The following is a 60,948-nucleotide window of genomic DNA, read 5'->3' as shown; positions in this document are numbered from 1 at the left end:
TATAATTTACAGCTTTTCATTGTGTATTCTCAACAACTTATTGTAGCTTTAGTTGTTTTTGAGTGTTTTGACTTTTAACTTTCACACTAAAGATATAAATGATTTATACACCACTATTTCATTATTGGAGTATTCTGAATTTGATTATAAATTTACCTCTACCAGTGGGTGTTATATTTTTGTATGTTTTCATGATACCAGTTGTCATTTTTCCATTTCTGCTTGAAGAACTCTCTTAAGCATTACCTATTTTGCAGGTCTAGTTGTAATAATTTCCTTCAGCTTTTGCTTGTCTGGGAAAGACTTTATTTCTTCTTTATTTTTGAAGGACAACTTTGTTGGTTATAATATTTTTATTCAGCAGCATTTTTCTTTTTTAAAGGACTTTATGTATTCTTTCATGGCCTACAAGGTTTCTGCTGATAAGTCTGATAACAGTCTAAAAGAGACTACTTTATATGTAAACTATCCATTTTCTCTTGCTGCTTTTAAAATTCTTTTTATGTCTCTGAGTTTTTACAATTTGAGTATATGTTTTGGAGAGAACCTCTTTGGTTTGAATCTATTTGGGGACTTTGAGTTTCATGAATTTAGATGTCTATATTTCTACAAATACTTGGGAAGTTTTCAACAATTATTTCATAAATAATCTTCTGTCGCTTTCTCTTCCTTTTCTCCTTCTGTAACTCCCATAATGTAAACATGTATTTACTTAATGATGTTCCATAAGTCCTATAGACTTTCTTTACACTATTTCTTTTTAAAAAATTTCTTTTCATTTTTTCCTCTTAATGGGTAATTTCAAAAGACCTGTCTTTACATTCATAGACATTTTTTCTTCTGCTTGATCTAGTCTGCTGTTGAAACTCCTTTTGCATTTTTGTTTTAATTCATTGAATTTTTTAACTTCAAGTTTTCCGTTTGGGTCTTTTTTGTATTTACAAGTTTGTCGAATTTCTAATTTAGATTATGAATTGTTTTACCAATGTCATTGAATTGTATATCTGTATTCTCTTGTATCTCACTGATTCTTTTTCTTTGAGTCCATTACTGGAGAAATAGATTGTTCCCTTGGTGGTGTCATGTTCTTTTGCTTTTTTGTTTGTTTGTTTCTGTGTTTCTGCAGTATTGTCTGCAAGGCTTATGGAGCAGTCACATCTTCCAAACCTCACAGAGTGGCTTTCTAAAGAAATGCTTTCACTTGCATATAGGCCTGAGAGTACCAGCAACGCAGGATGTGGTGGCTCTGGTTCTGGGTGGGCACAATGATGTAGGCTCCATGCAGCTTCTTCAGTGGTGATCTATCAGTGAAGACTGCAGGTGCTTCGGTGGTCTTGGTTCCAAGAGTTTGTGGCAATAGTTGTGGCAACATAAGTTATAAAGGTCCTCAGTGGCAAGAAGTTTAGGGGTCTTTCTGTTCTTCTCTCTCTCACAGTTTACAACACATAACATGATTGGACCTACTGAGGAGAGAAAGAGGCATAATATAATAATAATATATTTGTGCACAGTGTCTAAAAAAATAATTTTATGTATCCTTACTTTGCATTGGCAAGTAAGGATTTAAAAAGCATTGTGATAGGACAAAAGATTTAAATTTGTGATGTCAAGTGGGTAACTCAGAGCCATAAGTTTTATTTCCAAATTTCAGAGTTCATAGGAACAAATAAAAGATTGCATAAATTACACTCAATAAAGATGAACCTGGAGGAGGTTTCTAGCTCTGAGAATATAACTGTGCACTGATTAGAAAAGAGTGACTATATAATATTAAACAATCATTTGGAAGGCAGTTGATTTTTTTTAGTTTATTACTATTATAAAAGTGACCCTTCAATAGGAAATTGGCTATAATCAGTGTTATAGGCAGAAATCAGGATAGTGATAAAATTTGAACAGACTTTGGACTGAAATTTTAAGCTTCTGGACAGCAAAGGAAACCATTAACAGATTGAAACAACAATTTCTACAGAGAGAGAGAAAATTTTTGCTAATTATGCATCCAACAAGGGATTAATATCGATAATATACAAGGAACTCAAGCAATTACACAGTAAAAAAACAAATAACCCAATTAAAAAATTGGCAAAGGAACTCAATAGACATTTTTCAAAGGAAGACATACGAGTGGCCAACAGGTACATAAAAAAATGCTCAACATCGCTAGTCATCAGGGAAATGCAAATTAAAACAACATTGAGATACCATCTCACCCCAGTTAGACTGGCTATAATGGAAAAGACGTTGAATAACAAATGCTGGTGAGGGTGTGGAGAGAAGGGAATACCCCTGCACTGTTGGTGGGACTGTAAATTAGTACAACCACTATGGAAAACAGTGTGGAGGTTTCTCAAACAACTACAGATAGATCTTCCATATGATCAAGCAATCCCACTTCTGGGTATATACTCAGAGGAATGGAAATCATCATGTCAAAGGGATACCTGCACTCGCATGTTCATTGCAGCTCTGTTTACAATAACCAAGATATGGAACCAATATAAATGTCTATCAATGGATGATTAGACAAGAAAACTGTGGTATATATACACCATGGAATACTACTCTGCCATAAAAAAGAATGAAATTCTGCCATTCACAACAACATGGATGAGCTTGGAGAAACTTATGTTGAGTGAAATAAGCAAAGCACAGAGAGAAAAATACCTCATGTATTCACTCATAAGTGGGAGCTAAGAGAGAAAGTAGAAAGGAAAGAAAGACCAAGTGGTGTGTTGGACTTGCATAGGGAGAGCATGCCTAGGGTTGCAAAGTGGGTTGGGAGAAAGTGGGAGGGGGAGGGAGGTTGAGGATAATTGGGTGGGGGACACGGGGTACAATTGCAATTAGTGGTAATGGGCATGCTGCCGATATGGATCTGGCCTTCACATCTTGGGCACGAGGGGTGACAATCAGCTTTGTATCTCATGAATATTCATAACCAATTTAAATAAATGAATAAATGAAAATAAAAATTTCATAATTTGATGAGTCCAGCATATTTACCTCAATTCTGTCAACACTTCCTTTTCATAAATACCTCCTAACATTTTAACATCACATGACATTTAGTCCCTGTCATGTCTCTTTATCTGTCTCTGTCTCTCTCCTTACGTATTATTTCTTCCACTTCTATGGCTCTAACAGCTATTATAACACAGAAAGAGAATGGAGAAAAGAGTTTGTACTTCAGGAGAAAACTGCTTCAAAGTGCCATGTCCATGTCGTGCTATTTTCTCATCCTAAACTGCATTTTTTTATTGTAGTGCCATTTCTGCTGCCAAGCCTGCCATGCAAGAAATGGAACAGAGCACATCAGAGGCTGGTCCTGGTGTGCCCCAGCTGGGGAAGCCTGCTGCTGTACACTCATATCTGTGGAAAGGGATGCCTGAGAAGTTCTTGAAGGGAGAACCCAAAGTCCTTGGGGTAAGTCAGATGCAAATCTGGGAGAAGATCAATGTTGTTGTCGAATCATAACTGATCAGAACTAATGCCAAATACTCAGTCCCATTAGTCTTGCAAATTATCAGACAGCCCTAGGGGCATCAATATTCTATCACATTGTGCTTCTAATTTAATTGTGTTTAAGATATAATGACTTCATATCTGTTTTAGGGTAGTAGTCACCCATGATAATTGTATATAATTTCATCATGGAAGATCAGGAAAAGAACAGCCATTTGTGCACTCGCTGGCGTCCTCTCCACAGACCTTCCTGGTAACTGATGGACCCATATTGTTACTCTCTCTTTTTCTGGTACCTTTTCCTAGCCTTCTCCTCAGTGGATAAAAAATCTTCTAGCCTCTCAAGTGGTGTGCCTAAAAGAAATGGAGGTTTTAAAGAACCACAGGTTATGGCAGGTGACAGGACTTGAACATAGAAGTCGATCTCTAGTCCAAGTTTCAAACCACTGGGCAAAAGTCATAGTGGACAGTTTGCATCCCTTTTTTCCCACTATTCTTTCTTTTAATTTTGGAAAATAAAATACAGGTATTTCTCATGAAGTATATTACTTATGTTGACATACATTAAGTTTATTTTAACATATTAATTAATATTTTAAAATGCACTATATGTTTTAAAGCAGTCTTAGGTTCACAGAAAGATTGAGAGGAAAGAGTAAATATATCCCATATGTTCCCCTGTCCCCACACCTGTGAAGCTTCCCTATTATCTACTTCCCCCACCAGAGTGGCACATTTGTTACAAGTGATGAACTGGCATTGACACATAATTATTGTTGAGAGTCCATAATTTACATTAGGGTTCACTCTTTGTGTGGTACTTTCCATGAGTTTGGACAGACGTAGAATAATGTGTATCCACCATTATAGTATCATAAAAAGTAGTTTCAGTGCCCTAAAAATCATCTGTGTTCTGTCTATTCATCTTTTCCTACTCCTTAATCGCTGGCAACCACTGATCTTTTTCCTGTATCCATAGTTTTCATTTTCCAGAAAGTGATATGGTTGGAATTATACAACAAGCAGCCTTTTAAGATTGACTTCTTTCACTTAATAACATTCATTCAAGTTTCCTCCATGTTTTTTCATGGCTTGATATTTCATTTATTTTTAGCACTGAATAATATTTTATTGTCTGGACAGTTTACTTATGCATTCACCTATTGAAAGACATCATGTTTGTTTGCATATTTGAAAGTTATGAATAAAACTTCTATAAACGTCTCTGTGCAGGTTTTGTGTGGACATGTTTTCTACTACTATGGGTAGCGTACGGTAAGAGCACATTTAGTTTTGAAAGTAAGAGCACATTTAGTTTTGCAAGAAGCTGCCAAACTGTCCTCCCAGTGACTGTGTCATTTCAGACATTTGGAACCAGCAGTGAATGGAACTTCCTGCTCTCCACATCCTCGTCAACACTTGCTATTGTCAGTGTTGTGGATTTAGCCATTCTAATAGCTGCGTAGTGGAATCTCATTGTTATAATTTGTATTTCTCTGATGATATATGATGTGGAGCATCTTTTCATATGCTTCTTTGCCATCTTTATGTCTTTTTAGGTGAGGGATCTGTTAAGATCTTTGGTCTATTTTTCAATCAGATTTTGTGTTCTTATGTTGAATTTTAAGAGTTTGCTGTACATTTTGTCTAACAGACATTTGCCAGATACATCTTTTGCAGACAACTTCTCCCAGTCTATGGCTTGTTTTTTCATCTCTTGACATAAATTTTTTATTTTTGGTAAAATTCAGCTTATCAGTTCTCTCTTTCATGGATTGCAGTTATGGTGTTACATCAAAAAAGTCATCATCAAACCAAAGTCATCTAGGTTTTGGCTATGTTGTCTTTTAGGAATTTTATAGTTTTGAGTTTTACATTTAGTTTGTGATTCACTTTGAGTTAATTTTTGTGAGCAGTATAAGACCTGTGTCTAGATTCAATTTTTGCTTGAGGGCGTCCAGGGTTTTCAGCACCATTTGTTGAAAAGAGTATCTTATTTCTACTATATATGTTGACTATATTTATGTGTTTCTATTTCTGGGCAATTCGTTCTGTTCCACTGGTCTGTTTGTTTATTCTTTTGCCAATATTACACCATCTTGATACTGTAGATTATGGTATGTCCTGAAGTCTGGCAGTGTTAGTATTCCAACTTTGTTCTTCTTCAATATTGTGTTTGCTGTTCTAGGTACTTGATTTCTCCCTATAAACTTTAGAATCAGTGTGTTTATATCCATAAAAATAACTTGCTGGGGTTTTTTACTGAGATTTCACTGAATCTATAGATGAAGTTGGGAAGAACCAAAATCCTATCTGTATGCCTTTCGTTTCCTTTTGTTTTCTTATTGCTTTAGCTATGGCTTTGAGTACAATGTTGAAAAGCAGTGGTGAGAGGGTGCATCCTGGTCTTCTTCCTGATCCTAGGGGTTAGCTTTGAGGTTCTTACTAAGCATGAAGTTAGCTGTTAGTTTATTTCAGATATTCTTTATCAAGTTGAGGAAGTTCATCTTTATTCTTAGCCAATTGAGAAATTTTATAATAAATGAGTGTTGGATTTTGTGTAGTTTTAAAAATTTTATTGTTACCCAATGTAAACATTTTTTGTGGCCCTTTATCAGTTTCTCCCTAATCCCACTTTACTCTCCCACTTTTCCCAACTCTGGTGGCCGCAGTTGCAATATTCATGCAATTTTTCTTCTTCAGCCTTTTGATGTAATGGATTACACTAATTAATTTTTGAATGTTGAAGCAGCCTTGAATACATGGGATAAATCCCACTTGGTCATAGTATATAATTTGTTTTAAACATCATGGAATTCAGTTTGCTAATATTTTAATGAGGATTACTGCATCTATGTTCATAGACTGTAGTTTTCTTTTCTACAAAGTCTTTTTCAGGTTTTACTATTGGTCACTGCTAGCCTCATAGAATGTGTTAGGAAATTCCCTTTGTTTTTATCTTCTGAAAGAGACTGTAGAGAATTGATATACTTTCTTCTTTAAACATTTTATAGAATTTACCACTGAACCCTTCTGGTCCTGGTGTTTTATATTTTGGAAAGTTATTAATTATTGGTTCAATTTATTTAGTGATATAGTTCTATTGAGATTGTCTATTACTTTTTGTGTGAGTTTTGGCAGAGTATGCTTTTCAAAGAGTGATCCACTTTATCTATGTTATCAAAATATGGGGCATAGAGTTGTTCCCATTAGTCCTTTATTATCTTTTTAAACTGTATAGTATCTGTAGTGAATCTCTTTCATATCTGATATTAGTAATTTGTGTCCTCTCAATTTTATTCTTAGCCTGGTTACAAGATTATTGATGTTATCCTCTCAAAAAATCAGCTTTGGATTTTTTTTTCCCCTAATGATTTAGTGTTTTCAATTTCATCGATTTCTGTTCTAATTATTACTATTTTCTGCTTATTTTGGATTTAATTTGCTCTTCTATTTCTGTTTTCCTAAAGTAGAAGCCTAAGTGATTGATTTTAGTTCTTTCTTTTTTATTATAAATGTATTCAATGCTATAAACTTCTCTCTAAGCACTGCAGTTGCTGCATATCAAAAATTTTGATAAGTTGTTTTTCTTTTCATTGCTTCCTTTTTAATTCTATGGAGTAATTGTACAGTAGCTCCTTTATTTTTAGACTCTTGTACTTACATTCATGTTCTCAGTCCAGCCCTCATAAGAATGTTATATTTTCTCTCTTTTTTTCCTTCTCCTGTATCTACTGTCCTTACTTTATATATGTATAATCTCCTTGCCAGAATGATTTCTTCTTAATTCTTGGGTTACTCCTGTTTGAACATGTTACAAAGGATAGCAACAGTTGTGGTAAAAGTAGCATCATAGGTATCAGAAAAACACCTCTGAGCAGGTTCTGGCATACTTTTTTTTAACACTGAAATCACTGAGGCAATGACAGATATCCTGAGCTATAATTTTAATAATTTAGTACTGTTGTCCCTCAGTGTCCATGGGGGATTAATTACAGGACCTTCTGTGGATATCAAAATTTGGATGCTCAAGTTTCTAATATAAAATTGCATAGTTTTTACATATACCCTACATACATCCTCCCTTATGCTTTAAATCTTCTCTAGATTAGTTGTAATACCTAATAGAATGTAAATGATGTGCAAATAGTTGATTATATTGTATTGTTTGGGAATGATGACACACAAAAAAGTCTGTACATGTTCAGTACTGATGCAATTTTTTAGGGGGGAATATTTTCTATGTTCAATTGGTTGAATCCACAAATAAGGAACCCACAGAAATGGAAGGTGGACTGTATATCCATGGCTCTTCATATGAAAACAAAGTGACAAGAGATTATCAAGAAGGTCACTTGACTATATTAAATGGAGATTGAGGGTAACGTACTGTTTGGAAGGGGGGTGGCATGGATACCATTTTAAGGTGATAAATGGTTTTTCTTTTCTTCATCATTTCTAGGTTGTGCAGATTCTGAGTGCCCTGATGAACCTCAGCTTTGGAATAATAATGACGAATGTCATGTTGCCATTTTACGATCCACATCCATTTATATTGAACATGGGTTACCCAGTTGGGGGTCGGTGATGGTGAGTAGAACACCTTCTGATATAATTGTAAATAACATGACATAGTTGTTAATATTCTGACATTTGGAATCCTGGCCTAACTCTATCTTGTAGTTCTATAAATTTGAGAAAGGTTCCAACCTTTATTCAGGTTTCTCATATTTAAAGAGGAAATAATAATATAAATCTTGTGGAAATCTAGGCAGATTACATATTTAATATGCATCAGTTAGGATATATTACATCAGTATGTTGTCAAAGACCCAAATCAGAATGACATACATATTGAAAACGCCGAATATTTCACAGGAGGCTCAGTGACTAGTCATTTCCAAAGTTGATTAATTCAGTCATATAAGGACCTAATTGAGGACTGCTGGTAGACCATATCAGACTTGTTTTATATGCATATTCCCAAACCAACTATGGGTAAAGGCAATGGACTTGCCGTTAGTGGATTGGACCGATAAAGATTCATCTCTGTGGCTGGAAAGAGTTCAGCTTACCCTGAAGTTCATGGGAGACTGAACAAAATGAGGGTTTTATTAGCAAGAAAGGAGAGAAGGTGTAGCTGGTATGCAGGCAATTGTAGTGTCTAGTCCATCAACTATCATATCTCAGCAAATCGCTAACTTAGTAAATGGAATTGCTATTAGATAAATTTTATTTCATAAGTTTTAATATAATTAAAATTAAAATTAGAACGAAAATTAAAGAAAGTTTGAAAATCTCCCAAGTCAAAACGCAAAGATTTTTGCATCTGCAAATTGAGAGTGTAAACTGAATATAAAATGCCAAGTTTTGTCTACTGGGAAGAAAAAAACAAAACTTATAAACTGAGTTTGTGATCTAATCAAACCTATTCAAGTGTTGTGGAGTTTTCATTTATTTATAAAGTTAAGAATGAGATAGTTTAGAGTTTTACTATACAGCTGGGGTTTTGCTTCCCTTCCTCTGTTTACAGCAGAAGTGCAAGATTCGAAGAACAGCAAATGCTGATCTACTTCTGGGAAGTTGCACAACAGTTTATATATCTAATAATACTAATGCCAGTGATAGCTTTTATTAAACTCTTCCTATGATCTGGGAATTGTACTAAGTGCCTTATATCTGCAATTGCATTTCAAACAATCACCACAAACTTCTGAATAAACATTTATCATTGTCTTCATTTTATGGATGAAGAAATTGGAACTTAGGTTGAGTAACGTCCAAGATCATACAACCATTTGATACAGGAATCAAGGGTCACATAGGATCACTCTAATTTGAGAATTACATACATCTAACGATTCTACTTTTCTGATTTTCTTTTCATTTCCTTTTTAAACCCAAAAAACTAGCTATGTAGTTTATGCCTTCTACACATGCTCAGTAGACTACCAGGAATTGCAGAAACTGGGTTGGTTCATTGATGTATCACTTAGACTATTGTAGGTATCCCACTAAATGAGCCTTTGTTTAATTGGTAGAACATTTTTTGCTGCTACCTTCAATTATTCTTTCAATCTTACATCCAAACCTCATCTGTAAAGTATCTATTTTCTCTCCCTTATACGGTATAAGTACCAATACCAGAACCAATCATAAATTTATATTATATTGGCCACCTTAGTTTCCAGTACAGCTATGTCCTCCACTAGAATCCCATAAAATGATTTCTATATGCCTATTTGTTCAATTTTTTATTTGTGTGCTTAGAGAACATTGTAAAGTTTTATTTATGTATAAATATAATATATATATATTTAACATTTCTTGTTAACTTTTTATGAGACAGTTTATGTGTATTTCTTACTATGGTAAATGAAGTACTCTTCTTCAATATGTCTTTTTGTGAAGTAATAATGCATATATTTTTAATTTTTTTCTTTTTTTATTGTGATAAGATATATATAACACAAGGATTGCCATTTTTAAACATACAATGGTGTGATACACCATATTAATAAACTCAAACACAAGGACCATATGATCATCTCTATAGATGCTGAAAAAGCATTTGATAAAGTTCAGCACTCATTCATGACAGAGACCTTCTATAAGTTAGGTATAGAGGGAAAGTATCTCAACATAATTAAAGCCATATATGCCAAACGCACTGCCAGTATCATCCTGAATGGGCAAAAGCAGAAAGCTTTTCTTTTAAGAACAGGAACTAGACAAGGATGCCCACTCTCACCACTCCTATTCAACATAGTGTTGGAAGTACTAGCCAGAGCAATCAGAGAAGAGAAGGAAATAAAGGGCATCCAGATTACAAAAGATGAAGTCAAACTGTCCCTGTTTGCAGATGACATGATCCTATATATCGAACAGCCTAAAACCTCTACAAAAAAACTCTTGGAATTGATAAATGATTTCAGCACAGTAGCAGGATACAAAATCAACACACAAAAATCAGTAGCATTTCTTTTCTCCAATAGTGAACATGCAGAACGAGGAATCAAGAAAGCCTGCCCGTTTACAATAGCCACCAAAAAAATAAAATACTTAGGAATTGAGTTAACCAAGGATGTGAAAAATCTCTATCATGAGAACTACAAACCACTGCTGAGAGAAATTAGAGAGGATACAAGAAGATGGAAAGATATCCCATGCTCTTGGATTGGAAGAATCAACATAGAGAAAATGTCCATACTACCCAAAGTGATATACAAATTCAATGCAATCCCCATCAAAATTCCAAAGACATTTTTCTCAGAAATGGAAAAAACTATTCAGACATTTATATGGAACAATAAAAGACCACGCATAGCCAAAGCAATGCTGAGCAAAAAAAATAAAGCTGGAGGCATAACACTACCCGACTTTAAGCTATACTACAAAGCTATAATAACCAAAACAGTATGGTACTGGCATAAAAACAGACACACTGACCAATGGAATAGAATAGAGAATCCAGAAATCAACCCACACACTTACTTCCATCTGATCTTTGACAAAGGCACCAAGCCTATTCAGTGGTGAAGGGACTGCCTCTTCAGCAAATGGTGCTGGGATAACTGGATATCCATATGCAGGAGAATGAAACTAGATCCATACCTCTCACCGTATACTAAAATCAACTCAAAATGGATTAAGGATTTAAATATACACCCTGAAACAAGAAAACTTCTTAAAGAAAACATAGGAGAAACACTTCAGGAAATAGGACTGGGCACAGACTTCATGAATATGACCCCAAAAGCACGGGCAACCAAAGGAAAAATAAACAAATGGGATTATATCAAACTAAAAAGCTTCTGCACAGCAAAAGAAACAATTAACAGAGTTAAAAGACAACCAACAGAGTGGGAGAAAATATTTGCAAAATATACATCTGACAAAGGATTAATATCCAGAATATATAAGGAACTCAAACAACTTTACAAGAAGAAAACAAGCAACCCAATTAAAAAATGGGCAAAAGAGCTAAGTAGGCATTTCTCTAAGGAAGATATACAAATGGCCAACAGACATATGAAAAAATGCTCAACATCACTCAGCATCTGGGAAATGCAAATCAAAACCACACTGAGATACCATCTCACCCCAGTTAGGATGGCTAAAATCCAAAAGAACCTGAACGATAAATGCTGGCAAGGTTGCGGAGAAAAAGGAACTCTCATACATTGTTGGTGGGACTGCAAAATGGTGCAGCCTCTATGGAAAATGGTATGGAGGTTCCTCAAACAATTGCAGGTAGATCTACCATACGACCCAGCTATCCCACTGCTGGGAATATACCCAGAGGAATGGAAATCATCAAGTCGAAGGTATACCTGTTCCCCAATGTTTATCGCAGCACTCTTTACAATAGCCAAGAGTTGGAACCAGCCCAAATGCCCATCATCAGATGAGTGGATACGGAAAATGTGGTACATCTACACAATGGAATACTACTCAGCTATAAAAACGAATGAAATACTGCCATTTGCAACAACATGGATGGACCTTGAGAGAATTATATTAAGTGAAACAAGTCAGGCACAGAAAGAGAAATACCACATGTTCTCACTTATTGGTAGGAGCTAAAAATTAATATATAAATTCAGGGCCGAGCCCGTGGCGCACTTGGTAGAGTGCTGCGCTGGGAGCGCGGCGACGCTCCCGCTGTGGGTTCGGATCCTACATAGGACTGAGCGGTGCACTCACTGGCTGAGTGCCGGTCACGAAAAAAACGACAAAAAATAAATAAATAAATATAAATTCACACACACACACACACACACACACACACACAAACCGGGGGGGGGGGGGAAGAAGATATAACAACCACAATTATTTGAAGTTGATACGACAAGCAAACAGAAAGGACATTGTTGGGGGGGAGGGGGGAGGGAGGAGGGAGGGAGGTCTTGGTGATGGGGAGCAATAATCAGCCACAATGTATATCGACAAAATAAAATTAAAAAACAAAACAAAACAAAAAAAAAATGCACTTGGGTCTTCCTTGCTAGATTTAAAACTCAGTATGAATTGGCCTGCAAGGAAATCTAAGCACCATCTTTTGGTACATTTGGATTTTTAACTGTATCAATTGCTCAGGAAAATTATTTTCTAATTGCTTGCTATTGAAGGGTTTTTAAAAATCCTAGAATAAAAAAATTTTGTACAGGAAAAAAAAAAAAAAGAAAATTTTGATAAATTTCCCTATGAATTCATCTCATAGAATTTCTCTGTTTTTTCTGGGTAAGGGAGAGTTATTTGCAAACTTTTGCATTTTTCCTTAAAAAATTGGCCTGTTTAAATACCTATCTAATTTGGAGATAAGTGGTAGTAAGTTATGACTTCATAGGTTTGTTTAAAGTTTTTAATCTGCACTTTTGCTTTTATTCCTAGTTTATTATCACAGGATCCTTGTCAATTGCAGCAAGGACTAGAACTACAAAAGGTCTGGTGAGTAACATTTTCTCTCTCTCTTTTTTTTTTTCTGATGCAAGAAGAGGAAGAATTAATGAAATTTTTTTAGTGTAACTTTATTTTATTTTAGATTTTCCAAAAATTTTAATTAGGAATATAGGAGTATTTTAGGTGTACATGTTTTGATATACATGTACTTAGTGAAGTGATTAGCACGATCAAGCTTGTTAGCATATCATTCTCTTCACATAGTTACCTTTATTTTATTGTGGTGAGAGCACTTAAAATCTACTCTCTTAGCAAATTTCAAGCATGCAGCAATTATTATTGACTATATTCAGCATGCTGTATATGATATCTCTAGAACTTAATCATTCCACATAACTGAAATGGTGCCTCCTTTGACCATCTCTCATGCCCCCTTCCCTGCCCCATTGACCATCATTCTACTATCTGCTTCTACAAACTCACCTCTGTAGCTGCTACCTATAAGTAAGATCATGCAATATTTTTCGTTCTGTTCTGGCTTATTTCACTTAGATAATGGACTCCGGGTTCTTTTATGTTGTCACAAATGGCAGGGTATTCTTCTTTTAAGCCTGAATAATATTTCATTATTATGAACATACATATATATATATGAATGTACTAATACTTATGTATTATTACTATATTACATACTAATATATATATATATTAGTGTGCATATACACAACATATATACATATATGCATATATTAAACATCACAATTCTTTATCCATTCATCCATTGATGGGTATTTCGGTTGTTTCTGTATCTTGACTATTATGAATAATGCTGCAATGAACATGCGTGCACAGACATCTCTATAAGGTGCTGATTTTATTTCCTTTGGGTATATACCCATAATAAAGATTGTTGGGTCATATAACAGTTCTATTTTTAATTTTTTGAGGAACTTGTACTATTTTCCATAATGGCTATACCATTACATTTTCATCAGCACTGCACAAGGATGTATTTTCTCCACATCCTCACCAATACCTGCTGTCTTCTATCTCTTTGATAATAGTTGTCTCAAAATGTGGGAGGTGATAACAAATTGTGGTTTTGACTTGGATTTCACTGATGATTAGTGATGTTGAGCACCTTTTTATAAACCTGCTGGCAACTTATATGTCTTCTTCGGAATAAAGTCTATTCAGGTCTTTTGTCCATTTTTACATGATGTCTTATATGACTTCCTTACATATTTTGCATACTAACTCCTTATCAGATATATGGTTTGAGGATACCATTTATATTGATAATGTGCTAGGGATCGAAATAAGGCAAACAGATAAGAAATAGAAAAAAAGAGAAGAGGAATAGAAAACATTATGAAACTGTTTATTTATAGATGACTCAATTGTGTTCATAGATCATCTGAAAGAATCTACAGAAAAACAGTGAGAATTTAAAATTGACTATAGCTATTTCCTAGATATAAGGTCAATTTGCAAAAATCAATTGTATTTATATTTATCATCTATAAGCAACTAGAATTTTTGATGATATAATTTATAATAACAGCAACTGGTATTAAAGCAATTAGTATTAAACACATGTAATAAAAAATGTTCAAAATGTCTATGCAGAAACTTTGCAAAATAAACGGAGGAATAAACTATGTAAATGGAAAGGAAAACTCAATATTAAAAAGATGTCTTTCTCTTCAAATTAATTTATATATTCAAAGCAACTGCAATTAATCTTAGGTAATATTTTTGGCAACTAATTATTTGATAATGTTTTATATGAAAATTCAAAGTTCACTTACAGTCAAGATAGTCTTAAAGAACAAAATTGCAGAAATTACTCTAATTCTTATATAGAATTATTAAAACCAGAAACCATAAAACTCCTTGAAGAAAACATAGGAAAATGATCCTAGACATTGATTTTGGCAATGATTTATTGGTTATAACGTCAAAAGCACAGGCATCAAAAGCAAAAATAAGCAAGTGGGACTATGTCAAACTCAAAAATTTCTGCAGAGTAAAGAAAAAAATCAACAGAATGGAAAGGCAACCTCAGCATTTCAAGGTAATATTAGCAAACCAGATTTTGTTTGTTTTTAAAAATTCAGGAGAGATTGAAAATTTTACCTAGTTGGACCTGTCTTCCAAAGACTGTAATCAGGCAATTGGCTGATGATAAAATTACTGACATGGGACTGATATTTTGGCAAGGTAGTTGCTGAGAGAAAGACACAGAGAATTATGATGACACAGAGAATTCCTGAGAAGAAATGTCAAATTGGACCAGTCAAACAAACCCCGCAGCTTGAGATCCAGTTCATAAGAATGATACCACATATTGGTCAGCATAATATTTATTGACTGATTGATTAAAATGTGTATTTCAGCTGTGTCCAAAAAGGGTTTTGAGTTTGCAGTAAAAGAAATTCACAATAAGGCTATTAAACAAGAAGCAGGAAATTTAAAAGATAACTTTTACACCAACTTGTCTTTTACAAAGCCCATAAAAAGCAGAAGTCCAGTTCTCAACAAATGTTTTTCTTGTCTAAAGACTGGATTTGAGTTTTCTTTGCTCAAAAGATGAGTACCAAACTCTGGAGCACAATCAATATAGCCTTTCCAAATCTGTCCTCAACCTGCCTCCCTGACATCTCCAGCTACAACCATTAAAATGTACCTTGTACTATAGCCACACTAAACCTCTCACACTTTCCTGAGTAATTTTAGTTCTTATAAAAAATCTTTATAACTTCACCATGAGAAATGCACGTGCAGAATGGAATACTCAGCAGAGATAGAAAATATGCAAAAGGCACAGAGACATTAGAGACAAGCAACATTTAAAAAATGATGGGAGACCAGGCACTTGAAGCAGGGCATGGTAGGAAATGGACACAGATGGGGCTGTCCAGGTAATGTGTATGGACACTGAAAGCTCTGTTTAGGAGATTTGGAGTTTGTCTCCACCCACAAAATTCACATGAAGACTTAAGCCTTGAAATAACAGGTTCATATTTGTGTTTTGGAAAGAGAATAGAGTTGAAACTACTATTTTTAAAAAAAAGACAAGTTAGGAGAATATTGAAATAATCAACATAGAGAAGATGGAACATGCTGGGAAAGAAGTGGAGGGCTTAAGGTGATTGATAGAGACATATGTGAGGATGTTGTTGGATTGAAAATTGGATTTCATTCCTGTCCAGGTCCAAGGTAGCCTAGGACTGAACATCGTCAGCTCTGTGATGGCTGCATCAGGGATTTTATTCAGTGCAATAAGCTTGAGTATTATTTCATCTGGAATCCCTGACTGTCTCTCTCATGAGGCAGTGGATGATTGTTCCATGATTATGTCAATTTTAATGGTGAGTGCTGCTTCTTTTTATGGGCTACTGTGGTGGAAGCAAGACGAGGAGCATTGGCTCTGGCGAAAGCAACAAGCAACATTCTCTAACTGCTGCATTACTTTGGGAGGTTGGAATTGATTGAGAAATAGAACAGTGGGGTTTTTTTAGGAGTTGTGTCCACATCTCATCTTTCTCTTTTTTCATCCTCTATGTGTGATGAGACAAAATGAGAAGAAAGCTTGTAGTTACAGAACACCTCCTCCCTAGTACTGTGCTGGGCATTTTGCATAATTTTTTCCTGTTTAATTTCAAAGCACTGATCAGTATGCAATGTTATTCCCTCTAAAAATGGAGCCCAGATGTCAGTCCCTATAGGTCTCCAGGGCTTCCTATGGAGCCTGATGGAGTTACGCAGTTCTATAATCAGAAATTAAAATTTTATTGAACAATATACGAGTGGTGAATAATCCAGTATTCTACCCAACGTCTCTGATGTCCTTGCAAAGCTAACCACTTTTAGCCTCAACATCTAGCTCCGGGCAAATTCTCAATCTTCATTTGATATTTTACAACTTTTTTGTACCTCTTCTGTCTCCTGCTTTCACTTATGAGAATACTGCAATTACTTTCAGCCCACCAGAATAAGCCAGGATAATTCTCCCCATTTCAGCTAATAAGCAACCTCAATTTTGTCTGTAAGCTTAATTCTCCTTTGCCATATATCCTGACATATTCACAGGTTCTGGGGATTATGATGTGGACTTTGAGGAATGGTTATCCTGCTTGCAAACATTAAGATATGAGATCACATTATTGTGTCAACTGTAAAGAATTTCCAGTGTTAGAAAGATCTAAGATGACAATTATCTTTACGATCACTTCCTCTTTTTAAAATCACTTTCACTTTCTTTTCCCACAATAGTACAGGCACAAAGCAGGTAAAGGAAAAAAAAAAAAGACAGTGGTTATTCACTGAAAAAATAAGAGGAAAAGTGACATCTAGCAGCATTCAGCAGGCCAAGAATTGCCTAATTAGCACCCAGTTTTGTCTGACTCCTGGTCAATGCTTTATTTCGTTTGGCATGGTAATCAGTTGGGAAATGTCAGGAACCTGTCATCTCTATTCCTCACGTCATTTTGTTACGAATTTTTTTCTAGGGTCTGGATGGTATGGTGCTCATTTTAAGTGTGCTGGAGTTCTGCATTGCTGTGTCTCTCTCTGCCTTTGGTTGCAAAGCAACCTGTTGTAACCCTGGTGGGGTGAGTATTGGGCTTTCCTTTAAGATGTCTGTGTTAGGTTTATATTGCTGAGTAATCAACTCCACATAGGGGCTTAAAAAATATATGTTTATTATCTCTCAGTTTCCATGGACTGAGAGTCTGAGCACATCATAACTGCGTCTTCTGTTCAGGGTCTTACAAGGCTGTAATCAGGGCATTGGCTGGGAATGTGTTCTCATCTGAAGCTTCTGGTCCCTTTACATGACCATTTGGCAGAATTCAGTTCTAGTGATCATGACAATGTACTTCTTTGAGGACAGCAGGACAGTGAAAGTCTGTGGTACTTTCAAGCTCTTCTAAAGGGTTCACATGAACAGGTAAGGCCCATCCAGATTAATAACCTTTTTGTTAAACTCAAAGACAACTGGTCAGTACTTATTCACAAGAGTGATATCCCACCATACATACAGGTCCCACCTACACTAAAGGGGAAGGATCACAAAAGCATGGATCACTGAGTGTCCTCTTAGAGTCCTGCCTACCACAAAGGCCAAAGATAAGCTGTTTTCCCCACCTTTACTTCCAGCAAGGGTGTCTCCTCCAAGTCCAGATCAGAGAAACTTTACAATGGAGAGGTCCCCAAACATGCCAAATTTTATGCATTATCCTGTCATAGAAACTTTTTCTGGTCTAATGAAAACATTTTCAAAGTTTGAAACTTCTCTATCATTTTGTGCACACCTGCCTGTCCTCTCACTCTGAGGCCTGCAGCAGGTCCTCCTGGCTGCTAAGCAGAAAGGATGGCAGTGGGGAGAGGGAAGTAGAAATAGGAGAGAAGGGACCAAGAAGGAGGCTCTAGAAAGAACAGGGCAGAGGTGTCCTCCGAGGATTGAGGGTTCCAGAGGAAAGGGATAGTAGAACCCCGATAGCCTCTCATTAGCTTCATCATCCAAAGGCCCAGGCACAGACAAAACCCACAACCCAAACATAAAATAATAGTTTCTTGAGATTGAGTTTTTGGTGCTCTTGGTTTTGTTGTTGTTTTTTTTTTGTACCTCTGTGTCTTCTTTTAGGGATCTCAGGCTACATCATTACCCACAGACCCAAGCTCTTCCCCACAGAAGAGAAACTAACTCAAGTTAAGTCTAGTAGTGAATTTTTGCATTACAAGGTGCCAGCAGTGAGAGTTTCTCAGAAATTACCAATAATTTTGTAATTTCCTTGTGCGAAGTATTTTATTTTCATTGAGTGAAGCATGTGGGCATGGGGGCAAACTCCTTAATAACTTTCAAATGACAATTTGCGGTAATGGGCATGCTGACAGTATGGATCTGGCCTTCATGTCTTTGGCACGAGGGGTGACAATCAGCTTTGTATCTCATGAATATTTATAACCCTGAGAAACCCCAAAACAAATGGTAATATTTAGGCCTGTGTTCTCTTCTGCTCCTAGAGTCGTGTAGAGCTGGGAAATGTTGCTCCCACTAATTTCCTGGTGTGAATCCAGAAGAGCAGTGGCTTTGGGGTATATATTGTCTAAGTCTCTGTCTCTTCCTGGTTTCCCCATTCCCTCCTGCTCCCTCAACTTCATGTCATACTGAGTTTGTGGAAGAACCACCACAATTTTCTTAGTTTCGTGATGATTCCTGCCATTATTGGCCAGTGTGGCTTTTGCAATGCTTTATTCATGGCCTGCAAATCATGTATGCTGTTGTCATTAGGAGGAGCAGCCTAGTTTGGAAGAAGAGCTCTGTGTTTTCCATGACACCTGGGTTTACCCAACTTGGTGAGCATCGTCATCCACACATAAGTTTGATCCAGTTGTAAGACCTAGTCACAGCCATCAGCATCTCAGGCCAGGAGCTATCACTGAATGCGTGTCCCAGATCTAGTTTGATCTAAAGAAAACCTGAGAAGTCTCACCAGACTGATCTTGAGATTGAATTCACAGAAGGAAGAATAAACCCTAATAATGATGACATCATGTGGGCAGGAAAAGGAAACCCTGAGGTTATTTGGGTGACTCATGTATGGCATTCTGATTGATTTCACAGGTTGTGTTAGTTCTCCCATGTTATCCTCACATGGCAGAAACAGCATCTCCTGCACTGTTTAAAGGCGGTCTGATGCCATCATCAGATCAACATGAAAATGTTCCAGAAAATCTCTGCTAACCTTAATGCAAGCACCCCACATGGGAAAAATTGCCAAAACCCAACTCTGTTTTATATATACATAGAAAGGAACTATCATTTTTCCTTGCTCCAATTTTGTACAAAGGTAGATTTGTTTCTACCCCTGGCTTCAGCAGTTGACCTCTGTCCTAGATCTGAGCAATGGCCAGGATTATATTAACCCACCTAGAGTGACCCTTGTTAACTAAGAAAAAGCAATTATATAAATGACACATTTCCAATCCAAGTTAATCCTGCCATTTTTTTTTTTTTTTTTTTTTTTTTGCTTCACCGACGAGTAAAGAGTGTCTCCCTCTTTCCTCTTTCCTGTTGGACTTGGAGCTGTGATCATATAAATCTGCTGCTATGATTGGCCATCTTGCTACTATATGAATCCCGTGACAGACTAATGCTTACAAAGGAAAGTAGAACTGAGAGGTGCCAAGTGAAAGATCAGACCCTAATGATATCCTTTGAGTCACTGAGTCAAGGTATACCTGGAGTTGGGCCAAATCCTGGGGTTTCAAATATATGAATAAATGAAAACAGGGAATAGATTCAGATAGTAAAGTAACTGCAAAATCCTCCAATGGCTTCCTCTATAAATTTGATATAAAAGCTAAAGCTCCCATTAAATCCTATAGGTTTCTCCATCACCTGATTCTTTTCTCCCACTTGGTTTTTTTAAACCACCCTGCACCCATATATTCTGATTTGTTGCTTTGAATTTATTTATTTATTTATTTATTTTTTGTGTGACCGGTAAGGGGATCGCAACCCTTGGCTTGGTGTCGTCTGCACCGCGCTCAGCCAGTGAGCGCACCAGCCATCCCCATATAGGATCCGAACCTGCGGCCTCAGCGCTCCCAGCGCCACACTCTTCCTAGTGAGCCACGGGGTCAGCCCCCTTCAAATTTATTTTGTATGGCCAGAGAATGCCTTTCTTTGGGGAAAATTATTACATACATAAAACTTTCAATGTTAATATTTATAGAAGCAACCTAAGGGTAGTGTATTTTTAGTTGTAAAAAGTTTATGCAAATAGTCTGTGTTAGTAGAACAAGACATAATTCAGATTTTTAGAGAAGACTGCCTGCATGCATTTCACATCATGTCATTTAAAACTCACTCTTCACCTGGTTTTTCTAGGTCCTGTCTGTATGTGATTAGAATGTAAATGGTAGGAAAATGTCCATGAGACTTTGCCTCCTATTTCTACATTTACAATAAAAATAATTATTCTTTAGACAAATTCAACTCAGATGCCCCACATCTTACTAGCTATGTGAATACGGTCAACTTAACATTGTGGTGCCTCAGTTTCTTCATCTATGAAAATTACAACAGTACCTACCTTTTAGGTTTTTATGAAGATTAAAGGTGTTAATATTTGTAAACCACTTAGAATAATGTGCACCTCTGGTAGGTGATATACAAAGATTAAACAATTAAAAGTAAAACAAAAAAAAAGTAAAAATAAATTAGTAAGAGAAGCTACCTTAATTAGGGTAAGTCTTAATTTGAGCTTATTAACAGTTACTTTTAAATGTTTGGAAAGAGAAACACAATGGTTTTCATAGGTTCTGACTTTTAAACCAGTGTAACTCTGTGTAAGGAAAGTAGAAAACATTTAGTCAGGATCACTTGCCTCACATCTGTTACAAATGGGCAAAATTCAGCACATTCACTAGAAACAAGTTATAATAGGAGTAGTGTAATTGCACACGTGTGCCCATTTACCGATTCAGCATGATTGTTCTAATTATGCAATGCTTGGCTTGTGGCTACTGTTGTGTACTAAAAATATAGAGGTAACTGCTCTGAACTGCTGGTCAGCAGAGCACGGAGGAACGGCAGAGCATGGAAGATCCAGTGGAGTAGAGCTTGAGCTTGTGTCTGATAGTAAAGCATGTCTGTGAGTCTCACATCTGAAGAATAAAGTATGTCTACCTTGCATAAAGCTGCCAGATATCTTCTTTCAATTACCTGACTCACAGCCTGCACAGGAAGGGGCAGAAGGATCTGAGAATCCAGCATCCCACTCTGCTAAACATAAGAGTAATAGCTACATGGGAGACAAGGGTGAAGAAGCGGTGCTACCCAGAAAACTGGTAACTCATAAATTCAAGATTTAGGAGATGGAATATGTAATATCACGGTATCCAACTTGATACCAGAATAATCTAAGATTCTATGAAAGTGGGGGTTATCTTCCCACAAACTGTCGGTTTGCTCTGTTGAATGATTTTCTCACTCTTTCTGTGACCAGTCTGACAATTCTTCAATTTTTTGCTCTCTGCTTTCTTTTGACTTGAAAATCCTGACTTTATATCATGCTATTTCTGCCATAACTCAGCATAGGGTGTTGCAAGTAGCCATACAGCTTCCTGAATGCTTTGCTGCTTAGAAACTTCTTCTGCCAAATACCCTGGTTCAGCACCTTTAAGTTTCACATTCCATAAAACTTTTGGGTATGAACTCATAGCAAGAGTGATCTTTGTCCCAGTTGCCAATAAATTCCTTCATATTTCTATCTGAGACCTCCTTTGAATGGTCTTTACAGTCCATATTTCTATCAACATTCTGGTCACTGCCATTTAAACAGTCTCCAAGATGTTTCAAACCTTCCCTGGCTTTCTTGTCTTCTAAACTCCCACCAGAAGCTAGGCTTTTCGTAGCCAGCTCTTCCGAATTCCTCCAGCCTCTCCTTAACATCCAGTTCCAAAGCTGCTTCCACATTTTCAAGTATTTGTTATAAGCAATACCCCACTTCTCTGGTATCAATTTACTGTATCAGTCCATTTCTGTTGCTTATAACAAAATACCTTAAACTGGATAATTTATAAAGAAATGAAATTCATTTCTTACAGTTTCAGAAGACTGGGAAGCACAAAGTCCAGGGAACTCTTACAATGAGGACCTTCTTTGGTGTTGACTTCAGCAACACAGGGTATCACACTGACTGGGAGAAAAGCAGAAGCAAGAGAGAGACTAACCTCCTCACTATCTCTCCTTTAAAAGCCCTCAGAACCACACCCATGGCTACCACTAAACCTGATCTTCACAATCTAATCACCTCTTCAAGGCCCCATCTTTCAGTTACTATAATAGGATTTCCCACCTCAACAGTTACAATGGGGATTATACTTCAATGAGTTTGGGGGGACATTCAATCCAAAGTAAAACTTGAATGTCTTTCAGCCCTGTGTGAGTCCTGGTGAGTATTCAGTTTACAACCTCCTGGTCATGTTTTTTACTGTAGTGTTTTTAAATTTTAGCCCATGAAGATGCAGCTTAGTATTTAACAACAAATTTAAAGGGAGTCCCTTGCAGATTTCTATAAATCTGTCTCCACAAAGCTACCTTCTTTATAGTTTTCTATCCACTAATTCTAGCTGCTGAAGCTCCCTGGAACTATGATCTGTCTTCTGAATTCAGCAAGATCAGCAGAGACCCCATCCCTGATCATGGTCTTGAAAGTTTCTTCATGTAGAAAACCAGAGCTATTATTATATTCACATTTGTCTCCATTTTCTCAATGTTGAAAGCTGTGCAGTGATTGTTGTCCAATATCTGAGAGCACTTGTTTAATATTATTTCCAGTTTTCTAATTGTACAAATTGTGTTTTTTAAATTTCATTTTTCTAATATTTAAAATTTAAGGATGTCAACATATGCAATTTAATTAAATCAATGCTTACCTGATAATTAAAAATCAACTATAAATTTGAAATGTAATGATTTTCAAATATTGATTTATTTACACCACATAAGAATCAATGCATTAAAAATACAGCACAGTTTAATTGTTATTTTATATTTTAATTAAGTTGTGACATTTTCCAATACCTTTACATAGTAATATTCAGACAGTTTTAATCTATGCTCAATGGTTTTTGATTTTACACAACATAATACATAAAACACAATGAGACAAAGCTATACAAATTTCAAGACAAACATTTAAATTTTGAATTAATTAAAATATGTTCCTTGGTTTGAATTTTGAGTTTACTGTATGATAAACACAGAGAAGATGTATAAAAACATTTTTCTGATTGCCTGGTAGACAGGAAAAATAAACACAGCAGCAACAACAACTAAATTTGAGATGTGGTTTGAACAAAGCTGAAAACTCATTTGCTTATTTATTTGAACCTTTTAAAGGTCAGTAGTTTGCATTGTACTGACTGAAGTTTGTTGGGGTTGCCACTGCTCATGAGAGTCCCATGAATTTTACTTTTGATTATCAGTTGAGGCTGGTAATACTAGATTGCTGTGTGTGTGTGTGTGTGGCTGTGTATGTGTCCAATAAGTAAATACATCCAAGCAAAGGAAGCAGTTCTCAAAATTCCTTGTGGTTTCCCCTCTAGATTTTTTTATTGTCAAATTCAGCAAAGATGGTTATTTTTTCCCCAGTAAAAATGTCAGGATAGCTTGTTCTAATCCTTCTCAGACTCCAAGTACATGGGTTTTTAAAAGTTCATAGAAAATGTGTATTGTTAAAGAAAAAACAAACTATGCATGGATTGCAAAATTTTTTCGCACCAAAATAAACTCATCCTAACTTGTTATAACATATCTCCATGGGTTCTAGTTAAGACACTAAGAAGGATAAGACATTGGTATGTAAAAAGCCCCTCTCTGAACAACATGAATTCTGCTAAAATTGAAGCAAAAGCAAACATGAAATTTATGGTGAAGCTTGGGTGGAAGAACGGTGAAATCATTGATGCTCTATGAAAAGTTTATGGGGAAAATTCCACAAAGAAATCAGTAGTTTCCAAATGGATAACTCATTTAAAGAAGAAATGAGACTATGTTGAAGATGAAGCCCACAGCAGCAGACCATCCACATCAATTGGCAAGGAAAATATTAACCTCATTCATGCCCTCATCGAAGAAGACCAAAGTTTAACAGCAGAAACAATAGCTAACATAATGACTCCTCAATTGGTTTAGCTTACAAAATTCTGATTGAAAAATGACATTTGAGCAAAATTTATGCTCAGTGGATACCAAAACTGTTGTACTCAGATCAGCTGCAAAGAAGAGCAAAGTTTCAATGGAAATTTTAAACAAGTGGTATCAAGATCCTGAAGCATTTATTCAAAGAACTGCAATAGAAGATGAAACATGGCTTCTGTGGTACCATCCTGAAAACAAAGCACAATCAAAGCAATGGCTACCAGGAAGTGGAAGCAGTCCAGTTAAAACAAAAGCAGACCCATCAAGACCAAAGGTCTTGGCAACAATTTTTTGGTATGATCAAGGCATTTTGTTTGTTGACTTTCTGGACAGCCAAAGAACAATATCATCTTCTTATGAGAATATTTTGAGAAATATAGACAAAGCTTTACCAGAAAAATTCCTGGGAAAGCTTCACCAAAGAATCCTTTTTTACCACATCAATGCTCCTGCTCATTTCTCTCATCAAACAAGGGCAATTTTGTGAGTGTTTCAATGATAAATCATTAGTATCCACCGTATAGTCCTAATTTGGCTCCTTCTAATTTCTTTTTGTTTTCTAATCTTATAAAATCTTTAAAGGGCACCCATTTTTCTTTAGTTAATAATTTTAAAAGACTGCATTGATATGACTAAATTTCCAGGAGCCTTAGTTCATTAGAGATGGACTAAATGGCTGACATCATCACTTACGTAAGTGTCTTTTAAAAAATTATTTATTTATTTATTATGAATATTCATGAGATATAAAGCTGATTGTCCCCCCTCCTGCCCATGATGCAGGGGCCAGATTCATACTGGGGGCATATCCATTACCAGAAATTACTTTTGTACCCTTTGTCCCCTCCCAATTATCCCCCAATTTCCTTCCTCTTCTGCCTCTCCCCTCAACTCCTATTTGTAGCTCTAGGAATGTTCCCTCCCTCTGTTGGAACACCGCACTACTGTGGTCTTTCTGTCCTGCCTTCCTTTCTCTCTTAGCTCCCACATATGAGTGAGCACATGCAGTATTTATCCCTCTGTGCTTTGCTTTTTTCACTCAACATAAGTTTCTCCAGACTCATCCACATTGTTGCAAATGGGAGTATCTCATTCTTTTTTATGGCAGAGTAGTATTCCATGGTGTATATATACCACCTCTTCCTTACCCAATCATCCGTCGATGGACATTTAGGTTGGTTCCATATCTTGACTATTGTAATCAGAGCTATGATGAACATGGGAGTACAGGTATCTCATCAACGTGATGATAATTTCCATTCCTCTGGATATATATCCAGAAGAGGGATTGCTGGATCATATGGAAGATCTATCTGTAGTTGTTTGAGAAAAAGGCAACAAAAATTTATGTTGAGGAAAAGACTGCTTCTTCAACAAGTGGTGCTGGGAAAACTGGATATCCATATGCAGAAGAATGAAACTAGATATGCATCTCTCACCATACGCTAAAATCAACTCAAAATGGATTAAAGACCTAGGTATAAGACCCGAAACTGTAAAATTACTAAGGGAAAATATGGGTGAAACACTTCAGCAGTTAGGTCCGGGCACAGGCTTTATAAACATGAGCCTGAAAGCACAAGCAGCAAAAGAAAAAAATAACTAAATGGGACTATATGAAACTAAAAAGTTTCTGCACAGCAAAGGAAACAATAAACAGAGTGAAAAGACAATCTACAGAGTGGGAGTAAATTTCTGCCAACTGTGCATTTGACAAGGGATCAATATCCAGAATATACATAGAACTCAAGCAATTCTACAGTAAAAAAATAAATGACCCAATTAAAAAATGGGCAAAGGATCTGAATAGACATTTTTCAAAGGAAGACATACAAATGGCCAACAGATACATGAAAAAATGCTCAACATCGCTAGTCATCAGGGAAATGCAAATTAAAACCACATTGAGATACTACTTCACTCCAGTTAGACTGTGTATAATCAAAAAGACGGTGAATAACATGCTGGCAAGGGTGTAGGGTACACTACTACACTTGGTGGGACTGTAAATTAGTACAACCACTTTACATAAGTGTCTTGAAATTTATGGAGCTTATGTTGAGAAATAAAGTTTTTATTTTATATTTCTATCTTTTAATTCCATTTTTTAGCAAACCTTTTGAAATTCCTCATACAACTTCATCAAATACAGTCTCTAACTTGCTTCCACCTCTTAAATAAATGCTTCCAGGTTGACTGGGAGTGTCTGCATACCAAGAGGAGTGTGACAGTCTGGAAAGGCTCAGGGGCCTCATTGGGCTCTATACCCCAGCTACCATCTAGGGTGGCTTCTTTCCCCACTACCAACAGCAGAGTGCTTCAACTCTTACTAATTGCCTCTGGTAAGACATTTTTCCTTAAGTCGTAAGAGTATAAATAAAAATAAACATTATTCTAATTAATATTCCCTCCTAAATATGCATAAAGGAGGTGGAAAGTAATGAAAACTTTCCCATTTTACCTCTAGCTCTGAAGCCAGAGAAGCTCTGGCCATAAAAAGGTCTTCAGATGGTTTAAATTGCATACATACATACATGTACTATATACACATATAATCTACATCTGTATGAAAATTACATATACATATAAATTACATATACTGTATAAATGCATACATACATAATATTTTATATAATTTTAAACCATAGAGGTATAGAGGAAAATAGACTGGAGAGGAAATTTGCTTGGGTGGGCAGAATTAATTGGTTTATCAGCAAGTTCCCTTTAAAAGAAAGTGGGTGTGGTTGTCTCTTAAGGTGACAGACTTCTTCTTTGTCCAAGCACTGGACAAGAGCTATGCTCCACTATTTCACTGGAAGCTGTGATTATGTTAAAAGCCCAGGGCATGATAGAAAAATGACAAAAGATACCCCAAGAGAGGGGAAGGGGCACCAGAGGCTCAGGAGGGAGAGGGGTGGAGGATATTCTGTCTTTCTCCCACAGCTTTCTGGGAAAGTCCACTCCTTCCCTCTGTCTTATCTCAGAGCATAGACAAGGGATTGTATATAGCAATCTCTGCGTCACTCTGGACCTGAAAACTAGGCCAACATTTTAAACATTGTTCCTTAGCTTCTTTCTTCACCATAAGAGTTGATGGGTGGAGTTAAGTGCAGAACCCATGGCTCTCTGAGGTGACTGTGATGGTTCAGTCTGTGTTTCTTGGTTTATTCTGGCAGCCCCCAGGGGAAAAGAGGAAGGAAGCTTGCAGAATGTGGCTGTGCAGCTGCTGTGCTGGCTCTGGCTCCCTGGCCAGCTCCATTAAAGTCAGCTTCCAAAGAATGCCCACCCCAGGGCTTGAAGGGCGGCAGGGGCTCTGTCTTTACAAAATCATCCCCAGTGTGAGTTTAATTTGCTCAGGTCTTTCTGAATCTTCCCCATCTGTGCCCCTCCAGTTTCACCACTTCCTAGAGGTGCCTGAATTTTCCTGAGGATGAAGATCTATTGTTGGAGTAAGAGAGTGAGTGTCCAGAGAAGGCAGATTGCCGATTGCTAGCGTAGGCAGCGATTAGGCAATGAGTGATGAAAGGCTGCTTTCAGCCTGCCAAGAAACTGGGGAATTGGAAAAAGAAAAAAAAAAAAAAATGCACAAGAAAAATCTTCTTGTCTATTCTGTTTTTACTATTATTAGCAATATGTTATTGAATGCTCCTTGAAAGTGGCATAGTAATTATTACTATTATTATCATTATGGTTAGCTACATATTATGGAATATTATTATTTATCAGTATTACTAGCCATATTACTATTATTATGTACATATTATCAAAAACTCCCTTGGAAGCATTATAGGCCATTTATAACCATTTTCTCTCATCTTTGTAACAGTTCTTCAGTATTAGTATTGCTCCACTATTTAACAGTTTAGAAAACTGAGGTTCCAAGAAGAACATCAGGCTGGTCTAATAACATGGAACCTGGCAATTCACACATGATTTCATGACTCCCATGGTTAGTTCTGTTTGTTAACTTTTCTAAAGATGATAGGAGTTCACAAAAAAGGAACTTCAGGCACATTTCACAAATCTACAATCTGTAAGTATCATACCCTGTGTAGTTGTCAACACTGGACTAAGGAAGGGCTGATGACTTTCATAAAATGAAGATATGTAGAAAATATTGATGGAACCTGGAGTCACAACATCCTGTGAGCTTCTGAGAGCTCGGCTGTGACCAACGTGCTGATCCACAGGTACAGGTAGACAATACTGAAAGACATTTTTCAGTTCGTCACTCCCTTGCTATGTCTACAGTGAGCTTGATCTTTATGCCTACAAGTGGATGGTCCGTGCCTTGAGCCTAGGTGTTAAGACTCAAAGTCTTGTTCTAATACCACTGCATGAAGCTGTTTTTCGAAACTGAATAAACTCACACACAGACTGCCATTGCTGGGTGGGAAAGTAAGAAAAGGTAGCCTAATCTAGAGAATTGTTCAAGGGCTGCAGACTCAGGGATAGTTGGGGTCCAGCATGGGCTCTACAGCATCCCAGTTGAGTGAACAGGGCTGGGAAATGATTACAATTATAAATATTTCTTCAGCATCAACTCCATGCCATACATAAATGCAGAGTGTGTGTGATTCCGATTTGTAACTTGAACTTCTTGATTCTGAATTATCTTAACTATTGCATGGTTTTACTAACTAACATGTGGGGTTGTCATAAAAATTAAAAGCACTGCAGGATAATATCTAGTAAAATATGATAAAACTGCCTACAATTAATGCTAATAAATATTTTTATTAGATGAGAATACATGAACAGATTCAAATAGTCTGAGTAATACATAACCTCAATAGGAAAAGGTTGAAGAATAGAACCCTAATCATTTTTTGACTGGTGCAGTAGTTTGAGGATAAAATTAACGTCACTTCAGTTAGACTGGCTATAATTAAAAAGATGGTGAGTAACAAATGCTGGCAAGGGTGTGGAGAGAAGGGAACACTCCTACACTGTTGGTGAGACTGTAAATTAGTACAACCACTATGGAAAACGAAATGGAGGTTTCTCAAACTACAGATGGATCTTCCATATGATCCAGCAATCCCTCTTCTGGGTATATATCCAGAGGAATGGAAATCATTATGTTGATGAGATACCTGCACTCTCATGTTCATTGCAGCTCTGTTTACAATAGCCAATATATGGAACCAACGTAAATGTCCATCGATGGATGATCGGATAAGGAAACTGTAGTATATAAACACTATGGAATACTACTTTGCCATAAAAAAATAATGAAATACTCCCATTTGCAACAACATGGATGAGTCTGGAGAAACTTATGTTGAGTAAAACAAGCAAAGCACAGAGGGATAAATACCACATGTGCTCATTCATATATGGGAGCTCAGAGAGAAAGGAAGGAAGGAAGGAAAGACCACAGTAGTGCCATGGTCTTACAGAGGGACGATACATTCCTAGGGCTACAAAGTGGAGTTGGGGGGAGAGGGGGAGGGGGAGGGGGAGGGAGGTTGGGGGAAAATTGGGTGGGGCAAGTGGTACAAAAGTAATTTCTGGTAATGGGTATGCCCCCAGTGTGAATCTGGCCCTCACATCATGGGCAGGAGGGGTGACAATTAGCTTTGTATCTCATGAATATTCTTAATAAATTAAAAAAATTTGAAAAAAGAAAAAAAAGATTAATCAAATATATGGCAAAGCTGTTATAGGTAGGAGCAGGGGAAAGGGAGATTGGTACAACCAATGGATCTGAAGATCCATGCTGCTGCCTTCCTGTGTTTTTTATCTGAAACCACTGAATTGTCTTAAACATTATGAAAACATTCATATGAAACTAGGTTTTGTGGTTTTCACTGCTCTGTGATACCAGTTTCTTTCCCTAAAAGACAGGTTAAATCTGTACTAATAGACGAATACATCTGGGAACTAGAAACTGGGAGCTCTGTACTTTTTAAGAGCTGAGTTTATTTTTACCTCCAGCATTGGCAGCACCATCATGATATCATAACCCATCATGAGACCATTGCAGTGTTAACACCAAATAGCATCAATTTCCCCCAAACGGAGAAACCCAAATCCACCAACCAGAGGCAAGCTAGCCTGAGGAAATTTCTAGAGGAAGAGGTCAATTTTGGGGGTAAATACAATTCAGAATATGTTGGAGTGGAGTGGGAGGCAGAGGGAAGGGGCTAGGTATGTTTTGGGTCTAGAGATCCATTGTAATCACTGCACAAATAAAAATTTGAAAATCAGAATTAGAAAATTCATCAGTAATAGTGGGACTACAATACCCTATTCTTATTTATTCATAGAAACATGAGAGAAAATTAAGAAGGAAATAAAAGGCTTGAAGAACCCTATTAATCAACTTCACTGATACATAGTATATCACTCCAACCACCGACTGCAAAACACTCATACTTTTCAAGCACATACATAGGACATTATACAGCACAGACCTTGTTGTAAGCAGAATTTTAAGATGACTCCTAATGATCCTTACTCTTGTATAATCTCCTCCCCAAATTTAGGCAAAACCTATGAAAATCATGAAATATCACTTCCAGAATTACGTTGAATGGCAAAGGGACTTTTAGAGATATGATTACTAGTAAGTATACTTTGGGTAAATCAAAAGGAGATTATCTGGGCAGTCTAACCTAATCACAATAAGCCCTTTAAATATGAGTCTGAAGATCAGAGACAGAGGAGATCAGAGAAGCTAGAGACATTCTGCTGGCCACGAAGACATAATTGCTAAGTTGTGGACAGAACTATGTGACAGAGGATGGTGGGTGGCCTCTAGGAGGATCCCAGTTGACAGACAGCAAGAAACTGAGACCTTATTTCCAGAGTTGCAAGGGACCAAACGCTGCTAACACTCTGAATGAGTGTGGAAGAGGATCCTAAGCCTCAGCTGATATTGCCGTCCTGACCAACACTGGATTTTAGCCATGAGAGATCACGAGCAGAGAACCCATTCACACCATGCTCAACTCCAGACACAAGGAAACTGTGAGAGAATAAATTTGGACTGTCTTAAGCTGCTGAGTGTGTGATAATTTATTTGTTATACAGCAATAGAAAACTAATACAGATCATATGCTAAGTCTTAGGGCTTTTATCCTCAAACTACTGCACCAGTCAAAAAATGATTAGGGTTCTATTCTTCAACCTTTTCCTGTTCAGGTTATGTTTTACTCAGACTATTTGATTCTGTTCATTTATTCTCATCTAATAAAAATATTTATTAGCATTAATTGTAGGCAGTTTTATCATATTTTACTAGATATTATCCTGCAGTGCTTTTAATTTTTATGACAACCCCACATGTTAGTTAGTAAAACCATGTAATAGTTAAGATAATTCACAACCAAGGGGCCAGCCTGTGGCTCACTTGGGAGAGTGCCCTGCTGATAACACCAAGGCCATAGGTTCGGTTCCCTATATAGGGATGTCTGGTTGGCTCACTTGGGAGAGCGTGGTGCTGACAACACCAAGTCAAGGGTTGAGATCCCCTTACCGGTCATCTTTATATGGGGGTGGAAGATAAGTCATAATCAAGAGAAACACAACTAATTTAAAAATATTTCAATAATATAAAGTACATTCTCTGAACAAAACAGAATTAAATTATAAATTTAAACAGAAATCAATAGCAGAAAGAAATTTGAGGAATTCCCAAAGAGGTAAATTTTAAATCACTCACTTCTCAATTAACTGTGGGTAAAGAAATCACAGGAGAAATTCAAAAATATTTTGAACTGAATAAGAAAAGAAAACATGACATAACAAAATTTATGGGAAACAGCTAAAGTAGGACTTATGTAGGAATTTATAGCTTCAAATCTATAAATTGCTTATATTGGAAACAAAAATGACCTCAAATCAATACCTAAGCTCTCTTCTTAAAGAAGTAGAAAAAGAAGAGCAAACTAAATTCAAAATAAACAGAAATTGGAAATAGTTAGGATTAGAATAGAAATCAAGAGAACAGATAAGAAAAAGTAGTAGGGAAAAATCCATAAAACCAAAAGTTGGTTTTCTGGAAAGATCAACAAAACTGACAAACTTTAGCTAGACTGACCAAGCAAATATAAGAGAACACACATTATCGAAATCAGTTATGAAAGAGGAGACACCACTACCAACTCTACAGAAATAAAAAGGATTGTAAAGGAATATAATGAACAACTTTATGTCAACAATTTACACAATTTAATGAAATGGGGAAAAAAGTAGAAAGACATAAATTACCAAAAATAACCCAAGAATAATTAGAAAATATGAGTAGATTTATAACAAGTAAAGAAATTGAAATAGTTTTCCCAGCAAGTAAAGCTCGGAACCAGATAGTTCACTGGTGAATTCTATAAAATATTGAGAGAGAAAAACAATACTAATCCTTCACAAACTCTTTCACGAAAGACAGAAGGATGAGGCACTCTCTACTCATTCTATGATGCTGGTATCCTGATGTCAAAGTCAGATAAAGAGATTAGAAGAAATGGAAGCTACAGAAAAATATGCCTCAAAACTAGTATTTTGCATCCCCCTCATGTCACAACAGTAAGGTCATACAAGATGCCTGTTCTGGTGGTGCCTCTTTTATTACAGTTTTGTCATAACTTGGATGTCTGAGACCCCATTTGGGATCTTATTTCTGTCTCTATATAGCCAAATGACCCCAATACCAGGCATCTGGACAAAACTATAAAATCCACAATATCCTGTAAGACTGGGTTTAGACTCTTCCGTGACACCAATTGTGTAAGGCTGTGTTGGTGTCTTTTGTATATATCAGAGTGCTGAGCATTCTTGGTTGCAACCACATGGGATGTGTCATCCTCTGTTTGCATCTTAGACATAAATTGAGATTCATCATGTGTCCCCAGGCCTTTGGGACTTTTGAGGTGAATATTGTAGTTTTTAACATTGGTTAATCTTAGTGGTTACAAAAATTGATTTTATATTTTGACAGACTTGGTTTGACAAATTACTACCACTGTGATCTTGGACCTATTCTCAACTTTTATTTTTTCTACAAAACACAGAGATTTTAAGTAGCATTCGTTATACTTAGTTCATTAAATGTTGATTCCATACATGTTTCTGCCTAAGATTTTTTGAAGATAAAAGGACAGAAACACTATCCTCACCATGTAGAATTGTATTTCTACAAAGAAAAAGAGAGTTTGATACAGGGAAGAGGCCTGGGTTTAAAGTTATGCATTTTGATAAAGGCACTTAAAGAATATAACTAGAATTAATTCATATAAATATTGTAATTCAAAAGATTTACAGTCTAAATAAAAGGATAAAGTGAAAATAGAAATACCGTGGAACAAATATCATCAGAGAATTTCAGGAAGCTGTTGACATAGCTGTACTTCTGAGCACTGTACATGACTGATTATCTTCTGATAACAGCATACGCCTTAACTTATCTCTACTGCCTTCATGACTCACCTGAAGTTAGAAAGGAAGAAGCCTAGAGTGGCAATCTTTTCCTTAAGCAGGGTGACCCAGTGTCAGATATGCATGGACAAGTTTACAAACAAGGACAGCTTGCAACTTAAAGACTGACCAGCCTTGGACAGACATCAAGGTAGACACAGCTCATCTTTGGTTTTATATATTCTGGTAGAACTTGGCCATAACTCTGTTCATGAGTCTGGGCTGAAGATATGCAAGACCCCTGGGTTGGGAGCATATCTAAGCTGGAGGGGTGAGGACCTGGGGTGAATCAGAAACTCTTTCCCTGACAACACAGCAGTTATGCTGTGTCATTGTTTGCTCTTTACTGATACTTGTTTAGTGATGATGTATGTACAGACAATACTCTAACAAATACTTAATTACCTACTGCCCAGAGTGAACAGACATAGCTTTTTGCTGTATTTGCTTCAATGTCACATAGCAAAAGTAAATAAATCTTTATAAGCAGAGTTGAAGTCCCAGCCCTGTCTCCATCTCATTTTCCCTTCCTCTCCATTCAAAGGTGATTATTATTTTGAGTTTCATTTGTCTCTGTCTCATACATATAAAATTGTACTACATGTGTATTTGCTCATACACATAATGGAGTAGTGTTTTTAAAAATAAGATTGTTTTTCTTCTATTCACCAGAAGATCAACACACAATTTTATTAGATTCTGAAATCCATGGACAGAAAGTTTTCTCACATAGGCAAGTGTATGATATATTCTCAAAAGTAATTCAGGAAAAATCTAGTGTAACACATGTCACCATAAATTCTGTTTGTCCTTTGAATAAATTTCCATAATTGACCCATAAAAGTGTTAATTACTTTTATTTTAGAATTTTAGCATAGACTCAAATCTTTTATTTTTTAAAATTGTAATTCATTTAATAAGTAAAGGTTGCTCTCCCGTATATGTCAAGTGATGTTCTAGATGCTAAAGACAGAGAGAAAAAAAATCTTATATTGCTAGGAATGACAGCCAGAGAAAGGAAGATTTTGACAGTGCTTTTTATATTCAATTTGGAATATTTTCTAAGTATCTCACTTAATCCTTAAAAGAGAAGTTATTTTAGTCAGGGTGTCATAACCTGATAAGTCCAGTCAATTGTAGTGATAGGGTATACAAATAAACTCTTCATGTTGTGCAATTTGAAATAACTAATACTATATTACTATGTTACTATATTTAATAATATATAGTATAGTATATATAATATATAATATAATAATATTTAATAATACTATATTACTATGTTACTTATTTGAAATAAGTAATACTAAGCTATAATAATATCCTTGTACTTTGATCTAGTAATCCCACACATGGAAATTTATAAATACAAATGATAAATGAACATTTACAATAACAAAAATACCACTTAAATATATGGCATCTTGAAAATGGTTAATAGTTATACTTTTATCTTTTATAACAAATCCTGTACACCCATAAAGTGATAATTAGGAAGAGACATGGAAAGATTTTTTTTTTTCCAGTGGGTAAGATGTTTATTAAGGAGTGTCTATGGGATTAACACCTGTGGAAGGGAGATTTTTGTTTTTGTGTTTTTTTTTTTGTTTTTGTTTTTTTTTCACTTTCTTTTTTTTTTTTTTTTTAATTTTATTTTGTCGATATACATTGTAGCTGATTAATGCTCCCCATCACCAAAACCTCCCTCCCTTCTCCCTCCCCCCTCCCCCCAACAATGTCCTTTCTGTTTGTTTGTTGTATCAACTTCAAATAATTGTGGTTGTTATATCTTCTTCCCCCCCCCCCGGTTTGTGTGTGTGTGTGTGTATGTGTGTGTGTGAATTTATATATTAATTTTTAGCTCCCTCCAATAAGTGAGAACATGTGGTATTTCTCTCTCTGTGCCTGACTTGTTTCACTTAATATAATTCTCTCAAGGTCCATCCATGTTGTTGTAAATGGCAGTATTTCATTCGTTTTTATAGCTGAGTAGTATTCCATTGTGTAGATGTACCACATTTTCCGTATCCACTCATCTGATGATGGGCATTTGGGCTAGTTCCAACTCTTGGCTATTGTAAAGAGTGCTGCGATGAACATTGGGGAACAGGTATACCTTCGACTTGATGATTTCCATTCCTCTGGGTATATTCCCAACAGTGGGATGGCTGGGTCGTATGGTAGATCTATTTGCAATTGTTTAAGGAACCTCCATACCATTTTCCATAGAGGCTGCGCCATTTTGCAGTCCCACCAACAATGTATGAGAGTTCCTTTTTCTCCGCAGCCTCGCCAGCATTTATCGTTCATAGTCTTTTGGATTTTAGCCATCCTAACTGGGGTTAGATGGTATCTCAATGTGGTTTTGATTTGCATTTCCCGGATGCTGAGTGATGTTGAGCATTTTTTCATATGTCTGTTGGCCATTTGGATATCTTCCTTAGAGAAATGCCTACTTAGCTCTTTTGCCCATTTTTTAATTGGGTTGCTTGTTTTCTTCTTGTAAAGTTGTTTGAGTTCCTTATATATTCTGGATATTAATCCTTTGTCAGATGTATATTTTGCAAATATTTTCTCCCACTCTGTTGGTTGTCTTTTAACTCTTTTAATTGTTTCTTTTGCTGTGCAGAAGCTTTTTAGTTTGATATAATCCCATTTGTTTATTTTTCCTTTGGTTGCCCGTGCTTTTGGGGTCGTATTCATGAAGTCTGTGCCCAGTCCTATTTCCTGAAGTGTTTCCCCTATGTTTTCTTTAAGAAGTTTTATTGTCTCAGGGTGTATATTTAAATCCTTAATCCATTTTGAGTTGATTTTAGTATACGGTGAGAGGTATGGATCTAGTTTCATTCTCCTGCATATCGATATCCAGTTATCCCAGCACCACTTGCTGAAGAGGCAGTCCCTTCCCCAGTGAATAGGCTTGGTGCCTTTGTCAAAGATCAGATGGCAGTAAGTGTGTGGGTTGATTTCTGGATTCTCTATTCTATTCCATTGGTCAGTGTGTCTGTTTTTATGCCAGTACCATACTGTTTTGGTTATTATAGCTTTGTAGTATAGCTTAAAGTCAGGTAGTGTTATGCCTCCAGCTTTATTTTTTTTGCTGAGCATTGCTTTGGCTATTCGTGGTCTTTTATTGTTCCATATAAATGTCTGAATAGTTTTTTCCATTTCTGAGAAAAATGTCTTTGGAATTTTGATGGGGATTGCATTGAATTTGTATATCACTTTGGGTAGTATGGACATTTTCACTATGTTGATTCTTCCAATCCAAGAGCATGGAATATCTTTCCATCTTCTTGTATCCTCTCTAATTTCTCTCAACAGTGGTTTGTAGTTCTCATTATAGAGATTTTTCACCTCCTTGGTTAACTCAATTCCTAAGTATTTTATTTTTTTGGTGGCTATTGTAAATGGGCAGGCTTTCTTGATTTCTCGTTCTGCATGTTCACTATTGGAGAAAAGAAATGCTACTGATTTTTGTGTGTTGATTTTGTATCCTGCTACTGTGCTGAAATCATTTATCAATTCCAACAGTTTTTTTGTAGAGGTTTTAGGCTGTTCGATATATAGGATCATGTCATCTGCAAACAGGGACAGTTTGACTTCATCTTTTCCAATCTGGATGCCCTTTATTTCCTTCTCTTCTCTGATTGCTCTGGCTAGTACTTCCAACACTATGTTGAATAGGAGTGGTGAGAGTGGGCATCCTTGTCTAGTGCCTGTTCTTAAAGGAAAAGCTTTCAGCTTTTCCCCATTCAGGATGATATTGGCAGTGGGTTTGGCATATATGGCTTTAATTATGTTGAGATACTTTCCCTCTATACCTAACTTATAGAGGTTCTTTGTCATGAATGAGTGCTGAACTTTATCAAATGCTTTTTCAGCATCTATAGAGATGATCATATGGTCCTTGTGTTTGAGTTTATTAATATGGTGTATCACATTTATTGATTTGCGTATGTTGAACCAACCTTGCATCCCTGGGATGAATCCCACTTGATCGTGATGAATAATTTTTCGTATGTGTTGCTGTATTCTGTTTGCTAGTATTTTAGTGAGGATTTTTGCATCTATATTCATCAAGGATATCGGCCTGTAGTTTTCTTTTTTGGTTATATCTTTACCTGGTTTTGGTATCAGGATGATGTTTGCTTCATAGAATGAGTTTGGGAGATTTGGGTCCGTTTCAATCTTTTGGAATAGTTTGTAAAGAATCGGTGTCAATTCCTCTTTGAATGTTTGGTAAAATTCTGCTGTGAATCCATCTGGTCCTGGGCTTTTCTTTGTTGGGAGCCTTCTGATAACAGCTTCAATCTCCTTTATTGTTATTGGTCTGTTCAAATTTTCTACGTCTTCACGGTTCAGTTTTGGGAGCTTGTGTGTGTCCAGAAATTTATCCATTTCCTCCAGATTTTCAAATTTGTTGGCGTATAGTTGTTTATAGTAGTCTCGAATGATTCCTTGTATTTCAGATGAATCAGTTGTAATATCGCCTTTTTCATTTCTAATTTTTGTTATTTGAGTCTTCTCTCTTCTTTTTTTTGTTAGCCATGCTAATGGTTTGTCAATTTTATTTATCTTTTCAAAAAACCAACTTTTTGATTCGTTGATCTTTTGAATTGTTTTTGGTTTTCAATTTCATTCAGTTCTGCTCTGATCTTAATGATTTCTTTCCGTCTGCTAACTTTAGGATTGGATTGTTCTTGTTTTTCTAGTTCTTTAAGGTGAAGTGTTAGGTTGTTCACTTGCCATCTTTCCATTCTTCTGAAGTGAGCATTTAATGCAATAAATTTTCCCCTCAATACTGCTTTTGCAGTATCCCACAGGTTTTGGTATGATGTATCATTGTTTTCATTAGTTTCAATAAACTTTTTGATTTCCTGCTTGATTTCTTCTTGGACCCATATGTCATTAAGTAGAATGCTGTTTAATTTCCATGTGTTTGTATAGTTTCCAGAGTTTTGTTTGTTATTAATTTCTAGTTTTAATCCATTGTGGTCTGAGAAGATACATGGGATAATTCCAATTTTTTTGAATTTATTGAGACTTGATTTGTGACCTAATATGTGATCTATCCTGGAGAATGATCCATGTGCTGATGAGAAGAATGAATATTCTGAGGTTGTTGGGTGGAATGTTCTGTAGATATCTGCCAATTCCAATTGGTCTAGAGTCTTGTTTAGATCTTGTGTTTCTCTACTGATTCTTTGCCTAGATGATCTGTCTAATATTGACAGTGGAGTGTTCAGGTCCCCTGCTATTATGGTATTAGTGTCTATTTCCTTCTTTAGGTCTAATAGAGTTTGTTTTATAAATCTGGCTGCTCCAACATTGGGTGCGTACATATTTATGATTGTTATGTCTTCTTGATGGATCAGTCCTTTTATCATTAAGTACTGTCCCTCATTGTCTCTTTTTATGGTTTTTAGTTTAAAGTCTATTTTGTCAGATATAAGAATAGCCACTCCAGCTCGTTTTTCTTTTCTGTTTGCATGGTAAATCTTTTTCCATCCTTTCACTCTTAGTCTGTGTGAATCTTTATGGGTGAGGTGGGTCTCTTGTAGGCAGCATATAGTTGGGTCCTGCTTTTTGATCCAGTCAGCCAGTCTGTGTCTTTTAATTGGGGAATTTAAGCCTTTAACATTAAGAGTTGTTATTGAAAGGTGTTGATTTATTCCTAGCATTTTATTGGTTGTTTGTTTGTCTTAGGTGTCTTTTGTTCCTTGCTTTCTGATTTACTGTTTGGTTTCTTTGTTTGTTGGTTCCTTAGGTTGTAGATAGTGTTTTTGTTAGCTTGTTTTCTCTTCATGAATGCCATTTTTATTGTACTAGCGGGTTTAGATTTTTCTTAGGTTTTTATGGCAGTGGTAGTTATTTTTCAGGAACCAAACCCAGTACTCCCTTGAGGATTTCTTGTAAGGGTGGTCTTGTGGTAGTGAACTCCCGCAGTTTTTGTTTGTCTGAGAAATATACTATTTGCCCCTCATTTCGGAAGGATAGCCTTGCAGGGTAGAGTATTCTTGGCTGGCAATCTTTGTCTTTTAGTATTTTGAAAATATCATCCCATTCCTTTCTAGCTTTTAGGGTTTGTGATGAAAAGTCTGATGTTAACCTGATTGGGGCTCCCTTATAGGTGATTTGATGCTTCTCTCTTGCAGCTTTTAAGATTCTCTCTTTGTCTCTGAGTTTTGCCAATTTGACTATGACATGTCTTGGAGAAGGCCTTTTTGGGTTGAATACGTTTGGAGATCGTTGAGCTTCCTGGATCTGAAGATCTGTGATTTTTCCTATACCTGGGAAGTTTTCTGCCACTATTTTGTTGAATATGTTTTCAATGGAATCTCCATTTTCCTCCCCTTCTGGAATACCCATGACTCGGATATTTGAGCGCTTGAGGTTGTCTGATATCTCTCTCAGATTTTCTTCCATGTCCTTGATTCTTTTTTCTTTCTTTTTGTCTGCTTGTGTTATTTCAAACAGCCCATCTTCAAGTTCCGAGGTTCTCTCTTCAACTTCGACAAGCCTGCTGGTTAAACTCTCCGTTGTGTTTTTTATTTCGCTGAATAACTTCTTCAGTTCAGCAAGTTCTGCTACATTTTTTTTCAGGACATTGATTTCCTTGTATATTTCCTCTTTCAGATCCTGTATACTTTTCCTCATTTCATCATGATGTCTAGCTGAGTTTTCTTGTATCTCATTCAGTTTCCTTAGAATTATCACTCGAAATTCCTTGTCAGTTATTTCAAGGGCTTCTTGTTCTATAGGATCTAGAGTATGAGATTTATTAACTTTTGGTGGTGTACTTTCTTGATTTTTTGTATTTCTGGTGTCTTTTTTTTGGTGTTTATTCATTGTGGCAGGGGGTTTCACAGTCCACCGGTTTGAGACTAATGACTAACTAGGATGTTGCTGTGGTTGCCAATTTGGTATGGCTCCCGCCGTGACTGCTCAGTTGGCCTCTAGTGTCTTGTGTGTGTGGTTGCCTCCGGTCTTGGGCTTCTCCAGGGAGCCACCTTTCTGGTCAGCTTGTACTCTGCTGGGCTGGTGGATCACGTACCACAGGGTGTGTGATCTCTGTTGAGCTTTCACTTTCTGTACAGGACTTCTCCCCGTTCCGTGTGCTCTGGCCCAGGCTGTTAGATCGTGCAGTGGCGACCCCACCGGGTGTGTGGTTTCTGTCGAGTCTCCGCCTCCCTGGCCGCACGTCTCCCCCCTCTGTGCACACTGTGCTGGGCTGGGGCGTGTCTTCTGCACCCCTCGTCTATCAGCTGGGCCTTCAAGACCCTGCTCCCCACCGCCTCGCCCAGGAAGTCTACCAGGTTTCTGCTAGGCACAGACGACCGGTCTCTCTGGGTACCTTTGTAGCACTGTGAAGATCTTTCTCGGGTCTTGTTCACCTTTGTATCCCCCCGGTATAAACCGAGTCTAGTGCCCGCCTGCAGCCTGCTCTCCGGCAGGTTCAAGCGGACCTGGGAACTCTCCTACCACACTATTCCCAACCAGAAATTCGTTAGGCTTTTTTCCAAACTGGTGGTCGCAGAGATGGTATCTGCCTCCCAGTAACAGGAAGTTTACCGGGGCCGGAGTCCAGGGTGTGGTGGAGTGACAGTCGGCCCGCCCGTACTTCCTAGCCCTCCCAAAACTGGTCTGGACGCCCCACACCCCCAGCCCTGCCAGAGAACTGCGGAGGGAGTGGGAGAGGAGGTCGGCCCGCAGGGTCCAGAAAGCCCCGCGCCAGGCCAAGCAAATGGGCTCAGTGATGGCCGAGCAGGGTGGAGCTGCCCGCACCTGGGAAAATGGAGGCAGCACTGGGGCAGTGAGTGGCCTGGTGGTGCAGGCGGGAGCCGCGTGGGCATCCACCCCCGAACAGAGCTGTGCCAGGGATCACTCACAGTGCTGTGCCAGGTCGGGCGCTCGCTCTGTCTCTGGTTTGTTGCCTTCCGTGTTCTCGGCGCTGCCGCCTCGGGCTGTTCAGTCGCGGCGCCGCTTGGGCGCTCCCAGGAATCTTCTTTAATGCCGGCCTGAAACCTCGAATCCTGAATAGGGCAGCTGGCCGCCTTCAGTGCGGCCCCAGCCTCCGGGATCCTGGCTGCATCCACAGCAGCCCTGGCGCCGTGTTCCCTGTTTCAAGACTCGCTTTTGCAGCTAAGAATCAGTTCTTTTCCTGCTCCACACTTCAAAGCTGTTGCCTGTAAATGAGGCAGCCTCTCCTGCCGGGGGCAAAGTGGCGTTGAGCCCCCATGACCGGCCAGCAGCAGCAGTCCTCCCTTAAGAGATGGCCAGAGGAAGGTCCACAAGTTTCCGGGCTGCCCGAGGCCCAGTGGCCACCTTTTCCACCTCAGCTACTCCGCGCCAGCCACGGCAGCCGCCGCCATCTTGAAACTCCTTGTTTTTTTTTTTTTTTTTTTAAAAGATTTTTGATATGTAATGTTAAGTGCAAAAAATCTAGATACAAGTATGCACATAAACCACAATTAAACTATAAAACCACTTATGTGTGTCAACAAATATTGGAATGCAATGAAGAGACATTCTACTACTCAATTATAGGTAAATATTTCTTTTTTTTTCAAAATTGCTGTAACATTATAATGCAATTACTATATTAAATATAGAAAAATAGCTTTCAGAAGATAAAATCCAAAAAGCTTAGCAAGCAAGATAAATAGAATGAGTTCCATTCTGTTCTATTCTAAAAATTGATCACTTTGGAATTTTAGCCAGTGATGTGAAAAATTAATAGAAGATCTTAAATTGCTCTTGTTCTAAGGATAAAGGATGCTAACTAGAAATACTCATCATTTTTCTGACTGATTATTAAATAATTTTGACAAATAATCCCAACAACATTATGTCACAAAATCCTTGTGAAATAAGCATTGCTATCCCTAAGTCACAGCTGAAGAAACTGAAAGTCAGAGAAAATAAGTGAATTGTCTGAAGTCCCAGAGCAAGAAAGTGGAATGGTTGGTGTTATACCTGGTTTGCCTGACTTTTAAGTATGTGTTCTTTTGATTTAATCCATTGCCTTTTCAGGTATGTGAAAAACCGAATAGATATGTCCCCTTCACAACGGTGAGCAGCTTTCATTTTTGGATGTAGGCGTGAAGCTGGACCAGTGGCACTTCACTTAAGTCTCACACTCTTGGTTTCAGAATTCTATATTTCATTGATTCTACCCTGCAGGACTCTAGAATCAGGTCTCAATCAAGGTCTCAAGCAAGGGTTGCCTATTGTCTCCTAATAGATTTGTGGAGAGCTGGGCTAACATGTTTTACATGCAATGCATCTTGCCAGTTCCTTCTCCAATTAAATATAGTCCTCTTAGAACTGGGAAGCACGGTGACTGCTTTCTTTGAAATGCCTCTCAGAAATGTGCGAGTATTTTGCACGCTGGGAACTGCAGGGTTTATCTACGAATTTTGACTACATGTCTTTTACAGAATTTGCAATGTCAGTACTGGTGAATTTGTTGAGGGCATCCCAACAAGAAACATTCAAAGCATTCAAGTCAGACAAGGAGACACTTCTGATTTTGCTCACTATCCACAAAGCAAGCTGCATAACTTTCTTAAAAAGAATCTATTATTTCTGGGGGTAAGTGATCTTTAGTTCTCTACATATTTGGGGGTAAATTTATTTGTGAGTTATTCTGTTATGTCGGTTTATGAGATTAGATAAAAGTGGGCCAAGAAAATACTCACATATTTGGGAATATATCTAGGTCAAATGTCTTGGATTGAAGGTGTTCTAGGCCACCAGAGATCAAACGAGATGGTTTTCCCCAAATATTATATCCCTTTGAGGCAATATCCATTTATAGGGATTAGTAAACTAACACATCTTTCTTAGATTTCACACTTTTAGAGATTGTTTCCCATGGACAGTAAAAGTAGAAAAGATACAAAGTGATTCATACATGATGTTGAGATAAAGTTTAAAAAGTCTCTAATGTAGGTGATGGATATGCTAAATACCCTGTTATAATCATTGCACTCTGTATAAATGCACCCAAATGTCACACTGTACTCCATAAATATGTACAACTATCATGGGTCAATTAAGAACATACAAATTAAAAAGAAAAAAAATGTTCCAGAAACAGAAGTAGATTAGAGGTTACCAGAAATGGGGGTGCGAGGACTGATGAGAAGTTATCATTTAATGGGTACAGAATTTATGTTTAGGATAACAAAAGAGTTTTGGAAATAAATAGAGGTAGTGGCTGTACAGCTTTGTGAATGTAATTCCATGCAATTGCACATTTAAAAATGCTTTAAAAAGCAATACTTATGTTATATATATTTTACCACAAATAAAAAAAGGGGGGAAAAAAGAAATAAAGCACTACCAATGTAAAGAAAAAAAGGGAAGAACAACTAGAACTAATAAAACACTAAAATCTTTTTTTAAAAAGTCTATAATTAGAGAGTTTCTACTTTATACCTATGTTCTATTTTCCTTCCTTCAGGTAGCTCAGATAATGATTGGTCTGAAATGTTTCTTATCTGGGATAATTGAAAGTAGTTTTACTTTGCACTCCAAAGTGAGAAGGAGTATGTTACTCTGCTTTCATGTAGGTTACCCATTCTGGGCTACAATGTCTGTGAGTATAATCGAACTATTCTGTAGATTAAAGGTCATAGAAATTACAAATAATGGATAAATATTTAATTAGTTTATCTGCTCTTTTTTATAGAGAATAGCTGAGGCTCTTTTTAGCATAGGCACTGTACTCTTAGGGAATTTATAAGGGAGAAAGGAAACAAAAGGAGCCACGGAACCAATTTCAGGTGTTTGGCATTAAAATGCTCTTGAGTCACGTTCTCTGTCCTGTGGAGGAAGAGATCATTGTTAACTGAGATCCAGGTACTTTATCTAAAGACAGTCACTTTAGAGAGCAAGTGAACTTCGATCTTGAACTATATTTGTATAGATTAAGATGGAGGAGTGTAGGGAAGGCTCGTTTTTCCCATTTCAGCTTTTTCTTGTTTCACTTTCTCTCCACGTGAACATATTTCTGTCCATACACCCACCTTTCCTTTTCATGTTGCTTTGATTTTTAGATGCAAAGAGAGATGTTTCTTTGTATTTATTAGTTGATCTTTCCACCTATATTTCCACGTTCACTCTCACCTAAAATAGTCTCCGTCCTAACAATGCTTCCATGTCTTTCTAGCAAACTGAGAAGAGCTAAAATAGACTGATATTCACATCCATTCAACTCAATGATTTGTTCTTTAAGAACATTGTGTCAGAAGATACATGTCGACTGGGGGAGATAGGAGTTTAGGTTAGGTCATCTGGGGTGGAGGGTGGGTGAGGTAAATGGGAACAAGCTCCCTCCCACTGATGTCTTTCCTCTCTTGTGACCAGTTCGTCCTTACTGGATCTTTGACTGTCTTGTCTACAAAAAAGCACGCAAAATTTCTGGTGAGTAATTTCCCCTTTTATTCAATGAATGAGTACATGACAGTTGATTCTGACTCTCTACACAAAGCCAAACCAACACAACATTCCAATATATTTTATTTACTAACTTGCAACTTTTGCTATAATGATCTATGTACTCATAATTCCCCTGTGGAAAATGCATATCCTTGGTTTCTTATATGAGGGGAAGGTTTCCGTCTTTCTGAATATTAGCAAACATTAAAAAACCTCTCAGGAAGAAGCATAGTAAAGGAGACTTTACATATAAATATTAATTATAATGGATAAGGAGTTACAGAAGTCTGAAGAGTATGAGTGAGAGAGTGTGTGTGTGTGTGTGTGTGTGTGTGTGTGTGTGTGTGTGTGTGTGTGTGTGTGTGTTTAGATCTGGAAGCTTCTAATCCAGAATAAATCTAATAAAGATCATTCCTGTCATCAATAGAACCTGCAATATGTTGGCTCTATCCATGGTATTTTATTTGTAGAGGATCAGCTATTTCTTTCTCTCCAATGACCTGGGGTACGTTGCCACCAAACTGTTTTAGTAACAAAGGGAACTGTATTGCTTATGAATGTTTTCCTACACTAACTAATGAAATCATGGTATGCCTCCAGAGTGCTGTCGGAGATGTGGCTGCATTTGTAAAGAGTTTGGGAATAAAATAGGCCTTGAGTATTTTCAATCAGTGTGCTACTGTTCTTTTTCAGATTGGGCTCAATATTGGAGCTAATATTATCAGCACAGTACTGTCAATCATTGGGATAATTCTGCTCTCAATGAATTTAATGCATATATTCTTTTTTGAATGTTTGGAGGTTCATGAGTGTTCATTGGCTAAATCTTTTACAACTTTAAGTATTTTGCTATTGAATGATGTTTTCACAAGTGATGTTTAATTTCAGCTACATTTAGTCTTCCATCGCTAAAACCTTAATGGTTAAAAAATAATAGAAAAATGCAATCACAAGTTTTGTTAAAAAACAAAACAAAATACTCAGTGTTAGGGCTTTTTTGCACACAATAGCAAAATTGCTTGTGTATGTTTGTATGTGTGGTTTTTAAACTATATACTCTTATCTTTGCAAATTGTCTCTAATAAACATGTACTGTTATAAACAGAAAATAATTGAAAGGCTGTTCACAGATCAGTTTGCCCACAGAAGAGAGACCTGACCTGATCTGAAACATTAATTAATTGGCCTGTGAATTTCTGGTATTGAAAGTTATACAAAATTTGGGAGCTGGTCTGAGTCCTTTTTGTGTTTATTTAAGAGGCCAATGAAATGTTGGTAAATCTATCCTTTTTGGGGGTAAATTTGTCACATGACACTTGTGTGTGTATGTGTGTGAAATCCCAGTGTATTCATAGCCAACGTTTGTCCAATACATGTAAATAAATGATTAAAATAGGAATACCTAATTCTACAATGTCGAGGGAGTTCTTTTAAAGGGGCTCCATCATTTAGAATTCCAAAGGTCCATATTTGTTTCTGGAGTGTGTATATGGATGCTCATTGGAACAAGGTCTGTGTTAGAAGCAATACCCCAATTTAATAGAATGTGCATATATTGGATAGGTAATGCATCGTTCTGCAAAATATTTACTATCCCTTGCCCCTGGGGATCAGGATGAGAATAACATATGCTAAGACTGGGCAGGGAAGCCTAAATCCTGGACTCCTCTTTGATAGATCATTGTGATACTCCAAATGATTCTGACTTGTGCCCAAGTTGCCATTTCATTCTCACTCTCTGGGCTTACTTATAACATGAATGGCAATGAAGTCAGCTGGGTGGGTAGGCCTCTTTACTGGGAAGGTGAGGAAGCATTTGAAGTATTTCGCAGAATCATATGTGCTAATTACTAACTTCAATATCTAGTTAGATAGAGAATTATCCAGAACAATTTCTTAGTGATAATATGGGAGATGGTGGGGTGAGAGAACAAATGATTATATACTATAGTTACCAGCAGCTTCATTTTCTAAATACTGTTCATTTTTGTGTATACACTTTCATTCATAGTGAGGGATACACAGTATTATTCATTCACTCATGTATTTATTTTTTTTATTCATTAATCTAAAACATATTGAACATGTACTATCTTTACTTTGTTATGAGAAAAGGAGACATGACATTACCCATGTCCTCAAAAAGTGTCATAATAAATGAAATAAATACTTAAAGGAAAAATTGTTAAAAGTCAGGAGGATATAAAATTGCTCTAGGAACACCTGTGTAATGTTTTTTTTTTTTTTTCACCTGTGTAATGTTGATGTTAATTTAGTACCTCATAACACTTTTTATGCAATCTCCGTTAATCGTGTACACACCAACATGTTCATATGCTCATGCACACATACATATTTATATGTGTATATATAGTCTCCCACATACCCGCGTGTGTTCCACCAGTCATAGACTCTGCAAAGCTTCCCATAAGTGAAGCCTTAATGCAGTCTCAAATCTACCATGCTGATATTTCTGTTTTCATGTCCCTAGGGTAAAAGGGAGAGAAATGTATCTCACTGTGTTTGTGTATGGCATTTCATTTCTTTTATGACATGGCTTTTTCTCCTACTCCTTTTCAAAATCCTGTAAATGCTGGCACGAATTGTTGGCTACACAAATACATGACAAGATCACCCAGAATTTTTACAAGATCACTGAGTCTTTTACAGTGGTTCTAGACATGGCTGAAATTGCCCTATCCTTCCACCTAGGCTGTGTGGAAACATTGACTGTCAGGGTGTTTCAGCTTTTGTGCTATCAACATTTTGGGAAGAATAATCCTTGGCTGTGGGGGGAAGCTCTGTGTACTGTAGGAAGTTTTGCAGCATCCCTGGCCTCTCTGTCCATCAGATGCCAGTATTTCCTCTCCACTCCCATTGTGACAACCAAAATGTCTCCACACATTGCCAAATGTTGCCTGGAGAGGAGGCAAAATTATCGCCAGTGAAGAACAACTGGACAAGGTATCTCTGGTGGAAGACTTTACACACAGTGTGGTGAGTCTTCGTTGAGCACGTTATTGACTCTCTCAGGGAGTGAGAACTGAACACTAACTTGATTCTCTCCCCAGCTCTGCAATGGATAGATGCTAGACATTATTTTTCATATTTTCTGTGATCCTTAGTGAAAATGAAGTGATCTGGAAGGTTCTTCTTTTGGTGCTTAATCTGATTGTGAACACCAGATGAATATATGATTATTTATAACTTGTGAGCAAGTCAGGATGTTCCCCCTTTGGGGACTATTTCAACCAAGTAAATAAGTCATACTAATCTTCTTAGATATTTTCTATCTTTGAATATCCCTCAAAACAGAGAATGTTGTCAGCCTTGGTCATTGAGAAACCTGATCTTTTTTAGAGTTTAAATGATAGAACAACTCAATTAAAAGTAAAACACTTTGCTATCTATTCTAATCACTGTACAACATATGCATGTATTGAAACAACACTCTGTATGCCACAAGTACGTAACAATTTAATAAAAAAACACAACATTAATCAGAAGTTTCAGTGAGTTAGTTTGTTTTATTAATTTTCTATCTAAATTAGGAAATATTTTCAATATGAAAATTACAAGATAAGAAGCAAAAATAAACGAAGGGCTATCTCTCTGAAGATCTGGCATTCTGGTGAACAGGGTTCCTTAAAAAATAATGACTAATGTTAGTGAGTACTTAATATGTGCCAAGAATTGTTCTAAGTTCTATAAATTTATTAACTCATTTAATCCTCACAACTTCTATTTGAGTTAGGTCCTATTACTACCATAATTTTACCATTTAGGGTAATGAAACCCATAGAAGTTAAGTGCCTTGCCCAATATGCACAGGAGGTACAGGGTGTTGTGATTGAGGCTGAGGCAGACTGAAACAGACCTCTAAAGGTAGGTGGCTTATAAACACAACAGAGAGCAGAAGAGAGCTCTCTGGTAGTTCTAAAAAATACACTAAGGGCACTAATCCCATGAGATCAGGGGAACAGTATGATGACCTTTTTAAAACTTCATTATCTCCTTATAGGCCCAAATAGTCACACTGGGGGTTAGGACTTTAACATATAGATTTTGGCCTAGTCCCTAGATCTCAGTCCATAGCAGTGTCCTTCTCCCTGATCAAGGCTTAATTTCTGAAATGGTCCTGTTCATGCCATTCTAGGACCCAAGTTGTTATCTCAGGCTATAGGAAATTTGCTCTAGTTCTAGTTCTTGAAATGGAGATTTTTTTTTTTTTTAAGCAGAGTGACTGAATGAAAATAGCAGCCCTGGGTTAGAGAAGATGCAGGTTAATGCAATAAATTCTAATTTTCTTTACATGGGTTTTAAGGTTTATTAATATAAACCTCTGGCTTCTGTTGCTACCATGCTATATGGCTGTGGGTTCTATCTCATGACAGGGCCTCCCTACCTCTTCTGAACTGATGCCACAACAAATGCTTCCATTTGTCTAAGTAGGAACTATCTTAGGCCCATGAAACCTACCTACTTGGATGTTATCTTCCTGATTACACCATTAGTTCGAGCTGGAGAATCACCCTTAGTGAACACTAAGTTAAACACTTGTTTAACATTTAGTTCAAGAGCGTAATGAGTTCCTGATTTTTCTGCCATGACTCCTTCAAGACATTGTTTTTCTTAACTTGCATGCCCCAGCTTTGGGTGGGTTTCCTTCCTACATTTCTTACTGGAATGGTATATGCTGTGATGATTTGTTCATATCTAAATTCAGCTCCTTGTAAGAAAGGCACAACCAAATGTGTACTAGTTTAACAGGTTCTTGAGTTGGGCCTTTCCTTTTATAACATGCACAGGGTGGTCTGACTCTTCCTGTGTCCTCACCTTTCTTGGCCAAATACATTGAGAGGATCTCTGTGTAGTTTGAGCCCACATCTTGCCTTCTCTGCACCTAAAGTGTGTCTTCAACTTATACTCACTCTATTTATTTTATTTTCTCAACATGGAATAAATAGTGTTCCACTGATATTTTTGTCTACTTTCTCCATTCTGCTAAAGAAATGTTACCATTTATAAGAATAAAAGTATGACCGCGGTACATTAATTGTGTGGTACATACACTTTAATCTGCTTTCCTCAAAGTTTCGAAGGAATGGTTTTATCTTATAAACAGTTCATCTCTTCTGGATCTCTGTCATGTCTGCCATGAAGCAAACAAAACCATTGGTAAGTTAACAATGCTCCCATTTATCATTTAGGGAGAAAATAGGAACTTATTATCTCTGACTTCCCACATAAAGCCCTGTTACCTAAGGGATCTATTATTTTTAGTACGTTTCATCATATAACTGTACTTTTGGCCCAGTGAATCATGTGGTCATCCTATGACTACACACAGGATCCATCCCTCTGGATTTTAGAAACATTGATCCCCATAAGAATGAGTAAAAGCATATGTGGTTATTAAAGTTCCTTTGGTAGTGGGCAGGAGGATGTTAATAGAGGGAGAAGCATAGCTCCAGCCTAAGCAAATCAGACATTTTTTTCTGGGAGGGAAGAAAGAGGAGCTAATACAAAGATGAAAGCTAAAGACAATAAAATCCCCAGAATTGCTTTTATCCTGCCTATGGTGTGTTTATGCAGTATCTATTCTCTCCAACTTTTCTTCATCCAGTCATGATTTGTCTTTGAACTGAATTGGCAATATAGGGTTGACGAATGCCCAGAACAGATCCCATGGATAAGTTTATGAAGTCAAGATTCTGGCTTAGGGTCTAGAAACCCATGATCCTTAACTTTTAAGCAACCTATTTTCTTTATATTTCAGCTTAGAGGGAATCTGGGCACTAACATTCTCCGCACCTTGGTCTCGATTTTTGGACTCTGCATTTTGTCATGCAGTTTAATTAAAAATTTCCACTATGATTGCAAGACAGAAACCACATGTTTTGGCATGAAGTCAATTGCAACTGTAAGTATTTTCCCTGAATTCTGGGACTATTAATGCTTATTAGAGCGTGATGAAGATGAGACATGGTCATTGGTATATCCGAAGAACATGACAAAAAGTCCTGCTTCCAGGTTCCTTCCAAATGCCTCTCTACAGATTAGTGTCACTTTTAGGAAAAGAAAAAATATTCATTTTGCAAAGAACCCAACATCCAATGACTCAAATTTTGTTTATCCAAAAAAAAAAAAAGAATAAACTGAACATAGTGATTTTTATTTTATCCTTTAAATTTTTTTCATTATTTTATGTCATAAATATTTATTACTGTTGTGATTTAGAAATTAAGTATTACCCAAAGTTACCTAGAAAATTAATATTTATTCTGACTTAACAGTATCTGAGAGTAGACCCTTTATTGCAATAAGGGCATGGGAAAGAGGTGAGGAGTAATGGCCTGGAGCAGAGGAAGATGAGACTCACCAGTAGAAGAATCCAGGAACACTGGGAAGTCAGAGGACAAAGTTCACTTAGGGGGACAATGAAAAAAAAATTTCGCAACTGTTGTTTTATTTTTACTCTACAATATATTGAAAATTTAGGAGATTTTCTGGTTTTTATTAGAAGTCAAATGGAGAACTGGCTAATTTTGGTATTTCACTGGGGAGATCTCAATCCCTGCTCTTTCTGCCTTGTATATTGAGGAGAGTCAGCTTTGTAAGCATTGGCAGCATGTCTGATATGTATGATGGACGAATAATAACTTCAATAACAACATACCCACCACCATAATAATAATAATACTATTAATGAAAGTCAAAGATGGAATAATCATTGTGAATTCTAAGAAATCATCAAGGCTTTTCTTCCCATATTGTATTGATACATTCAAGGATATCGGAATTTTTTTCTAACTCTTGTTCTTCTGTAGAAGTACCTACATTTCTGGATACCCTGCAGTGTCAGTGTGCAACCCAGGAGGCAGGCCTCGCCACCACCGCCCAACTCCATCCCCAGTCTGGCTGAGTGTGCACGGATCAGAGAGGCACTAAACCGGAGAAGCAGAACTTATGCAGAGAACACGCACCCTGCGGTGCCAGTGCATGACCTAGCAGATAGGCTTCACTGCCACTGCCTAACTCCATCCCCAGACCAGCTGAGTGCATGCTGACCAGAGAGGTGCCTCCCCAGAGAGGCCCAAGACCTGAGGCAACCAGGCACCAAAGGCACTAGTGGGTAACTGAGCAGACACTGAGGCAGCCATATCAAACTGGCAGTCCCAGCAGCTTCCTAGCCAGACAATAGTGTCAAACCAGTGGACCATGAAATCCCTTGACACAATAACTAAACATCAAAGGAAAGACACCAGAAATATGAAAAATTAAGAGAGTACACCACCAAAGGGTAATAACTCTCAAGATCTAGAGCCTATAGAACAAGAAGCCCTTGAAATGTCTGATAAGGAATTTTGAGTGATAATTCAAAGGAAACTAAATGAGATACAAGAAAACTCAGCTAGACAACATGATGAAACGAGGAAAAGTATACAGGACCTGAAAGAAGAAATGTACAAGGAAATCAATGCCCTGAAAAAGAATGTAGCAGAGCTTGCCAAGCTGAAGAATTCATTCAACGAAATAAAAAACACAAGAGAGAGTTTAACCAGCAGGCTTTCAGAAGCAGAAGACATAACTTCTGACCTTGGAGATGGGCTGTTTGAAATAACACAGGCAGACGAAAAAAAAAAAAAAAAAAAAGAAAGAATATTCAGCAAAATAGTGGCAGAAAACTTCCCAGTTATTGGAAAAGACACAGATCTTTAGATTCAGGAAGCTCAAAGTTCCCCAACTGTATTCAACCCAAAAAGGTGTTCTCCAAGAAATGTTATAGTCAAATTGGCAAAACTCAAAGACAAAGAGAGAATCTTAAAAGCTGCAAGAGAGAAGCATCAAATCACGTATAAGGGAGCCCCAATCAGACTAACATCAGACTTTTCTTCATAAACCCTAAAAGCCAGAAAGGATTGGGATGATATAATCAGAATACTAAAAGACAGAGATTGCCAGCCAAGAATACTCTACCGCACAAGGCTATCCTTCTGAAATGAAGGGCAAATAGTATATTTCTTAGACAAACAAAAACTGCAGGAGTTCACTACCACATGATGATCCTTAAAAGAAATTCTCAAGGGAGTACTCGGTTTGGTACCGGAAAAATAACTACCACTGCCATAAAACCCCAAGACAAGTCAAAATTCACTAGTAAAATAAAAATGGCAGCAATGAAGAGAAAACAAAAAAAAAAGTTTAACTATAACCCAAGGAACCAACAAATACAGAAAACAAACAGTAAATCAGAAAGAAAAGAACAAAAGATACTTAAGACATCCAAACAAAAATCAAAAAAATGCTAGGAGTAAATGAACACCTTTCAATAACAATTCTTAATGAAAGGATTAAATTCCCCAATCAAAATACACAGACTACTTGACTGGATTAGACTTTAAACTAAAAATCATAAAAAGAGATAATGAGGGCCACTACATAATGATAAAAGGATTGATCCATCAAGAAGTCATAACAATCATAAATATATACACACCCAATGTCGGAGCAGCCAGATCTATAAAGCAAACTCTATTAGACCTAAAGAAGGAAATAGACACTAATACCATAATAGCAGGGGACCTGAACACCCCACTATCAATATTGGACAGATCATCTAGGCAAAGAATCAGCAGAGAAAAACAAGATCTAAACAACAATCTAGACCAATTAGACTTGGCAGATATCTGCAGAACATTTCAGCAAACAACCTCGGAATATTCACTCTTCTGATCAGCATATGGATCATTCTCCAGGATAGATCACATGTTAGGTGACAAATCAAGTCTCAACAAATTCAAAAAAATTGGAATTATCCCATTTATTTTTTCAGACAACAATGGATTAAAATTAGAAATCAATAACAAATGAAATTCTGGAACCTATACAAACACATGGAAATTAAACAGCATTCTACTTAATGACATATGGGTCCTAGAAGAAATCAAACAGGAAATCAAAAAATTTATTGAAAGTAATGAAAATAATGAAACATCATACCAAAACCTGTGGGATACTGCAAAAGCAGTACTAAGGGGGAAATTTATTACATTAAATGCTTACTTCAGAAGAATGGAAAGATGGCCAGTGAACAACCTAACACTTCACTTTAAATAACTAGAAAAACAAGAACAATCCAAACCCAAAGTTAGCAGATGGAAAGAAATCGTTAAGATCAGAGCAGAACTTAATGAAATTGAAACCCCCAAAACAATACAAAAGATCAATGAATCAAAAAGTTGGTTTTTTGAAAAGATAAATAAAATTGACAAACCATTAGCACAGTTAACTAAAAAAAGAAGAGAGAAGACCCCAATAACACAAATTAGAAATGAAAAAGGTGATATTACAAGTGATACATCTGAAATACAAGGAATCATTAGAGACTACTATAAACAACTATATGCTAACAAATTTGAAAATCTGGAGGAAATGGATAAATTTCTGGACACACATGAGCTACCAAAACTGAGCCAAGTAGATATAGAAAATCTGAACAGACCAATAACAATAAAAGAGATTGAAGCTTTTATCAGAAGGCTCCCAACAAAGAAAAGCCCAGGACCAGATGGATTCACAGCAGAATTCCACCAAATATTCAAAGAGGAATTGACACCAATTCTCTGCAAACTATTCCAAAAGATTGAAACAAAGGCAATTCTTCCAAACTCATTCTATGAAACAAACATCACCCTGATACCAAAACCAGGTAAAGATACAACTAAAAAAGAAAACTACAGGCCAATATCCTTGATGAATATAGACGCAAAAATCCTCACTAAAATACTAGCAAACAGAATACAGCAACACATACGTAAAATTATTCACCACGATCAAGTGGGATTAATCACAGGGATGCAAGGTTGCTTCAACATATGCAAATCAATAAATGTAATACACCATATCAACAAAATCAAACAGAAGGACCATATGGTCATCTCTATAGATGCTGAAAAAGCATTTGATAAAATTCAACACTCATTCATGACAAAGACCCTCTATAAGTTAGGTATAGAAGGAAAGTATCTAAACATAATTAAAGCCATATATGATAAACCCACCACCAATATCATCTTGAATCAGGAAAAGCTGAAAGCGTTTCCTTCAAGAACAGGAACCAGACAAGGATACCCACTTTCACCACTCCTATTTAACATACTGTTGGAGGTACTAGCCAGAGCATTCAGAGAAGAGAAGGAAATAAAGGGCATTCAGATTGGAAAAGATGAAGTCAAACTGTCCCTGTTTGCAGATGACATGATCCTATATATCGAACAGCCTAAAGCCTCTACAAAAAAACTCTTGGAGTTGATAAATGATTTCAGCAAAGTAGCAGGATACAAAATCAACACACAAAAATCAGTAGCATTTCTATTTTCCAATAGTGAACATGCAGAAAGAGAAATCAAGAAAGCTTGCCCATTTACAATAGCCACTAAAAAAATAAAATTCTTAGGAATAGAGTTAACCAAGGATGTGAAAAATGTCTGCAATGAGAACTACAAACCACTGCTGAGAGAGATTAAAGAGGACACAAGAAGATGGAAAGATAACCCATGCTCTTGGATTAGAAGAATCAACATTGTGAAAATGTCCACACTACCTAAAGTGATCTACAAATTCAATGCAATCCCCATCAAAATTCCAATGACATTTTTCTGAGAAATGGAAAGAACTATCCAGACATTTATATGGAATAAAAAAAGACCATGCATAACCAAAGCAATTCTGAGCCAAAAAAATAAAGCTGGAGGCATAAAACTCCCTGATTTTAAACTATACTAAAAGCAATAATAACCAAAACAACATGGTACTGGCATAAAAATAGACATGATGATCAGTGGAACAGAATAGAGAATCCAGATATCAACCCATATACCTACAGCCATCTGATCTTTGACAAAGGCACCAAGCCTTTGCACTGGGGAAGAGACTGCCTCTTCAGCAAATGGTGCTGGGATAACTGGATATCCATATGTAGAAGAATGAATCTAGACCCATACCTGTCACCATATGCTAAAATCAACTCAAAATGGGTTAAAGAATTAAATATAATCCCTGAAACAACAACACTTCTTAAAGAAAACATAGGAGATACACTTCAGGAAGTAAGACTGGACACAGACTTCATGAATACGACCCCAAAAGCATGGGCAACCAAAGGAAAAATAAACAAATGAGATTATATCAAACTAAAAAGCTTCTGCACAGCAAAAGAAACAATTGACAGAGTTAAAAGACAACCAACAGAGTGGGTGAAAACATTTGCAAAATATACATCTGACAAAGGATTAATGTCCAGAATATATAAGGAACTGAAGCAACTTTACAACAGAAAACAAGTAACCCAATTAAAAAATTGGCAAAAGAGCTAAATAGGCATTTCTTAAAGGAAGATATACGAATGCCCAACAGACACATGAGAAAATGCTCAACATCACTCAGCATTCAGAAAAATACAAATCAAAACCACCCTGAGATACCAGCTCACCCCAGTTAGGATGGCTAATATCTAAAAGACTGTGAATGATAAATGCTGGTGAGATTGCAGAGAAAAAGGAACTCTCATACATTGTTGGTGGGACTGCAAAATCGTGCAGCCTCTATGGAAAATGGCATGGAGGTTCCTCAAACAATTGCAGATAGATCTACCATATGACCCAGCTATCCCACTGCTGGGAATATACCCAGAATGGAAATCATCAAGTTGAAGGTATACCTGTTCCCCAATGTTCATCGCAGCACTCTTTACAATAGCCAAGAGTTGGAACCAGCCCAAATGTCCATCATTGGATGAGTGGATACGGAAACTGTGGTATATCTACACAATGGAATACTATTCTGCTATGAAAAAGAACGAAATAGTGCCATTTGCAATGACATGTATGGACCTAGAGTGAATTATATTAAGTGAAACAATCAGGCACAGAAAGAGAAATATCACATGTTCTCCCTTATTTGTGGGGGCTAAAAATAAATACCCAAAAAAAGTGGGTGGGGGGGAGAGAAGAAGACACAACAATTACAATTCCTTGAAGTTGATACGAGAAGGGAACAGAAAGGACATTGTTGGGAGGGAGGGGGGAGACGGAGGAGGGAGGGAAGTTTCGGCAATGGGCCACAATAATCAACCACATTGTATATTGACAAAATAAAATTAAATTAAAAATTAAAAATTAAAAAAATAATTAAAAATTAAAAAAATAAATGTATTAAAAAAAAGAAATACCTATATTTCTGGATTCAGAAATCCATCATTTTATACAATGCAATGTGTCCTCTTTGGAGAGCCTGATGAGGAGCTCTGGAATATATCTCTCCAAACTGCCAATGGGGAAGAATAAAATGTCATGCCATTCTACTTTCCTTAATAGGCACTTGTGACTATCCTAGTGATGCTGACCTGTCACCAAATCTTAATTCTCTTCCTCTCTCCGTGCTCACCTATAAGGTGTATGACAAGAATGTTAGCTGGGTGAGTATCATTCTTGAGAGCATGAGGACAAATTCAGCTCTATCATTAAGTGACGTGGTCAGTAACTCTATTCCACGTTTGGCAAAATAAACAATGACAAAAACTGTAAGTCATTCTGCAAAGAATTTGGAGGCTGCTGGTTATGCGCTGAGACACTTGGCATACCCAGTACATTATTCTCAAGTTCATTTAGAAACTCTCACCCATGGGTATACCCATGAAATCAAACATGTGTTCATTCACCCATCTCTTCATTTATCTATTAATTTATCATATGTGATGAATATACAAAGTATATATGTTCCAACGATAACAAGACCAGAATATTATTAATTTAAAAATCTGGAGGAGATAAATTATATCAGATGTATACAACTGAAAATCAGTAACCAGAAATGCAAAAAATATTTAGAATTTTGTGTTTTATGATTACATGCAACAGAGCTGGGTAATACAGAGCTTGTATTATAATTTCTCCAACTTCATCATATGGGTCTTTTTCTACATTAAAATGATTGCTGCAGCTCAGTGTCAGTTAGGGGTAGTTCAGAGTGTGAACAGGTTTATGGAGTCAGAACTCCCCTACTTTTAAGTATATAAAATCTATTACAAGCAATTGTATTGCGTGATTATGAGGACTGGCTATGCAAGACTCAATTCATTACGACAGCAGTTAGGAAAGGAAAATCATGGGCTGACTTAAACCCATGGGCATGGCGGAAACACTTTTCCATAGGTAATTTATAAGGTTTTATTATAAGAAGGTTTTATTATAAGAAGCAAGAAACCAGGATGCACTTTCAACATTTTGTTTGGGAGTCTCCTCAGCTAAATATACAAGTTCACCATTTATAATCTCTGCCTTTAACATAACTGCAGAAGAAAATTGCATTAAACTTTTTCACTGCATAACAGTGTCCTCTCTGCAGTTTCCAGAAACGTGTTCCTCATGTCTTCTGGGCTACACTGATAGTATTCTCAATGTCCTTATTTCTACAAACAGACTGTTTGAGGCAACTTTGGTTTTTTCTATCCCGCTCCTTAAAATTCTCCTCAAATTTAATTCACTTTATTGCTCAGTTCCAAAGCTACTCCCATATTTTAGACACTCATTATTGTATCATCCCACATCCAGTGACAAAAATATATAATAGTTTTCTATTGTGTAACAAACTATTGTAAACTAATTAATTTAAAATTATACCTACTATCTACTCATTATCTCAAAGTTCTGCAGATCATTAGTCCAGGTGGACTTGGCTGGATTTTCTTCTCAGAATCTCATAAAGTTGCACATAATGTATTTGCTGGACTGCACTCTTATCTGGAAGCTCCGGAGTGGAAACTGCTTCCAGGTTCATTCTTGCTGTTGGCAAAATTCAGTTGCTCATGATTATGGGACAGAGGTCTGAGTTTGCTTGCTGGTTGTTGGCCAGGGGTCATTAATTCTCAGTCCTAGAGACCACTTTCAGACTTCTGTCATGAGTCTCCCTCCATTTCAGCAACATGGAACTTTTTCTTTGTTGAACACCTATCATACTGACTTCCTCTTCTACCAGCCAAAGAAGACTATTGGATTTTAAACAACTCCTGTGATTAAATCAGGCCCGTGAAGATAATGTGTTTTTTGTCATAGGATATTACATAATCACAGAAATAACACCACGTTGCCCAACACAGCCCCTTTCTTTATATCTGTACAATACCAAAGGAGAAAAGATACAGAGGAAAACAATACATTTAAGTAAACATTATTCTTCTCTAACACTACACTGGCCTAACATTTGTCATATGATCACACTAAACTGCAATGGAAGCTGCAGAGTTCTACTAGGCTCATAATTTAGATAAAATATATAGAATTTCTATCATTAAAGGAAGATGAGGAACATTCTCAGCTTCAATCTTCTCTATGGACACCAAATATATACATGTGCCTTTCTCCTCACACATAAAACACACTCACTAACTCACAAAGAACTATAACCCAAAGTTCTGTGAATTTATTGCCCTGGACTCAAATGCCAAAATCTTTGTGTACTTGCAATTCTCTTCAACAAATCCAGAGTGGCTTCTTGTAACGAGGTCTAAAGGGCAAATTATTTGCCCTGTCCATGTTCACATCCATTACATGAATATGGAATAGAAAAAAAGATACTGATGATAAAACTACAACTAGGGAAAAAAAGAGAAACATGAAATCACTTATCCATCGTAATTACAAAAGTCTCTAAGGTGGGAATTATGGAGATCCCTTATCTTCCAAAAGTGGTGTGAATTACTTACATTATATCATAGTTTACTTCTCTGAGGGGAATTAACTTACCCATTCTGCTGTCTGGCCATTGGTACACTGGTTTTCATGTCCCTGTCTACTAAAGTAGATATTGGAGAGTATGTCCTTATTAGTTGTTTCTCAATATTTGTATCCCACTTCTTGATGGTACAGGTTGTGTGGCAATTGCTTTATATTTTAAGTATCCCCTAGCTATTGTAAGGTCTTTGACCTCTATAGCAATATTCTTTCACCAAAAACATAAATGTAAGGGTAAATCTTTTATTCTGAACATGTGGTTTTTACCTCTAGGTCTGTGAAAATGGTTTCGTCTTTCACTATTAGAACCACATTTCAGTCAGCCTAAACGAAGAGGCAAATGAGGCTCTTATTCCCTTATTTTTTAAATGTGTAACCCTAAAGTAAGGCACACTATTTATTTTCACATTTTACTAGCCAGTCCTTAATCATCTTCCCATACTTAGCTGCAAGGGAACCAAGGAAATATAGTCATGATTGAGTTTTCATTTTCCAGTTTAAAAACAAGTTATATTATTAACAGAACTAGAAGGGAAACATCAGTAACAGCCCTATAAGTTAAGTAATATAAGAAAGTTATGAAAAAACAATAATCATCCCTTATTTAAAAAACTCATATTTTCTCTCATCAAGTAATGATTAATTGTAAGAGACAAATGTAATACCACCTGCAGAAACACTTAAGATTTTATGCACAAAAATACA

General features: G+C 36.8%; 1 pseudogene; it reads left to right on the top strand.

The window, feature by feature from the left end:
* Nucleotides 1-3,291: 3,291 nt before the first annotated feature.
* Nucleotides 3,292-19,618, top strand: LOC134376660 (membrane-spanning 4-domains subfamily A member 4A-like; annotated as a pseudogene).
* Nucleotides 19,619-60,948: the final 41,330 nt, after the last annotated feature.

The sequence above is a fragment of the Cynocephalus volans genome, chromosome 4 (assembly GCF_027409185.1).
Source record: "Cynocephalus volans isolate mCynVol1 chromosome 4, mCynVol1.pri, whole genome shotgun sequence".
NCBI classification, from domain to species: Eukaryota; Metazoa; Chordata; class Mammalia; order Dermoptera; family Cynocephalidae; genus Cynocephalus; species Cynocephalus volans.
This window is presented reverse-complemented; position numbering and strand designations above follow the sequence as displayed.